The following is a 72,089-nucleotide window of genomic DNA, read 5'->3' on the forward strand; positions in this document are numbered from 1 at the left end:
GCAAACACACTTTGAATCTGTCCAAATTTGGATTGTCGTCTTGCAACCTGTAAAAATAAATTATGAATGTAGCTAAATCGTTAAATAAATCCAAGATACAAAACCACATATGCCAACTAGTATTGTGTAAAAACTAGCAACATAATCAATAATGAACACAACGTGCATAATGAACACAAGTTCAAGTTCTCATATTTACCTACTGTCTTACACTTATTTTTTGGTGTAAATGGACGGGATTGAAAGTAGAACCAAGAGCAAATTATCAAAAGCTCGACCACTAATAAAAACACTATAAGATGAACAATAGTAAGTTAAAGACTAGCTGTGCGAACCCGATACTTGAAGCCTCCACAGGATATTCATTCGTAAGTCACAGAGCAAAAAACTCCATACACACAAATTACCATATAACCCAACAGTCTGAATTCGACATGGATGCAATCTTCACTGCTCCTAGAAATTCTCAAAAACAGAGGCAGACATTTGTGATAAGGCCTACAATGACTTGGGGGGGAAATATGCCTTTTCCCCATATAGCAGAAAGGTTTAAATTATCTTGTCCTGAATCAAAAACTAGAAGAAACCCCTTAGACCCATTATCCATTAACTTAAAAAGAATCTAGAAGGCGGATGAAGGAGAAAAGGGCACAAAAATCAACAAGCCAACCCTATAAATTGCCAAAATTAGGGTTTCAGGAAAGAATAAAAAACAAGAAAGACATTGACGAAGGACGTGTTGGATTGAGGTACAGGAATCAACTTACCTGCGATATCAAAAGCCTCAAAGCCATGCTCGCTTGATCGAGCTATCTCAATTGAATCACGAAATTGTTGCAAATGGCAATGATCCTTCTTAAGGTTGGTGTTTGTTGAACTAGAAAGAACAATTTTTTTTTCTTCGTTTTCTTTTTATGATAGACACTTGAATGAATAATAGATTTTTTCTAAGAAAAACAACTTATATGTGTAGTCATATAGGTTAGATAAATCGGTAATGTTAAAATATGAGAAAGATTTTTGTTTTCTCACTTACAGAATTTTGTTTTCTATGTAGTTTCTTTGTGATGTTTGTATTTATTTATTTATTTTATTCATTAGATATTTATGCGATTAAAAAAATCGAAAGACTAATAATGTCGGATTTAAATAAAATAAAGGTCGTGATATTTGAAAAGACTAAAAGTCAATAATCAACGAAAAAATAAGAATGGAAAATAAATAAAAGGGTTATACAGGAAGCGAAAAACATACAGACTAAATTATAATTTTTCGATATTAAATAAAAATATATCCTTATTGATTAAAAATAAGTGTGGAGATCACACCACACAATCCGTTGATTATTCCACGGTATTGAAATTATATTATCTAATCAATAACAACAATAAACTACCATAAAAAATTAAATTAAATTATTATCTAAGGTATGAATTTATACGATAACTTATAAATTTAATTAATAATTTGGCCAAAATATTAAAATTTTTTATTCATTTTAGTTTTTATATATTTTTATGCAATTGAGTTTCTATTCTCTTTTAAAAAAAATCTCTCTTAATTCATTAACTTTGTTAAAAAAAAAAAACTCAATATGATATTCTCCACTAAATTGGATTTAATGTCATCTAAAAGTGTTATGTATTAAAATTTGAGTCTGTCAAATGTTAAAATTTGAATCATTTTCTATTTATAAAAAGATCATAGAATTCTAAGATAAAAAAATAATTCAAATTTTGACACGTAATAAATTTAAAAATTTTGACACATAATATTTCTAACTTATGTTAAAGTTAACTTAAAATAAGGAACCACATTTAAAAAATTATGAACTAAAATAAGAAAAACAAATATAAAAAGCAAAATATTAGTAGTGATAAGTTATGAATGAATGAAATATACATGAGTGAACATAATTACTTTTAAAAAAAAGTAAAAGAAGTATTGTGTTTACATATTTAAATTGTATATTAAATTTAGATTTTGAAGGAGATGATTTGACTTTAATAATATTGCATTTATATAAAAAAAATATTAAGTGATCAAAAATATTAAGTGATGAAAGTTAATAGAAATGGTTTCCCATGTTTTTCTTCATATAAAACAAACAAACAATGTATTAATCAAAAGTTTTAATGTCAACTCAAAAGTTTTAGCAAAATAAAAAAAGACAAATTCATGTATTAAATTGACTAAGACGAGAAAAAAAAAAACTACAAATGTCAAAGGATTATTTACATTTGTTGTTCACCTCTTTTGCTTTTTAAATCTATATATCCATCTTGTTTGATCCTTTATATAATTTTTTTGCTCAAACGACCAAATTTATTTACAACAATATGAACATCCCTTAGATTTCGCAAAATATTGTTTTAACCGGCAAAGAAGTTGATATAACTTTTCCCCCTTATATTTCTGTCTTAAAAGTACCTTCCCAATTTGTTAAAAAAAATCCATAAATGATCAAAATCTATGATCCAACAAATTCGTTTAGGAACCAAAAATAAACGTTTTTGATCTTCAAACCATTGTCTGTTTTTAAATTATACAAATAAGCCTTGCAATTTATTGTCATAAAACCAAATTGATCTTTCTTGAAAATTAACAGTAAAGCTAAAAATAATATTTAGAGATAAGTAGTAGCAGAACAACTTTTTACATGCATAAGTTTAATATAATAATGAATTACTTAAATTCAGAAAAGCATAACGCAAACTGAAAAGAACAAAGAATTGAAGATGGTAATGTGTTATAATCTAAGCTTAAATACCTTTTCCGTTCTTATTTTCGTATTATTTGTTGCGGATAGTCATTTTGACAGAATGTTTGAAATGGTTCTCATTTTTACTGAATGTTTAAAATGGTCCTTATTTTCACTATTCGTGTTTGATCATTTTCTGTCACGCCGTTTAAATCAGTAAAAGAGTATTGTACAAGTGATATTGTTTGTATTACGTTGCATGGGATGTGTTACGTGTACTGTACAAGTGTGTTAATCTATAAACCAGGCAGAACATTATAACAATCCAAGCACAAACAAACCCAAAATAGAATTACGAAAATCCTAACCCTCGAGCAAACACAACCCAGAAAACCCTAAACCCACTTAGCTCGTTGATGATGATTAACTTGAGAATTGAAATGAAGAGCTCGACCGCAATCCAACGATGAAATGACAAGTATTAGCTGTTTCTTCTACAAATCCGAGCTTAAGAAAGACGAAGATGAAGAAATCGCCTCTAACAATGAAGAGCATGACTGCAATAACTCAAGCCCTAATTGCAAAATTTTCCCCAAGTTGGAAAGTTAATGTTAATTAGCATATGTACCGTACACGTAACACACCCAATGCAACGTAATACAAACAGTGTCACCTGTATCCGTTACTGATTTAAACGGCGTCACAAAAAAAGACCAGATAAAACACGAATTGCGAAAATAAGGATCATTTTAAACATTCGGTAAAAATGAGAATCATTTTAAACATTCTGTAAAATGAGGACCATCAGCAACAAACACTACGAAAATGAGGACGAAAAATATATTTAATTCTATAATCTCTGGTAAAGAATACAAAGAATGAGAAAAGTAAATGCATATACTTTTATGTCAACTAATCTAAGAAGGTTCATGAGCTGAGCTCCTCCGTGTGAAAAACCTGAAAATTTTTTACTATAAGAACATTTTCAATCAACCAGCATCTTGTTCTGCTAAGATCCCACCGGAGCTCTTTTAGGCTTTGCAGTATCAGCGGCGACGGTGGCGGTAGATGGTGGCGTGTTGGATTGTGAAGTGCTTTGAGCTTCAAGTGTTTGTGGAATTGTAAGTTGGGCAAGCAGTGTCTTTATCTGAGTTCCTGTGAGGGACTCGTGCTCCAAAAGAGCATTTGCAAGTGCATGAAGCTCCTTGATGTGAGTGGTAAGAATGGTTTTTGCATTGTTGTAACCACTCCGGAGAAGTTGCTTCACCTCATTCTCAATGAGAAGCCTTGTCTCTGAGCTCATGCTCTTCCCACTATCTTTGTATTCGTGAGTGACTGGTCCAACTTCATTGCCCATGCCATATTTGGTAACCATGATCCTTGCCAAACGAGTTGCTTTCCTGAGATCAGAGGATACACTAGAAGAGACTTCATTTTCTCCGAAAATGAGTTCTTCAGCTGCCCAGCCTGCCATGTAAGTATCTATGGCGGCAAGAAACTGTTTACGGGTACGTTGATTCTGATCTGCATCGGGCAATTGGATAACCGTGCCGAGAGACGTGGCACAGGAACTATAGTTGCTTTGTGAACAGGGTCGGCACCATCGGTATAAATGGCAGCAAGAGCATGACCAGCCTCACGGAAAGCAGTTACCTTTCGTGCCTCCTCAGATACAAGAGCTGACTTGCGTTCACTTCCCATTAGGATCTTGTCTTTTGCAAACTCTAAATCAGCATTTGTCACAGCGTTAGAATCATTCATCGCAGCCTTGATAGCAGCCATGTTAATCAAGTTTGCAAGGTCAGCACCAGAGAACCCAGGTGTTCCTCGAGCAATGATCCTTAGATCAACATCAGGATCCTTTAAAACCTGTATTTTAAAGCATGTAAAGAATCTATGATCGACCACTTACCACCAAACAAAAAACTATAACCATTAATCAGGTTTAACTCCTTTTCCTTACGAATATAACAGTACAAGCATTATGATTCAATTGTGACCAGATTTTATTGGTTTCTGTCGCGAGATAATTAATGTCATGTGGACCAGATATCGATGTTTGTTCTATGATGATGGTGTTTGTAAGAGACAATACAAAGCATACCTCTGACATGTGTGATTCCAAAATCTGGTGTCTTCCTCTTACATCCGGATAGGGAACATCAACATTGCGGTCAAAGCGGCCAGGTCTGACCAGTGGCATCATCCAATGATTTCGGAAAATTAGTTGCCCCAATCACAATTATGCCCTCATTTTGCTTGAATCCATCTAGCTCAACCAATATCTGATTTAATGTCATTCTCATGAGTTGGGTCCCATGGATTTCGCTTACCTCCTATAGCATCAATCTCATCAATGAATATTATACAAGGTGCTCTGTTCCTTGCTGCAGAAAAAAGATCCCTCACCCTTCGCGCACCAACACCAACATACAACTCATCAAATTCACTTGCACTGCTGGAGAAGAATGGAACCCCAGCCTCACCAGCAATAGCTCTAGCCAACATTGTTTTTCCAGTACCAGGTGGTCCAACAAGCAAAACTCCTTTTGGAAGCTTACCACCAAGACGAGTAAACCGCTGTCACAAGTGAAACAAATCACAATTATAAATATCACAAGGAAATGTAAAGTGCCTGAAATGTATGCAACAGGAAGCATCAATTTATGCCAAAAAATCTACCTTAGGATCTCGAAGGTAATGAACAATTTCTTCCAGCTCAGCCTTTGCCTCATCAACACCTTTTACATCACTAAATTTTGTGCTTGTTTCCATGATGGGTTGCACTTCTTCATTGATACCAAGTCCTGAGAAATAGGTAAATGCAAACCAGAGAACATGTCTTCTAAGATCAGATTAAAAAAACTAAATGAAAAAACAATACTGACTAGGAAAATACCTTTCCTAATTCCTTTATCTTCAGGGAGTGCTCCTACACCACAAATGAAGAGAAAGGCCAACACAATGGACTTGAACGTACGCCATAACTGATCTTTTAAATTCCCAACTTTAGCCACCGTATGGATTGGATTACTAGCAGTTCCAATAATATTTCTTTTTGCTGATTTTCCTAAATTTCTTAAAGCAGAAAGTCCAGCTGCAGTTTCTCCCACACACGCTATTGAATTGGACATGCCTGAAATCTCATATCACCTCTGCTCATAATTTTTGCTCTAAAAACTATGCTAGAGAAAAAAACATCCAAAATACAGATGCAGTATGATCAATATCAGTATTATTGAAGTGCCAATTTTGGTCAGCTGAATATATTCTCTGTCTTGCATCATTTTGTTCATGCAGTCATATAAAATCATACTTGTCCAAGGACTGCATCAAAGGCCAAAAGATGAATAACATTCCTGATTCTAAATTTAATTTAATTGCAGAGAAAAATTAGATACTTTATCAATCTGACAAATGTGAAATAAGCACCTCTCCTAAATGTCTTGAGTAATTCACTTTCGTCAAGCCTATTAACTTTCACCAGTGCTTTCACGTATTCGGAAAGAGCCGAGAGACTATTATGCAAATATGGTTTGCTTTCAAATACTCTAATCACAGCCTCAGGATCATTCTGATGGTAAAGTTGTTTCAGATAAGCAACTTCAGCGGCTTCATCTGCTGCATCACGAGCTCGACGAGCTACACTGCCAAGGTAGCTGGACTGAAATCTCTTTCGCCCACCCAAAAGTCTATACCCTACATAATTTTCAAAGTGCAAAATGCCAAACGCAACTCAATATCCAAGTACTTGGAACATGAACGTATAACTAGAAGTTAACTATAAGAATAATGCATGGTCTAGGAGGAAGATCTATATACCTGGACGATGTTCAAACTTATTGACAGAAAAATAGCTTGTAGCAAACACACTTTGAATCTGTCCAAATTTTGACTGTCGTCTTTCAACCTGTAAAAATCTCGAATACAGACACAACCATTCGTTATAAGGCCTAAGAAAGGTTTAAATTTTCTTATCCTGAATCAAAAACTAGAAGAAACCCCTTAGACCCATTATCCATTAAACTAAAAAGAATGTAGAAAACGGTATGAAAATCACAAGCGAATCCTATAAAAGGTACATTAGAGTTTCAGGAAAGAATAAAAAACAAGGAAAACATTGACGAAGAGGAACAGGAATGAACTTGCCTGCGATTTGAAAAGCCTCAAAGCCATGCTCGCGTGATCGAGCTATCTGATTAATCCTTGCAAATGAACCTTCTTAAGATTGATGTGTGTTGGGAATGTTTGAATGAGAATTATTTTCTTGAATAAACGGAAAAAGAAAATCGATAGCATACCCTTCACATTTTAATTATGAAACTGAACCTCTTCTCAGTTCAGTTGTGTAACTGAGACTCTTTCCTTCCTTTTCACCAAGAAAATCCCAAAAACCGATTTCCATGCAAGCTTCTTCTTGATATATAATCTACAACATTAATGAACTAATTTTAATAAAAATACTTTTACAAGTTAATAATAATTTTTATTCAATAATTATAATAATAATAATAATAATAATAATAATCTTTTACAATAAGAAAAAAAAAGGACATAGTCATATGTCTCCACTAATAATTTAAAAATATTTTCCACCTCTGTGACATTATGTTTTAAGGTTGGAATTACAAGGGGTTGATGTGAGATGTATTATTTCATCCTATTTTTATACAGCAAAAATCTATACCGTAAAAATTTATACGTAACTCTCTCTATCCTATATCTAATGGATATAAAACTTTCTGGGTTAAATAAGATTAAATATATTTTTAGTCTCTCAAGTTTTAGTAAAATTTGAAATTAGTTTTTTTTTTAAATTTTGATCAATTTAGTCTTTTATCTTTAAAAATATGTAATTTAGTCTTCTAACCAAATTTTGTTAAGTTTATTTGACGTTTCAAACGCATTTCATGATAGTATTTGAATTGTTTACCCCGTTTAATATATTTTCATTTCAATATTAATTCAAATATTATCATAAAATGGATTTGATATAAAATTTTGAAAAAGAACTAATTGCAAAATTCAATTAAACTTGAACAACAAAAACATATTTAATCCAAACTTTTATTTCATTCACAGAAGAAGTATCTCGTGATTGAGTTTATTCCCGTTTTATTATTATTTAATTATTAATTAATTAATTATAATAAAAAAATCATAAAATATGAAAATAATATTTTCAAATATTTAATATTAAAATAATGTTTAAATGTTAAATATTTAGAAATAAATAATAACTATATAAATTTAGTACTAAATAACAATTAGATTAAAAACGAAAGAATTATATAAAATATTTTGTAATTCCACACAAATAAAATTTTATAACAAAAACAACAATTCTTTTGAAAACGTTAATAAAACAAAGTTCATAAAAATAAAATTATTTTTCAAAAAATATAAAAAAACAAATATTCATAATATCTCAAATGTTTTTACCTTTTTTTAATTAAAAAAATTTAAATTAATAATAATTTAAATTTTGGATATAAATTTTTTATCTTTTGAATTTTGCGACAATAACATTAAATTATTATATTATAGTAAATGAATTTTTTTAGTAATAAAATTACATGTATGAGAATTAGTTAGAAAATAAAAATGATTATATAAAAATCATTGAAACAATATTTTACATAATAAAAAATAAATAAAAGTATTAAAAAAAGTATAACTAATCAAATGTGTGTCCAAAAACTATTTGATACACCTTTAAATGAAATTGCACAAAAGACAAAAATTATATAATTAAAGATATAATAAGATAGAAAATACTTTTCAGATTTGAAAAAACTTTTCATTAAATTAATCGAACTATCGAACTATTGAGAAATAAAGAGAATTGTTTTGACAAAAAAATTATTTAAATGAAACAAAGATTAAGGATAAAAAATAATAAAGAAATGTTTTTTTTTATATTAAATAAATGAAAGGTTTATATAATTGAACAATTAAAATTGAGAGAGTCAAACATCTTCATGTGAAAAAATAAACAATAAATAAAAATACTAAAAATGAGTAGAAATAATCAAATGTGAGACCTAAAATCTATTTGATTAACTAAAATTGATGATACACCATTTCAACATAACTACACCGATAACTCTTGATTTGTTCCCATTTTTATTGACTAAATGCATCTCTTGAGTATTGTTTTTGTTCTTAATATTTTTGAGTTCAATATGAGTTTGGTCCTTTGAATACAACGAAAAATTATAGATGGTTCCTGCTTGAAACTTTGATTATGTTTGATTTCTTACTTTCAAAAACATTGGTTTTAGTCTCTCATTTCCAACAATGTTAAATTGAACCATAAGGAGTTATGTTAAACTGCTTTACTTGTTATCTTGTTCAAGAGATAAACTATAGTCTTAAACATTTCTCCCTATAGTGATTCTGGTAAGGAAGAATGATTAATCATACTTCTCACCATATCATTATGAGTATGTTCTACAACATCGTTCATGTTTGGTTTCCCAAGTATTATATACTGAGAAACAATGTCATATTCTCTTAGGAAAAGTGCAAAAGAACGTTGTTCATATGATCCATCATATTTACCATAATATTCACCGTCGGTCAAATTGAGACTTCTCATTAATTAAAAATATTTAGTCATACCTTGAATAATTATCTATGAACGCAATGAAATAGTGCTGCCTATTCCATGATGTCATAGGGAATGGTCTAGAAATATTTGTGTGAATTAATTATAAAACGATCATTTTTAGCCCGTTGAGCTCCTAATTTTTTAGACTTTATTTGTTTACCTTTAATACATTTAACACAAACCTCGAAGTCTGACAAATTTTCTAAAATTTGTTTGTTTGTTTGGTTGTTTGTTTATTTATAATATAAATATATGTATAACCCTCATGCAAAATAAAATTTTAACACAATTGTATATAATTTTCATTTGTTTAAAATTGTTGAATAATATAATAATTACTTTTTTGCATATTTAAGCGGTATACTATAATAATTTTCATGTAGATGATCGGAGAATCAATATATTAATTTTGATTTTGTTAATTTTTTGGAAATATATACTTAAAAAATTGATTTAACCGTTGGTTATAAAAATCAATGTATGAGTTTAAGTTTTATATTAAGATGAGAAAATTGAGTAATATATAAAAGAGGAAAAATCATAAACTCATTTTTTAGGGTTTTGGGTGGAAGGTGATGTTAATATCCTATATGAGGTAAACCATGCTTCATTGGTATTGTTTTTTTTAGTGATCTTCTCTCAAAACATTTGAACACCTATAAAGATGAAAACCCATTGAGTTGGAGGTGGTGTGGAAAGGAACTTATATTTCAAAATTAACCATTATATATGAATGATACATTCAATAATTTTGTATATGAATGTAATTAACATATATCGAAGATCTCTTTGGGAAAATGCTCCATTAAGTCCCAACAAAACTCATTTGAACATGATTTGTGTTCGCAATTCTCTGGCATGTACATGAAGTGATGAAATGATGTGGATAAAGAATTAGAATTGAAAAGAGTGGTTGGAAAGTAGTGCAGTACCCTTTTTGTTTTTATAAGCAAAGTGGGATATTCTGTTGGTTTTGAAAGAAGTTCCTGAAAGTTAACACACATTATCTGTTGGTGCAATAGACATGCCCCTAATAGCAGAGAGGACACAGTAGTACAATTATACTATCTCGTAGCCATCAATCATATCATGGAAAAGAGAGAAGATGCTTATAAATATAAATATATATGAGCATTATTATTGAGCACTAGCTAGGTTCTGCAACTTGGCAGCAGCACCTTCTTCCAAGTAATCAGAGAGCATTGCAGCTTTATTCCCTCAAGATGCGAAGCCATGAGTCCCTATTTGTTCACGTGAAGGGATAGCCATGAGCATTCCAGAAACGGGTGAAGATGAAGCCATATTATTATACCCTGTTGTAGTAGTAGTAGTAGTTGTTGTTGTTGTACATTGAGGCACGTGAACCTGCTGCAGAAACAAGTGGGGTCTCACTATCATCGCTTGTGAAGCTGCTGCTGCACTCACTGTTACGCCTATTTGTGAGGCTTTTTGCAACAAAGCAGTGGCTGACATGTGAGGAGAAGTCGTGGAATAATGGAAGGAACTGAAAGAAGGAAGAAAAGAGGGTGTTGTTGTAGAAGAAGAAGAAGTAGTAGTAGTAGTAATAGGGTTAGGGTTTTGATCATGGTGGAACAAGGAGTGGTGTGGTGTTGAGAAGTCTAAGGTGGTTCTCAGTGATTGTTCCAACACTGTTGGAGAAGATAACCATGAAGGAATTTCTTGACCTAATAGGTTCAAATCTTGTTCTCTTTTCATTACCAGTGATGATGATGATGGTGGTGCTTCGAGTTGAAGGCCATGGCTTCGAAATTGGGACTGAGATGATAATAGAGAGTGAGGGTTCACTGCTCTTCCACTTTCCTGTGCTAAGGCATCACAGAAGGCTCTGTGAGTGATAAAGCTGTCCCTTCTGCAACCACACAAAAGCCAAACAACAAATCAGTTTTTTTTTTTTCTTTCTTTCTTTTAATGTTACATGATTATGTTTTTCATGAGACAGTTTTGTTTAGTGCAACTCTGTCGGAATATATATAAGTTATTAATTATCAAAGTGAAAACTATTAGTATATATTATAAATAATTCACATTCAGTGTTTTTCTTTTTTTCATGTATATAAATGCACACAGATTCCTTCCTAGCTAGAGTACAGTTTTTTTGTTGTTTGTACTGTTTTATACACTTTCCTTTTCATCTACATAATTGTTAATCCACACTCTTTCCTCTTCCTTCCTAATACCTGGAAGTAAAATAAAAAAAAATAAGAAATAAGTTTATTTTGATTCAGAAAAAAATAAAAATGAATAGAAAGTGGAACATATTTATTAATTATTAATATTTTATTTTATTTTTTGTTTTGTTATAATGAAAACCATAAATATTAATAAAATATTGACAATATGGTCGTTAAATAGAAATATACTATATGCTTTTTTTATCACCATGTAATCAATTATGTCATTATATATATATATATATATATATATATATATATATATATATATATATATATATCTTGAAACAAATAAGAGTGATGCAGGAATCAATGTTAAATTTTATATTATACATATTTTCAGAGAAAAATAAAATGTCTGTGATAAGAAAAGCTTAGACTTATTTTCTAATGAAAATAGATGTATATTTAGTCTAAAAGAAAAAAAGAGAGATGAAAATAAATGTATTTAACTATAATGATAAAAGAAAAAGTGTTACATGAAAAGCTTGAAGTTGAATTATAAGTTTTTTTCCCTGAGTTGAGTAGGTAAAACTGAAATTGTTCATTAATTATTCCATCGAGTTCGAATATAATACTGAAACTTGTCTCAAGACAAAAAATCTGTCTCAATTTTGTCTCGAAATTCAGATGAAATAAAAATAAAAAGAGACTTATTTTGCAAACTCAATTTACAAAATAAAGTTATTGTTTAGATATTTACTAAATTTTTCATTTATTTGGCTCCTGCCAAATATAGATTTTTTCGTAACAAATATATAAATTCGACTCCCTATTGTGGATTTACATTACCAATCAATGTAAATATATATATATATATATATATATATATATATATATATTAAAATAAAATTCTTGATTAATGATTAATTTTAGTCGAAAAAAATAATTAATCACTATAACCAATTTATAAATTAAAAATTATTGATAATTAAAATAGTTTTTATTATGAATTTGTCTCTAAATTGGTCATTAACATTAACTATCTAGGTTTTGACTACCAGAAATATTGATCTGTAAATTAGTTTTCAATTAAGAAATTGATTTCTAAATTAATTTCTAAACATATTTTTTTTGTCATAAAATTAATAATTTTTTGATAGTTTTCTTGTGGTGATATAAATAAACTTTTTATACTAATAAATTGCTTAAATTTTGCTTAACAGTTTATGCCAATGTTTTTACTTTATTTTAACTAATTAGAAATCGAAGTTATAAACAAATTCACTATTGGAATAACAATGTAAAAGGTGTTTTATTATATCAACATATTCTAATTAGTTTTTAAGCATACACTCATATAATAACCATATAATTAATTATATAATTTCTATTAGACAAAGCATACATATAACAATGAAGATAATACATAAACCTGTTGACCAACTGTTATGAAATGATTTTTTTGACAGAAAATCAGTTAATTTGAGCAATTTAGATTGTGGTTTCAGAAGATAAGCTGGTTTTGGAATACAGGAATGAGTTAAAAGCTGATTAATTAGTTAATTAATTATAATCAATTTCGATGTATTAAAATATGTTAAAAAGATTTTAAAAATTGTAAATATGTAATGCAGAATAAAAAATAGGATTGAGAATTTTGACTGAGGAATTTACCTAGAGAAAAGGGTACCACAGTCACACTTGTATTCTCTGGTGCCACAGATTTTGGAGTGAGCTTTCCAATCAGATTGAACTGCATAGCGTTTGGAACACTTCTCACACTTCCATTTCTTCTCTCCATGCTTCCTGAAAAAGTGCTTCTTGATTCCAGTGAGGTCCCCAAGGGCCCTTGAAGGGTCATGGTGAACACATGATGCCTCTGGACAAACATACACTTTCTTTCTCACCTCTTTGCTGTTCTTCTTCTTCAGCTTCCATGGCAGATTGTGCCCTCTTCTGTGAAGCTGCAGATTCTGATCCCTTTGAAACCCTTTCTGACATATCTCACACACAAACCTGTTTGTTGCCAATAGGGTCTCTGGAGTCAATGCTATCACTTCTGCATCAGGGTCTGAAATCAACCACACCAACAAAATCAACTCATACACTACTACCTCTTCAATTCAAATTCAACAATTCACAAAACTTACATTAATTATTACTAGCCTTTTCAGCAAAGGAATCATGTTTTTAATGCAGAAACTATAACTGTTTGTTTTTTCTTTCTTTCTTATATTAACCAAACACTTCATATGAAGGGTTTTATGATATAAATTTGTTGAGTTCATGAAGTAATAATATTAAAAATCATATTTTGACAGATAAATGTATATACATCAAAAACTGATTTTGGCTGCAACGAATTAGAGAGAGAAAAAAAAAATGGTATGAATTAATGTATGACCTGGGTGGCCTGGAAGACTTCTCTTCTTTTTTGGTTGTGGTTCTTGATTTATTGAAGTGGAAGAGTATTGGTGAGCATGGAAAAAACCATTGTCATTTCTGATTCCTGAAGAAGCACTTATTTCACTCGATGCAGAAGTCAAATTAGACATGTTTTTTTCCACCACCAAAACCTATATATACACAAGTAGATTAGGTAAGAAACCAAACTACACTGCACAAAGGTGAGATATTCACACAATATATACAATATGTTGATGAGAAAATAAAGTTATTTGCACCAAAAGAATTTCTGAGATCTTGCAGATGAAAAGGATAATACTATAATGGATCTGATTTTCTTCAGCTGATGGATCCTGCTTACTTATATAGCTTTCTCTCTTCTTCAAAATTTTCAGAAATTCTTGAGAAAACCACCAAATGAAAGAGAGAGAGAGAGAGAGAGAGAGAGAGAGAGAGAGAGAGAGAAAGAGGAAAAAAGCTGAGAAAGTTGAATGGATCCCGAGAAGGATTTGCCTTCAAAGCTATGGCTATTCACTTTAATCACTTCTGAAACTGCCACAACTTGTTGGTAACTTAGCATCAAGCATCAAGCATCAAGCACACCAAGCATCAAACATGAAGCATCATCACCTGGTATAAGAGTGTGAAGAAAACACATATATGAGGTAAGTGAATTTCTTAAGTATAGATCTCAGTATCTAAGATATCAGTGTTTAATGTGAGTAACCAAAAGAAAAGAAGAGAATGAGTTAATTATTAGGTACCTACTTGAGGAAGTTTTTGAGTTGTGAGTGTGTGAAGAGAGAGAGAGAGAGAGAAGAGATTGGAATGTGGATGAGGAAAAGGATGTGTTTGAAGATGGCACGTACAAGAGACCAAAGCACAAGCCAAACTGGCTTGTTCTGAAGTGCACTTTCTGTCTTTTCCCCCCTCTTTTTTTTTTTTTTTTTTTTTTTTTTTTTTTTTTTTTTTTTTTTTTCTCTACCTCACAGTTTTTCTTTTTAAAAATTTTCTTCCTCAATAATTGCACATTATAACATTATCATTTTCTTCCACACTCTTCAACTTTTTTTTCTTCCTCAATAATTGTACATGGCATAATAACTTGATGATTTTCTTTCTTCTGTGGGTCAACTCTGTGGAGACTATATATGTATACAATGTGTTTGAAATATATGTTGTTATTAGAGTTATGATTCACATTTAACATATAAAAAAAATAAAATTATTTAAAGTAGCAGTCTTAAGAAAATACTCAGACGTAAATTATAGATTTAAATTTAATTTGATTCAATAAACATGGATCTAATAATTAGTATCAAACTACTTTAACTAATATCTATATATTATTGATTATTTTTAGTGATTTTTTAAATTAATTATAATTCTCAATTTCAAATTCAGTACTTTATTTAAGATATCCCATTTAGTTTCATTCAGACCAACCATATCTTACTATCAATCAATTTTCAATGATGTTTTTACCAATTTAATTATTCCAACATAAAATTCAAAATATATAGTACTCTGTGTAACTGTATATGGTTATTTATTTTAATTTATGTAAAAATACATTTTCATTGAAATTAGAAAAAATAAAGTTGACCATTGTAAATTCTATATTAAATTCTATATTAAATTCACAAAAATACACACACAAAAAACTAATCCATGTTTAACTGTATTATTTTACAGTGATACGTACATAATATATTTTACTTGAAATATAAGTTAATATAAATAATTATATATAAGATATATATAGTGAGAAATTCATGTAAAATTCATTAAGTAATATAAAAAAGTATGACAAGTTTTAGCAGTTAAAAGAGAATATGTTGTACTTAGATGCATAAAATGTATTTTTTATGATGTGACTACTGATATAAAAATGACCTAAGTATAAAAATATAAGAGATAAGATGAACCTATCTTCTCTGCATAAGAAAGATGATGAGTAGGTTATATAATAAAAACATTTTGAGAGAGAGAGTAAGAAAAATGATAGAATGTTACACGAAGAGGGTATACAAAATATTATTCTCTCTCTGCATGTTTTGTTAATGGTGGATGTCTGACATTGATTGATTATTCATGCCAAACATTCTGTCTTCCTAAAAAGTAGAGATAAAGTGTCCGTGAGAGTGTGAAAGATGAAGAAGAGTGGCTGATAATGAAGTTTTAACATCAGGGTAATTCCTAAGAGACTTCAAATCCAAAAACCAAATATGCTTTTCTATCTGCATTCACAGACACAGCCTGTGACAGCCATACCCTCATATGATCAAATTTTTATTTTTCTCCTTCCACACAACCACACAAAATCTCCATCATGCATATATGCAAACATATTTATTAGATCAGTAACACGTTTTAACTATCGATTAACTATGTTTTTATCTTTGCGATTTTAACTTTGATTTTGTCTTAATATTTGAAAATTTTTGGATGTATCAATTATCACCTAAGAGTGTTAAGCGTCTTCTGTGCCAGTGCAAAAATGATATTAGACTGATTCTGAAACGTGTATTAAATCGATTTCGAAACCGATCTAATACAGATCGATGTAATATGTTTGTTAGTTATTAGATCGGTTGCAAAAAATCAATCTAATGTATCAATATTAGATCGGTTTCCCTAACCTGATCTTACATTATTCATTACGAATACATCAAGATGAAGTGCTTTAGATCGATTTGAGTATAAACCGATCTAATATGTTGAGCACTTTAAAAAAAAAAGCAGCAAGCATTAGATCGGTTATGGTCTTAACTGATTCGGTTAAGACCATAACCGATCTAATGCTTGCTGCTTTTTTTAAAAAAGTGTGTTTTGCAATTGCAACTAACCAAAACTTGTTGCATTAAAAATCAAATAAATACAGACAGTGCAGTTCCAGCAGTTTATAGAGTACATATTTAAAAAACAATTCAAATCCAACAATGGATTTGACCAAAATATTTCCTAAGTGAAAGAAAACTAATGCAACAAAGGAAAAGTTTTACATATAAACATTTTTAAGCTGCAAGAAGTAATTGGCCCATTCAGTTCTTACTTCATCAATCTTCTCAGATCCCAATGGTTCAACACTTTTAAAAACATTTCAAAGAGGAGTCTTTTGATTCCTTACCTCATCCCAAGAATCTTTCAGAGCAACACAAGCTATGGTCCACATCCAGTACATGACATAGTATCCACACTCAAAACTTCCTTTTTGGATATTACACTAAGAAGATCAAATTTATAATTAATATATGAAAAAAAGTACAAATCATACAATATAAAAGATGGAAACTTATACCTTTGGAGAAATCACTTTGAAATTTTGTGAAGATGAAGTTGATTTACCACCCAACACATTGTACACATTCAAAGCACTAAAAAGTTAAGTCACTTGTCAATTACAACATATTTCATGACATAAATAACACATTATAAAGGGACTACAACATACCTTTGTAGTATACTTCTCATGGCTTAGGGGATGAGTTTGTGCAATGAGCATAACCAAACTACAGTATTCTCCATTGGACAAATAATCACCAATTGCCAATGAGACCTAAAAAAGAAATATAATTAGTGATTTGAACTAGTTAATTAATAGCTCAAGTGACTAAGATGAACTTACGCATGAATATAAGGTGCCATGTAAATTCTTTTCTTTGATTTCCCCATCCAATTTTGAATATTCGTCTGACATTCCATATGTTTATTTCCAGAATTTTGTATATGCTGAGGCTCAAGGAAACCATAGACATGCATTCCCTGTTTTGGAAACATATTCGTTTAAATACCTGCATTCAAACCATTAAGCCATTAAGTTTAGAGACAATTATTGATTTCACAATGTAACATAAAATGTACTCACAGTATCCATAGTTGAATAACTGTAATGTTCAGCATCTGATGCCCCTGGATGATTTAGTACACATCATTCATATGGACATATAGTGGTATATCACTATTGTCAACACCGAAGACTGTTTTATCCCAAGGAATGACAAGTGGTTTTTGAAAAAGAGCTCCGACTATGCCAGCCAACTCATGAATTGGACTAAAATTTTGCTTAGGTTGGGGCTGGGAATGGGCCTCAGGGCTAAAAGCACATGCAACTGGGGACTTTTGTCTGCTATGAACCTACAAAATATAATAACAAAGTTAAATACGAAGTTGGTGTTAAATTATGAAGTATATCATTGTAAAGAAGAAAAATATACCTGCTTCTTTTTTGAAATAACCTTAACTAATTGTTTAGGCCATGAGATGAATGTTCCTATAGTGCCTCTCCAACTAATTTGACCTCCTCTATGGGCACTGGAACTGGAGTTGTGGCATCTCTAACATCTTCAACTACCACTCTAGCCAAATCATCCGACATTTGCACAATATGTATGGTTGATCCCCCTGGATATAATCTTCCAATGGCAACTAAACGAGGAGGGACCTCTCCAACATACAACTTACACCTAATTGAGATATTCATCTTTGTGACCTTCTCTTCATCGTCCTCTTGTACCACATTATGTTGCTGCGACATTATTTGAGATATTCACCAAACAATATTGTAACATTTTCCAGCCCCTCGACATTATCAATGAGATAGCATCATTTTGGAATTTAGCATTTAGCATTTAGCAATTTTCCTCAAAGCATTTAGCATCTGAAATTTTGGAAGTTTGAGAATTATCAACGAATGTCTATGTAGAAGTCCAATATTGTAGCTAACCTTTGGCGTATGAATATTTGGTGTTGTTTGTTAGGTCCCCGACATCGGCAGCATCAGCGACATCAAGGTTCGTGGTGCGACGACAACGACGCTTCGTGGTGCGACGACAGCGGAGGCTCGTGGTGCGGCAACAGCGGCACTTCGTGGCGTGAAGGTGGTCGTTAGTGGCGCGAAGGTGGTGGTTCTGGTGTGGAGGCTAGTAGACCAAAATGGAAAGGGTTCGTGGTGTGGAGGCGTGTAGGCTCGTGGTGCGGTGAACGAAGAAGAAAGCAAACGGCGAACGGAGCAAAATGGCGATGATGCACTATGGAGAAAAACAGAGAAGATGAACAGTGCAAACGGATGCACAGTGAGGCGCGAGAGAGAAGAAGGGGTTCGCGGGTTTGTGCAAAAAACATTACATCGGTTATATTGCCAACTGATCTAATATTTAAAAGCATCATTTTTTAATTTTAAAAAATAACATTAGATCGGTTCCCCGCTGAACCGATCTAATGTATACATGTTAGATCGGTTCCCCACACAACCGATCTAATGCAAATGAAGTTATTTTCAAAATTGCCATCGCGTGAATTGTTAGATCAGTTCCTACACAACCGATCTAATATGCCTGATCTAATAACCCATTTTTGCACTAGTGGCATGACAAACAACAAATCATGCTGACCTTTTAAGATGTTAATAGAAAAGAAATTTATAGACTACATTCAATGTGATTTGTTGTCTGCCTCCAAAAACATTTAATATCATTGGACGAAAAAGATTACATCCATGTATTTTTTGAGTATAGAGACTTACCCGGATTAAAGTTGTCATGAGAAAATTCTCAATTATAAATCAAAAGTAGTTAATGACCAATTTAGATATTAATTTACAAACATTAAAAAGTATTGGTTACTATAATAGTCATTATTATAAATAAAAAATGATAATTAGGATTGATCACTAATTAATTAGAGACTAATTTAGAAACTAATTCATTTTTGTAGTCAAAACCTACGTAACTAATTTCTAGTAACCAATTTTATTTGGTAGGGGTGATCATGGATTGGATTTTTAATGATCCAACCCACATCCATTTTGGATCCAAATAATTGGATTAGATTTTCGATCCAAATCCATTTTTTCAAAAAAAGTAGATTGAAGTTTTTAAAAATCTAGATTCAAATATGTAGATCAAGTTTAAATCTAGATCTAAATATTTGGATCAAGTTTAAAATCCAAAATCCATTTTTCATAAAATAAATTCAAATTAAATTTTTTAAAACTTGTGTCCATAGGGCTGACGCTATAGAATTTGACAGATTTTTTGTCGGGGGCAACGAGGCCAAATTTCAGCATGGGATGAACTTGGATGACTTTTGAACGAATTTCGGTCGGGGACGACTTGACAAAATTTCAGTCGAGATCGACTTGATTGGACTCGACTGAATTTCAGCCAGGGCCTATTTTGCCTAATACGACCAAATTTTGGCCAGAGCCGACTTGGCCAAATATGGCCACATTTGGGTCAGGGCCTGATGAGTCAAATTTTGGTCAGGGTTGACTCCACTAAATTCGTCGGTCGGGACCGACTTGACTGAACATGGCCAATTTTCGATCACAGTCGACTAAGTTGAATATAGTCAAATTTCGTTCAGGACTTACTCGACCGAATACGGCTAAATTTGGGCTAGTGCCGACTCGACCAAATTTTGGTCATGACCAACTCGACTGAATTTGGCCAAATTTAGATATCTTTCATTTTCTTTCAATTACTCTGTGTTCTTATCATAGATATAATAGTCTCACATTGCTTAAATGTGGAGACCTAATATAATTTAAATATTTTTTCTTCTTTAAATTTTTGAGACATCTCCAAAAAAAAGGAAAAAAATTATGACAAAACACATATTTTAAAACACCCAATACCTCATATGTATAATCTAATAAAAGTATAATTTATTATATAGGAATAAAAAAATTAAGAATTAGTTAGAACAAGTGGTAGATGATTATACGGACGAGAGGTGTTGGGTCCTCCTAAATTTTTTAAAATTTAGTATATATATATATATATATATAATATGATAATTAAATGAAGAGTTTTTTATTTTATTTTTTATATGTATGTCTTTAAATTTTAATAAATTTTAATAAATGTTGAAACATAAAATTAAATATAATAAAATTAAATATAATAAAAATAAATAAAAAATTGATGAAATATATATAGGAAAAATTAAGACATTTTTTTTTTATATTCTCTTTTCTTAATTGTTAAGTTCGTTTTTTTTTCAACAGTAAAACTTATTATTTGTATTATTTTCTCACGGATTTTGTTTTATTTACGAAGAAAAGAAAGAAGTAAAACACAAATTTATTGTTTATACTCCTTTCCTTATATTTTTAAAAAGAATAAATATATCTTTCTTGTTTCACGTAAAATATTAATATTAATTTGACGTAAGGCCATGCTTTCGTATATCGAAAGATACAACTAATATATTCAATTATTAAAGTTTTTTATTGCATTATGATACGGACTTAGTTCATTCTCCTATGTTATTGTCATTGTGAAAAGAATATTGAAATAACTATTGCTTGTATATGTTTAAATTTTGATCTTGGATTAGTTTTTCTTAGGTTTTCATATTGATCTTCAAGTTAATTAATTAATTAAGGTTTTATCCACTAATATTAGAAGCGATCAATAATAGTAGTTGGGAGTTTTATGGCCAATAGTGTTTTTTACTAACGTAAATTAGAGTTAATATCAGTACAGTTATTTTGTAGTAAATATCAACAACATTTTTTAGTTAAAATTAGAAGTTATTTTTTGATGATCTTTACAAGATTGAATTAATGTATTTATTTTTTTATTTGTTGTAATTAGAAAATCATGTCCAAAAAAGTTTTAAAGCTTAACAAATTTGTTTTTTTTATGCAAATAAAACATAATGAAAACAATTCAACCTCTTTTAATTTCTTGAAAAAATATATATTTTTCTATTCAAATACACGGTCATAACACTTTTTTTAAAAAATCCATCAACTCTCTTCTTATCTAACTTATACCTTCATTGTCTCTTCTTGTCCACAAACTGAAATGTATTAGATATGGTCAATCGGAATCTTGGATTCTAGAAGTATTTTTTATATATGTATTGCTGCTTTTATTAGTTCATTTTCTATATAAGATAGTTTTTTTTTTTTTAAACAATAGCTCTGATAGCATGTTAAGAAGTGAAATTTAAGTTTAACTCAACTTTTACCAAATTGGCTTGTAAGGTGAGATTTGCACTCACTTATATACTATAAAATTGTCTTATCTCTAGTCGACGTGAAACTTCCAACAATACTTATTAATATATATATATATATATATATATATATATATTATTGTGCTAAAAAAAATCATATTTTCTGTCAATTTTTTTTGAATTTTTTTTTTTGTAAAAATACTTATAAATTTTATTATGAAAAAAAATTTACAAGAAATTCCTGTCAACTTTTTTGCAAAATATTTTGTATAAAACACTTTCTGCAACAAATTTTGTAAGAAATACTTGCGAATTTTATAATTTTGTAGAAAATAATTACCCACGAAGAAATTACTTGTCAATTAAAATTTAAAAAAAAAATAGCAGGAAAAAGTTTTTTCTTACAATTTTTTTTAACAAATATACAGGAAAATTCTCATGTAATATGAGAATTTTTAGTAGTGTAAGTTCAATGGTGTTATATATGTTGTGGAATTTTCTTTTTGTGAAACATTGGTTGAACTTCAACATTGAAAATGATTACATCCTTCTTATGATTCATATTTTCACACTTATAATATTATTTCTTTGACAACTTAATTAGGACTTGGTGGTAGAATATAAGATACATAATATGAACCTCAATTGTTCTCATGTATAGAGAGAATAATTATGACGAGACTAAAGTAGCTAATTAGGGTAATTGATAGTTGTAATAAATAATGAGGCTTTATGGCAAGGTTTATTTCATAAGACTTCTTTTAGTAATATATATGTTTATTTACTTCATTAGTTGCTTTAGCTAGTTCCCTTTATATATATATATATATATATATATATATATATATATATATATATATATATATATATATATATATATATATATATATATATATATATATATATATATATATATATATATATATTTATGTTATATTGTATGCTGGAAATAAATTACATAACTTGGAATGTTAATCTAGTTAAAGATTCCATGTTATGCTTTTGCATTTTTTTTTGTTTCTAAAAAATTGAAATCCCCATTAGGTTTCAGAATATGAAAAATTAGTGAAGATTTGAGTTCATTGCTGAAAAAAAATAAAATTGAAAGAGTAAAAAATATTTAAAAATAGGTTCCTGAAACATTATATTTTAAACATCCAATTTGTTTTATGAATATTTTTTTTTAATAAAGCATCTGAAAACAAAGATGTTTTTTTTTTTTTTCAAACATGCCCTTGATATCACAATTATGTTTGATGTCACATTATGTGTCACTTTCAGAAAGACAAAGAATATGCTGTGTCTGTAAGACGTATAGCTGGCTAAAGCTAACCTAAAAGCAAGCTTTTGTGGTCTTTGACTCTTTGTCACCTTCAATTTATCATTTTTTTAATTTTTTTTTAAATGTGTGTGGATCTTAGCCAAAAGCTAGAATTATCTAAATTTATTGCAGCCTTTATATGAATATTTAAACACTTTAATTTGTTGAATATTCTAAAATATATACAAATTTTATACACTATTAGTTATTTGGTAATGTATAAAAAAGTTTATATGTGTATTAAGTGTTGTACATAATGGTTAAATAACTAATACTTCATTAGTTGGAAATGGAAAGATAGTAGATCATCTTACATGTTAAGAGGAAATTTTAAATTAATGAATAGTCTAAAATGCATATTATTTGCTTTCAATAGTAATAGAATATAAAATATCGATTTAAAAATATATTCAATTTGGTCTTAGTTCAGAAAAAAATTAACAAAAAAACTATTATAAAGTAATATATAGCATTATACATTGATTAATATTTTTTTATCATCATGTTTTAAAAAATTATTTATTAGTTCTATTGTCAATTACTCATAACACTGTTATTAATTGTAAGAAAAAAATTATAACCCATGTTAAAGTGTGTATGGATAGAGTTAATCGGAAAGACAAGATAGAAGATGATCTCCTTAAAGAATTTAAGAAATGTAAATAAAATGAAGTAACAAAAATATGAATAAGAGGAGAAATTAATTTTATTTTACATGCTTATATTTTATTTTGCTATATTTCTTTATTACATTATATTTTCATCCAATATTTTTATTACAAAATGAGTAAAGAAAATAGGTATTACTGTAAACAAAATTTTAAGAACGGTTAAAACAGATTTTTATAGTGGTTCATAATTCGTTGCAAATCAAAAGTAATCGGCAAACCGTCGACATTTAAAATATTTATAATTTTAATTTTAATTTAATTTGTTGTTATAAGTATAAAATATAAAAGAAATTAGAAAATAAAAAAAATAAAAAATAATAAAATTGAAGATTTCAACGTATAATATAACTTCAAATTGTATCAAATTTCAATTAATAAATATTAAATAATATAATGGGAGAAGGTTTGCCGATCAATAAAAATGGTGATAAGTGAACGACAAAAATAAATCATAAACATAAGTGAAAATGATAACACAGGAAGGTGTGAGTTCATAGAGTCTTCATCCATGTTTTTATTGGTCTCTTCATTAGCGTGGAACAACGACAAAGACAATTAGAGAATGACAACAAGATGAGAAAAGAAGCGAGAGATAATGAACATTTATATAAAAGGAGATGAGAGCACAAACAACGACGGTTCTATAACTAATCATTGTTGTTTCTCACTTTAAGAACTTTTAATGATGTTTTCCTTTTTATATTTTTTTGACTTTTACTCATAATTCTTTGTTGAACTTATATTATTTCCTTTTTTTGACTTTTAACAACGGTTCCCATAGAACTTTCGTCAAAAGATTTATCTTATTTACAAATTTGTCAGTCTATTCTTCTTTGTGTCAATGACTTCTCACTCGTCATTAATAAATATTATTTTGCAAAGGGAAGTTTGATTACAAACTTCTTTCTATGTAATTTGTAATACTATACAATAAATTAGTTCCATAAAAATTAAAGTATATTTACATAATAAAAACACACACACACACACACATATATATATATATATATATATATATATATATATATATATAATATTTAAATTTGCAACAACTATATATTTTATATATTAAGTACAATTATGTGGAGAAAATAAACAATCATATAAGAATGTGGATTTATTTAGCAATTAAATCTACAATGAAACCATCACAAGATTAAATAATTTTATTTGGACCAAATTTAAAAACGTATAAAATAGAGTATAACATATACTTGTCTTTCATAATATATTTATTCACGTCCTATTGAAAATTAAGACCTAACCTATTTTAAACACTTCAAATTTACAGTCTTCAACTTTATAGGTTCGGATGAATTTGTTGCACAAAATTATATACTAATGTTTTTTTTTTTGACAAATTCAGTGATTTTTTTTTTTTGGAAATATTTACATAACTAATTAATTTTCATACATTGAATTACTAATTTTAAATTATTCAAAAAAATATAAAAAAATTGAATAAAGTTAACTAAAATTACATGTCATTTTCTTCTGTTTTCTAATATGTGCAAGAACTTTTTCTTGATTTCTCACTATATAATGTCTTAATTTATATAATTTACACTAGATACATCTCCTTATAGAAATAAATTCTAGGTTTAATAGTTCAAGTCATATACGCTATTTCAAACTATTTGAATCAACATATAATACATCATTTCAAACATAATTATTATATATGAAATATCAATTTTCATAATTAACAATTCTAATAAATTTGGAATCTTATAAGTAAATTAAATACGTGTATATAAAATTTATTGACCAAATTTAATTTATATTTTTTCCTTAATTCTTTCGAATCAAAATTTGTTAGATAAATTCTAATTCGTTGAGCAAATTTTGTTAGAATTAATTGACGAATTAATTCTATTAGTGACTCATTTGAAATATTATGATGGGCCCAATTGTGATTTAATAAAATATAAAGACTTATTGGTTATTATTATGGGAAGTGATAATAAAATAAAGATAAAGATAAAATAAAAACCAACTTGATGGACGTTGGTATAAAAAGGAATTAGGGTTCTGTCTCTGGCCATAAGGTTCTTTTCACTGTAACCCATCAAGTACGTGTGAGAAGAGAAAGAAAGGCAAAGAGATAGATTGAGAAACGGTGGTTGAAGAGCACACAAGATTATAAATTTGAAGAACGCATATTCACAGGATCTCTCATGGATCAATGTTAGTGCTCTATTATGTTTTATCGAGTGAGAATCATAAATCTTAAAGATCCTTAATTAAGTTTTACATGTGGTATCAGAGCTTGATTGTAGGATTTATGATTCTCCTATTATGTGATGTTTCTCTTTATGATGTTTTCTCCTAATTTAATTTTATGAATGATGATGATGCCATGGATCAAGTGCATCCGCTGCTACCATTAAAATGCCATTAATCAGAATTTATGCGTGCGCTGCTTTACTTTAATGGTGTTTTGTTTTTAATTGGCAATTGAATGAAGATATAATAATACTGCTATGTGCGAAAGTGTTATTATTCTTATTATTATTTTTTTATTTTAATTTGGAATAAAGTAGTGTGTGAATGGCTTAAAAACGGTTACTGTGTGAATGACATGAAGCGTGAACATGGCATTGGGAGTTTAAAAAAGGAAACGTACCTGTGAACGTGCCTAAATGAAAGTTTAAAAACTACTGAACGTGCATTATGCTTAAATTAAGATGAGTAATTTTTTTTTGGTTTACGTCACCAATAAATTATTTATTTTAATTATTTTATTTATATAAATAATATTAATTATTTTATTTATATAAATAATTAATAATTTTATTTTAATTTGCAATAATATTTATGTTTGTTATTGTTAAATTAAAATTAATCAAATTATTAATGTTTTTTTTATTTTAATTACCCATAGTATGGATGCTAAATTATGAATAATTAAATTTATGGGTTAATTAAAATTCATTAATTATAAGACATTTAAGGATCGCCCAAAGGTTGATTAATTGTTCTCATAATTAATGAACATGATTGTAGATAATTTTGTATGCGTCACTAGTTTTATTTATATACCCAAAGGTAGTAGGTAATTCTAGTTGATGCATATTTTAATTATCAATAATGTTATAATATGATTAGCATCATTATGTTTATGTTTGTGTATTAGTGGATCTCCCAAAGGAGAACATTAGTATGCATAGAATGATTATTTATATCTGAATCTGTTTTTACGTTTAGTTTTATGACTCAAAGCATTAATGTTAGGCATGTGTTAATTGCAGTCTCTGTTCCGGTATCTTTACACGCGCTTGCTTCGTCTGTTCCAGTCTTTAATGGGTTGAATTTCCCTGACTGGAGTGAGCAAGTCCAATTTCACTTAGGTGTGTTGGATCTTGATCTAGCTCTTCTAGTTGAAAAGTCGGCTGCTATCACGGATACTAGTAGCAATGAAGAGAAAACCCATTATAAAGCCTGGGTAAGATCAAACAGACTTAGCTTAATGTTTATGAGAATGAGCATAGCAAGTAATATAAAGTCAGCTCTTCCCAAAACTGATGACGCAAAAGAATTTATGAAATTTGTGGAAGAGCGCTCCCAAACTGCTGATAAGTCTCTCGCTGGGACACTGATGAGTACGTTGACCACTATGAAGTTTGACGGTTCGCGTACTATGCATGAGCATGTGATCGAGATGACAAATATCGCAGCAAGACTTAAGTCTTTAGGAATGGTAGTGGATGAAGGTTTTCTCGTGCAGTTCATTCTGAACTCATTACCGTCTGAGTATGGTCCGTTCCAGATGAACTATAACACCATGAAAGACAAGTGGAATGTGCATGAATTGCACAGTATGCTAGTTCAGGAGGAGACCCGACTGAAGAACTTAGGAAGCCACTCTATTCAATATGTGAAGAATCAAGAAGCTGTTGGAAAGAAAGTTGCTAAGAAACATGGAAAGGGTAAAGGACCACTGAAGATTGACGAGTCCTCAACCAAAATCCAGAAGAAAAATGACAAATGTCATTTCTGCGGGAAGTCTGGACATTTCCAGAAGGACTGCATAAAGCGTAAGGCTTGGTTCGAAAAGAAAGGTGAGCATAATGCTTATGTATGTTTTGAATCAAACTTAACTGAAGTTCCCCATAATACGTGGTGGATTGATTCTGGATGTACGACTCATGTTTCTAATGTGATGCAGGGATTTCTTACAACCCGAACCATAAACCCAAATGAGAAGTTTGTCTTCATGGGCAATAAAGAGAAAGTTCCAGTGGAAGCGGTCGGGACTTATCGTCTAATCCTCGACACTGGATATCACTTAGACCTTATGGATACTTTTTATGTACCTAGTATCACTAGAAATTTAATTTCTTTGTCTAAGCTAGATATTGCTGGATATTCTTTTAAGTTTGGGAATGGTTGTTTCAGTTTGTTTAAGCGTACTTTTATGATTGGATCTGGTACACTTTATGATGGTTTATATAAATTGAATTTGGATAATTTATATGCTGAAACACTTATGACTTTGCATCACAATGTTGGCACTAAACGTAGTTTAGTGGATGAACGATCTGCTTTCTTGTGGCATAAACATTTGGGACATATTTCCAAAGAAAGAATGCAAAGATTAGTAAATAATGAATTTCTTCCGGATTTAGATTTTACTGATCTGAATGTGTGTGTGGATTGTATTAAAGGCAAACAAACTAAACACACAAAGAAAGGAGCCACAAGAAGCACTCAGCTTCTTGAAATCATACACACCGATATATGTGGTCTGTTTGATGTAAATTCTTTCAATAAAGAGAAGTATTTCATCACCTTTATTGATGATTTTTCACGTTATGGACATGTCTATCTACTGCATGAGAAATCTCAGTCAGTAAATGCCTTGGAAGTTTATATAAATGAAGTGGAAAGGCAATTAGACAGAAAGGTGAAAATCGTAAGGTCTGATAGAGGTGGTGAGTATTATGGAAGATATGATGAAAGTGGACAACACCCTGGTCCGTTCGCTAAGTTCCTTGAGGTCATATTAAGGAGAAAGGGATGATATAGTAGTACATGGAAGGGATCATGTCGATCAAATGATGTGTGACCGCCATGACTCTTATTATGTCTGTATCTTTAATTATGAATAATGATGGAACCAATTTATGCAAGGTCTTTTATTGCGCATTATGTTTATGTATTAAATCACATAATGTTATGACATCATATGAGTCAAGTGGGAGAATGTTAGAATTAATTGACGAATTAATTCTATTAGTGACTCATTTGAAATATTATGATGGGCCCAATTGTGATTTAATAAAATATAAAGACTTATTGGTTATTATTATGGGAAGTGATAATAAAATAAAGATAAAGATAAAATAAAAACCAACTTGATGGACGTTGGTATAAAAAGGAATTAGGGTTCTGTCTCTGGCCATAAGGTTCTTTTCACTGTAACCCATCAAGTACGTGTGAGAAGAGAAAGAAAGGCAAAGAGATAGATTGAGAAACGGTGGTTGAAGAGCACACAAGATTATAAATTTGAAGAACGCATATTCACAGGATCTCTCATGGATCAAGGTTAGTGCTCTATTATGTTTTATCGAGTGAGAATCATAAATCTTAAAGATCCTTAATTAAGTTTTACAAATTTTACCTATCAATGTATCTTTGGATGAAATCTATTAAACGTTCCATCCTAAAATATATTAAAGTATTCAATTCCATTGGTAAGTCAATTTTTTTTTTAAATTAATATAAATTTTACAAAAAATACCCAATTTTCAAATAATAAAAATAAATGTAAATGGACTTTTATAAAATTATAGATTAAAGTGATTGCTTCATAAAGTAATATCATTCTTTGAAATAGACTCTACATCTTATTTTCTAAATTATGACTAATTAAACAAAATTAAAACAAAAGAAATAAATTCAAATGCCAACTTTGATATATAAGTTTGAATCTGAGTCAATTAAAATAATTGGAAGATAATCCTATCATAATTTTACGTCTCCATATGTGCAAATTATTAGAGAGGAGATTGATAATGACAATTGAAACCAAGAGGGATGATCTTCATGATAGAATGTCCAAATAAAAAAGAGAAGTTGAACAAAATAACGAAATGTTGCATCTCTTAGAAAAATAATGAACTTTTAATCTCTTCTAATGTGAATTGAAATTTTATTTTCCTTAATTAGAATTCATCTTCTTATTACTATTGTATTAAATCTTAACTATGTAAAAATATTTACTTCTAATGAGGTATGCACAAATTGTGATATTGACTTTTTTGGATGACTTATTTTGAAAAATATTTATGGAAAAATAGTATCATGATGAAATGCGAAACATATCATGTTATATTATATACTTATTTATATATATATATATATATATATATATATAACATTTATCAACTTTATATTATTTAAAAAAAAAAATTTAAAACTCATAAAAAGAAGAAAGCATCAATGATGGACTTAGTGACATAATAAGGATTTTAAAATCGATCATTAATTTCGATCATTAAATCAGTTACAATTTGATCATTGATTTTGATCACAAATTTGATCACTAATTTGGATCATTGATTTCACTCACAAATTTGATTATTGATTTCAATCACAACTTCGGTTACTAATATCGATCACAAATTTAGTCACCAATTTCGATCATTAATTCAATCACTAATTTCAATAATAGATTTTGTCATTAATCTCAATAACAAATTCAGTCACTATGAATGAATGAAGAACATTACAAAAATAGATTTTTTTAACCACTAAATTGATCATTATTTCTATTAATGACCGATTTTAGTCATTTAATGACTGAATTTCCTGTGTTTATTTTTTTCATACAAGAATTTATTAGAATTTATATTTTAATATATTTTTTTTAAAAACTAGTTACACTTACGCCACATATTTTTAAGAAGTCTACATGGTACTAGTTAAACTCATATAAGACTCGAATTTTATATGATAATAAATATACACTACAAGAAAGTTCTCAATTAAAAACCAATTTTAGAAACTAATAATAGTTCATCACTATATTGACAAATTTAGATACCAATTTATAAAATTAGAAATTATTAGTTACTAAAATACCTACTATTATAAATAAAAACTTATAATTGGTCACTACATTAGTCACTAATTAATTAGAGACTAATTTAAAAACTAATTCATTTTGGTAGCCAAAACCTAGATAGTTATTTTTAGTTTTGGTAGTTAAAATCATGGTAGCTAATTTTAAAGATCAATTTAGTTATCAATTATAATTTTTTTATTTATAATAGTGACTATTTTAATAACCAATAACTTTTAATTTTGTAAATTAGTATCTAAATTAGTCATTATAGTTACCATTAATTATTGGTTATTAAAATTTGTCACTATTTATAAGTTTTCTTGTAGTGATATATCAATTTGTGCATACCAAATACAAATCGGAACTACCTAACCAATTTTAAACCTTCTACCAAATATTTAAACTCATCTTAAACCCTATATCACAACTCAAACCAAAAGTTCACATCCAATATTCCAATACTTGTTTAAACAATTGAACTTAATATTTAAAAAATATAAACATTCATTTTAATTTAAAAAAATATTCTACCATTAATGACACATAGTCATAAGAAATTTCCCATTTCACATTGCTTCAAAGAAATAGTTCTCCTTTACTAATGTTTACTTAGAAGTTCAAAACAGAAATTAAAATTAAAATTATCTAAAAGCTCTAAGAAAAAATAATTATTCTTAAAAGACAACTACCACACTAATTCATTTTAGCTTTAGCTTATGTTTATTCTATGTTACTCTTATGCTATGATGTGTTTCAATTTCAATGAGATAACATTGTTAGATCAATCACAACATCAAATATATTGTAAGCTTTAGAGTTTAGAGTTCCATCACAATTTTATCTTCAAAAGACGTTTCAGAAGAAAAAGGTAATATTTAAATTATTTTTGATATCGACTTTTAAGATTTGTGAGATTATTGAGTGTTCCAAAACATCATATATTCCAACTTATCTTATGTCCTTTAATAAGAAAAGTAAGAGGACATATCTTAAAGTTCTCCAAAATAAGTCAAATTTTAACGCTCACAAAATTACAATAGTACAATTAATCAATGATTAAATAATGATTTTACCTTACGACTTAAATCTGGATGCTTCCTAAATGAATTTCTTATTATTTAATATACTTAACCCTCATTTATCTTTGATTAATTACGATTAGTAATAATACTTTTCGGTGTCCAAACAATTCTTCCCAATCTAACTTGTGAAGAACTCAAACTCCAAATGCTATATGCAAGTGGGAGGAAAAAGTTAAAATAAAGTTAACCATGTGGGACATAGTTAACATATAATCTTATCCACTAATTACGTGATTATTGGTCAATCTTGCTCATTTATATAAAAAAAATAGACATTTTAAAATTAAATCTTAAATAAATTTCAAAACTCACACAAATTAGTTTTTGTTCAATTTATTGGCAATACCCCAATTAAAAAAAAAGAAGCTACTATAACTTTTTTTTTTCCGATGAATCAACACCCTAAAAATGTTAAGATAGTAGATTTCGAATTCCCCAAAAAATAAATCATAGGGCAAGTACTTTAAATCTCTTTAAATATTTGTTTGCCTTGAAGACTTTGTTTGAGTCTTTGAATAATATTTTCTCTACGCAACTATTTAGAAAATTAGATAAATTTTTGATTACATGACAAGTCTCTTTTGTTTTTTCTTCTTTTCTTCTTCTTAAAGACTTCCATAACATAATAATAATTAAACAAATAAGTGGATTCTGGGATACTTCCACCTTCTGAAATTTGAATTTGTCTTTTGCGTGTTAACCATGATTATGTAAGAACAACAAATATCAAAGATTGTATCTAACAAGTAATTTACTAACAAATAAAAAAGAATGTAATTTGTGGAGACTTTGAAAATCAAGTCATCAATAAATATATTTTCTAGCTCCAAAATTCTCAAAGTTGGTGTATATTAAATCCTAATAATATAGGTTATGGATTTATGTGGTGATTCATGTTTCTTAACTGTGGTGTTGTTTCCACAAGGAGAAAGATCCATAGTGTGCATAATTGCAAATATTAGCCATTGATCAAACTAAGTTATTATACATTTGTTCTTCTTGTTCTTCCAATAACTTTGGTGCTATCATCAATGGAGACCAACGCATCTTCTGACAACATCAGTTCAAACAAGTACATGGTACCTGAAAAACAGCCTTACCGAACCTGGTACCACTTTCAACCCCCACAAAATTGGATGAATGGTACTATCCTTACCACTTTTTTAACTTGTTCATCAACTTCTACCACACATGCTTGTGTTCTAAATCACTGTTTTTCTCTGTCATCTGCATATTTTGCTGATGAAAATTGCAACTGGTTGCCTTCATCATGCAGATCCAAATGGTATGTATGTGAACTTCTCACCAATGTTAAGTTGAAATTTATCTCTTGTATCCATTAGAAATTACTTGAGGTTCATCTAAGTTTTACTTATGATATTATAATATTTGTTGTTGGACCTATTGTGCCACCCGTTGTTATTGGAAGATTTTGTTATTTATTGAATCTATCGTGTTATCCATTATTAATCACTTGTTAATGTCTAGTTCTACACCGATGTATATACTTTGATATCAATCACTCGTTAATGTCTAATCTACATTGATCTGAGGGAGAATGTTGAAAATCCTACGTCGACTAAAGATAAGACATGTTTATAACATATAAGCAAGAGCAAACCTCACCTTATAAGTCAGTTTTACATGGTTGAGTTAGACTTAAATTCAATTTATTAACTGTTAGAATTTTAAATTTATAAGAAAGAATTAAGAAATTTTCTTCTTTAAGACAGGTGCTAATGCATTACTATTTCATCTAATTGTCAACTCTTGATTCAATAAAACACATGAAATGAAGATCTTTTGACAAGTGTTGGTTTGATCGTCACAGGACCAATGTACTACAAAGGGGTTTACCACTTTTTCTATCAATTCAACCCTTATGCACCAACCTTTGGTAGTTATATGGTATGGGGTCATTCTGCATCCTATGATCTCATCAATTGGATTCATCTAAATCATGCTCTTGAACCAAGTGAATCCTATGACATCAATGGCTGCTATTCTGGCTCAATCACAACCCTCCCTGGGGAAAAACCAATCATTATGTATACAGGGAGTGATTCCAACAAACATCAAGTTCAGAACTTGGCTGTGCCAAAGAATCTATCAGACCCCTTCTTAAGGGAATGGGAGAAACACCCTCAAAACCCTATCTTGATTCCACCCAGTGGAGTTGAAGTGGATGGTTTTAGAGACCCTACAACTGCATGGAAAGGGAGTGATGGCAAGTGGAGAGTGGTTATTGGTGCCAAAAATGGTGATGAAGGGAAGGCTCTTCTCTACTACAGTGAGGATTTTGTTGATTGGAAACTGTTTCCTGATCCTATGTATGCATCAGAAAACACTGGCATGTTTGAGTGTCCAGATTTTTTTCCAGTGTACATCAGTGGCACAAAGAAAGGGGTGGATACATCTGTCAACAACAGCAGTGTTAAGCATGTCTTGAAAACCAGCTATCAGAACAAACAGCTAGAATACTATTTTCTTGGTGACTATTTCCTTGACCAGGAAAAGTTTGTTCCTGATGCTGATTTGGGAGGACCAAATCTGAACTTAATATTAGACCATGGAATGTTTTATGCTTCCAAGTCATTTTTTGACTATGCCAAAAACAGAAGGATATTGTGGGGATGGTCAAAGGAGTGTGACACTACGCAAGATGATTATGAGAAAGGATGGGCTGGTTTACAGGTACTTATTTTAGTTTTATGTTGAATCTGGTTTGCACCTGTTTATATATTGTGAATCTCAAACATATTATAAATTCATATCATGTTGATGAGTGTTCTTTTCTGTGTACTATGTAGTGTATTCCAAGGCAAGTTTGGCTTGATGAAAGTGGGAAATGGTTAATGCAGTGGCCAATTGAAGAGGTAGAAAAGCTACGTGACAAACAGATTAGCATAAAGGGAGAGAAACTTGCTGGTGGATCAATTGTTGAAGTCTCAGGTATCACTGCATCACAGGTAAGTAAACCTATGCTGCATTTTCTCACATTCTTTTTTCTTTAAACCGTGTTCAACGTCAATGATGAGTTTTTAGAACTTTACTTTTGAAGGCTGATGTAGAAGTGTTGTTTGAGGTTCCGGAAATAGAGAATGCAGAGTTTTTAGATGAAAGTGAAGTTGATCCTGAGTTACTGTGTAGTGAAGAATATGCATCAAGAAGTGGCACAATAGGGCCATTTGGTTTGTTTGCTTTAGCATCTGAGGATCAAACAGAACACACTGCAATCTTCTTCAGAATATACAAAACCTCCAATAGATATGTATGTTTGATGTGCAGTGATCAAAGCAGGTAATTTCTGACATAATTATCTGAATTTAATCTGTGAATTATGATGCTAAGAACAAACCTTAACAGTGATTTATGGTTGAGACTTAAGATTCTGAAAGTTGTGTACACTTCACAGGTCTTCATTGCGGGAAAACGTTGATAAATCCTCGTATGGAACCATCTTTGACATAGATCCTAATCAAAAAACAATTTCACTCAGAATCTTGGTATGTTTATTGCTAATGATAAAGATTACACTTTTTGTTTCATCTTTTGCTTGCTAGTGTGATGCATATAGGTTCATATTATGCAGATTGATCGTTCCATTATTGAGAGTTTTGGGGAGAAAGGGAGAATTTGTATAACCAGTAGAGTTTATCCCTCATTGGCTATAGACAAAGATGCACATCTTCATGTATTCAACAATGGAACACAGAGTGTGGTGATCTCAGAACTGAATGCTTGGAGCATGAATAAAGCAGAATTTGTACAAGAAGAGAGCATAAAATAGAAACAGTAGCTAACAAAGATTTGAATAATCATACAACATTTTATTTTATCTGGTTGTTTCATATTGTATGTTTTCCTATTGAAACCACAATCAATTTTCTCAACAAATTTTTAATATTAAAAATTGATTTCATGATGTGGTGTGCATTTATCATATTGTATACAATGTGAAGGTGACATGTAACCAAATATGTTTAAATATACCCCACGTTATTAATAAATTTTGATAAAAAAATATTTTTTAATTTTTTAAAGTTTATAATAAACGAAACTAACAAAAATATTTGGAAGATGAAAAATAAAGTTCAACATATTTAAAGACAAAAACGTATTTTATAATTTTTTATCACCTTACCCTTTGTTTCGACAAGTTGAAAACAACAAAATAAGACTAGTAATCAAGCTCAGGATGCAAAATATTAAGAGAAAAGTTAGTAGAAAAAAGATTGTGTCAAAAATGAGTTTAGCATTTTTTGTTAGACTATATCAGTTTACCTTGTACTTTTTAAGGCTTTCTGTTTTTATATTTGGTAAAAAGAATAAAAAGAAACAAAAAGTAAAAAAAAAAACAAGTGAAAACAATAAACGATTTACAGAAAAAATAATAAATAAAATTATCTTAAATATAGAGGAGAGTCACACAAAAATTTCCTTACAAACTCTAAAAAAAATCGTGAAACATAATAATTAATTATACCACAATTCATTTATTTATTTTCTTTATAAATAAAATGTGTCACAATCCATTATGATAAGTCATCATAGTCACATCCAGGAATGTCAACGGGGCGGATAGGGTACGGGTAGTAGCTTCCCCGTATTCTACCCGCTGGATAAATATCTGTCCCGTATCCGTACCTATATTTGTCGACTATCCGTTATGCGGGTACCCGTCTATTTTTTTTATATCTACGGATATCCACGGGTACCCACAGGTATTTGAAAAATTATTTAAAAAATAAATATTTAATTATAAATTCAAATAAAATAAAATAAAATGCATCACTGTCATAAATTTTGAATAAAGTTCAAATAAACTCAAGTTGATACAAGTCCAAATAATTGTAAAAGTAAATTTAAAATGACGTTCAACATAATAAAAATTCTTTAATTAGTGTTTTGATCAACAAACTCACTTTCTTCAATTGATTCCTGAAAAATAAATAAAATAAACAAATAATAAAAGTCAAGTATTTTTATTTTGATTCTATCATTTGACAACAAGCATACCATAAATGTCATTGTCTATATAAGGTTTGATGTATATGCTCAATTTCAAAGAAAGGAATGAGAAGAATGTCAAGGGGTGTAAGTTTAGCGGGTACGGGTATCCATGGGTACGAATACTATGATACCCGTACCCACCCCGTTAACATGCAGGTATCAAAAATATTCATACCCGCAGGTAGCGGGTATCCATTTTTAATATCCATTTTCTACATGTTGCGGGTTTTATCCGCGGATACCCGCGGGTACGGATTTTTTTTGACATCCCTAGTCACATATGAGACACTTTGTTCAGTTTACTTTTGTTTTCCTATTTTGATAATAATAAATAAAGTATTACTAATAAGATGAATAACAATGCTGATAAATATTAATAAATAATTAGAATATTTATTTTTAAAATTAAACAATTTTGAAATGTAAATTTTCAGTTCATTTGGATTAACTTCTATTTTGATTATATATATACTTTTTCATTTATTCATCTATTTCATTTGTCTCGACCCAACAAACCACTATTTTTGCTATGCTAACCGCTTTAAAGAATACTTCTTTTTGTTGGGTTTTTATTTTAATAAACTTAAATGTATTAGCCGTTGGGTGGTTAATGTACTAGCCGTTGGGTGGTTAATGTACTAGCCGTTGAATAGTTAATGCACTAGCCGTTGGGTAGTTAATGTACTAGTCGTTTATAGCCGTTGGGAGTACAACGGACGAAAATTGTAAGCCTATAAATTGTATTGCTTATGGCATGAATAATTACAATGAAAAGTGAATAAGTTTTCCTTTTTAGAGCCTCTTTCTCCTAACAAAGTGGTATCAAGAGCTAGGTAGACAGCCAGAGAGCTAGAGAAAGCTAGGTTGTTCTTGAGTGTTAGAGAGAGTCAGTTACCCGAGTGTCTGAGTGAAACATAGTGAGAGAGTGATGGCCAACAATATGTCCTTACCCCAGTTGACACAAAAAGCCAACTACGATAAGTGGAGCATGCAGATGAAGGCCTACCTCGGATCCCAAGACGTATGGGATATAGTTGAAAGTGGCTTCGAAGAGCCAGAGGATTCTGATGAACAGACAGTAGCCCAGATTGCTGCATTGAGAAAAACACGAGTCAAAGATAGGAAAGCTATGTATGCATTGTACCGAGCTGTGGACGATGCAGGCCTTGAGAAGTTAGCAAACGCTACGACTTCAAAAGAGGCGTGGGAGATCCTGGAGAAAACATATAAGGGAGATGACCGTGTGAAACAGGTTCGTCTTCAAGCTCTCAGAGGAGAGTTTGAGAGGTTGCTAATGAAGGAGAACGAAGGGGTAACCGAGTTCATATCTCGGGTGGAGACTGTAGCAAACCAACTCGGCAAGAATGGGGAGCCGTTGCCTGCAAACCGAGTTGTGGAGAAAATTTTGAGGTCATTGACAATTGACTTTGACAACATTGTGTGTGCCATAGAGGAATCCAAAGACCTCTCAAAACTCACGGTGGAGGAGCTTGCTGGGTCCTTGGAAGCATATGAACAAAGAAGAAGAAAGACGAAGGAAGACTACTTTGGCCAAGCACTCCAAGCAAAGACAAATTTCCAGGAGAAAAAGGCGTTTTATACTCAGAACACTCAAAGCAGAGGAAGAGGTCGGGGAGGTAGAGGAAACGGTCGCAGTGGCCGAGGTCGAGGTGGACAGGAAGGAGAGAGAGAACATACCAACAACCAAAATTGGCGTGAAAGAGGACGCGGTTCATGGAGAGGAGGTCGGGTGAGCAACTCAAACGTTGAGTGCTACAAATGTGGCAAGTACGGTCACTATGCAAAGGATTGTAACTCGGATAGGTGTTACAATTGTGGTAAAGTTGGGCACTTTGCAAAAGAGTGTCGATCTGAAAGTAAGAAGGAAGTGACGACTAATTTTCTCACAGAAGATGTTGAAGAGAATGGAGGGTTGTTGATGATGTCAATAGCCGAGGATATGCAATTGAACAACTCGACAGGACAACAAAGTAGTTCAACTAACTCGGTGTGGTACCTTGACACAGGTGCAAGCAACCACATGTGCGGAGATGAGCACTTCTTTAAAGACTTAGCAAAAGTAGAAGCTGGAGATGTGTCTTTTGGAGATGATTCAAAGGTTGCGGTAAAAGGTCGAGGGACGATCTGGTACTTGCAGAAGGATGGTCGAGTTGGGGAAATTCGAGACGTGTACTATGTACCTGATCTCAAAAGTAACATTTTGAGCATGGGACAGTTGATGGAAAAGGGTTACTCGGTGTTAATGAAAGACCGAGTACTAGACTTGAAGGACAAACTTGGACGTTTGATTGCTCGTGTAGAGATGAAGAAAAACCGAATGTATAAGTTGGAATTAAAGATCATACAAGAGAAGTGTTTGAAACTTGATGTCAAGGATGAGACAATGATATGGCACTTTCGGTTTGGTCACTTACATTTTGACGGGCTGATGGAACTGGTGAAAAAAGGTATGGTGCATGGATTGCCAAGCATGAAGTTCAAAAGTAAATTGTGTGAAGAATGTATACTCGGCAAACAGTCGAGGACTTCGTTTCCGAGAAATGCCAAGTACCAAGCAAAGGAACAACTGGGCCTAATTCATACCGACGTGTGTGGACCAATTACTCCTGAATCCTTCAGTGGTAAGAGATACTTTATTTCTTTTGTAGATGATTTTTCACGAAAGACATGGGTCTACTTCTTGAAGGAAAAGTCTGAGGTGTTCAAGGTGTTCAAGAAGTTTAGAGTGATGGTGGAGAAGGAGACAAACAAACAGATTAAGGCTGTTCGGTCTGATAGGGGAGGCGAGTTCACATCAACAGAGTTCATGAAGTACTGTGATGAGCACGGCATAAGAAGATTTTTGACAGCCTCATACTCACCACAACAGAATGGTGTAGCTGAGAGGAAAAACCGAACTATTCTTGATATGGTTCGGTCCATGATGAAGAGTAAGAATATGCCAAAGGAGTTTTGGGCAGAAGCCGTACAATGTGCCATTTATATACAAAATAGGTGTCCACATGCAAGGTTGAATGGAAAGACACCACAAGAAGTATGGAGTGGACAAAAGCCGAGTGTGTCTCATCTCAAGGTGTTTGGCAGTGTAGCATATGCCCACGTACCAAGTCAGCAAAGAACGAAACTCGAGGATAAGTGTAAGAAGTATGTGTTTATTGGGTATGATGAGATGACAAAAGCCTACAAATTGTTAGACCCAATAAACCAAAAAGTGATAGTAAGTCGTGATGTTCGAGTAGATGAAGCCAATGAGTGGAGTTGGAACAACTCAGTTGAAGAGATGAGTGGAGATACTAGCTCGTCAATTGCTATACCACCGGCTACAGAAAATTTTGAAACCACTGACGATGAAGATGAACCCCGACGACCCAGAATACGAACCATACAAGAATTGTATGAGTCTACTGAACAGGTACATGTTGTTTGTCTTTTGGCAGGTTCTGAGAACATAACCTTTGAGGAGGCGGTGCAAGATGAGAAGTGGAGACTTGCAATGGATGAGGAGATCGATGCAATTGAGCGCAATAACACGTGGGAGTTGTCCAATCCCCCAACAGGAGCTCGGCCCATTGGTGTGAAATGGGTATACAAGAAGAAGATGAATGCTCAAGGTGAAATAGAGCGTTACAAAGCCAGACTTGTTGCTAAGGGCTACAAACAAAAGGAGAGAATTGACTATGCTGAGGTGTTTGCGCCAGTCACTAGAATGGAGACAGTTCGACTGCTAATTTCAATGGCAGCTCAGCACAAATGGTCGATCTATCAAATGGACGTGAAGTCAGCATTTCTGAATGGAATCCTAGAGGAAGAAGTTTATGTTGAACAACCATTGGGATACATGAGAAGAGGAGAAGAGAAGAAAGTACTACGATTGAAGAAAGCGCTTTATGGGTTGAAGCAAGCTCCTCGGGCATGGAATTACCGCATTGACAAGTACTTCAAGAAGAAAGGATATGAGCAATGTCCATATGAACATGCTCTGTACATAAAGAAAAGTAAAGGTGATGTAATGTTTGTTGCTCTTTATGTAGATGACCTTATATTCATGGGAAACAATGCTGAGATGATTCAAGAATTCAAGGACATAATGACAAAGGAGTTTGAGATGACAGACATGGGATTGATGGAGTACTTCCTTGGCTTGGAAGTCAATCAGGGTGAGAAAGGGATTTTTGTGTCCCAAGAAAGGTATGCCGAGGAGATCTTGAACAAGTTCAAGATGACAAACTGCAACCCGGTTTCGACCCCAATGGAACCGGGTACAAAACTCTCGAAGTTTGATGGAGGAGACCGAGTTGATGCCAACAAGTACCGAAGCTTGGTTGGAAGCCTTCGCTATCTGACGAGTACAAGGCCAGACTTACTACTAAGTGTTGGTATAGTAAGTCGGTATATAGAGGAGCCAAGCTACAATCATTGGAAGGTTCTGAAGCGAATACTAAGGTATATTCGAGGAACAATATCACTCGGACTATACTATACTAAGTCAGACAACTACGAACTTGTAGGGTACTCAGATAGTGATTGGTGCGGAGATGTAGACGACCGAAAAAGCACATCCGGGTATGTATTTTTCATGGGCCACACAGCGTTCACTTGGCTTTCAAAGAAGCAACCTATAGTAACATTATCAACATGTGAAGCTGAGTATGTTGCAGCATCATGGTGTGTATGTCATGCGGTATGGCTTAGAAATCTTCTAAGCAAACTAGAGATGAAACAAGAAGAAGGTACTGTGATACGAGTGGACAACAAGTCGGCCATTGAGTTGGCGAAGAATCCGGTCAACCATGAAAGGAGCAAGCACATTGATGTGCGTTTTCATTTCATCCGAGAACAGGTAAAGGAAGGCAATGTGGAGCTGGTGCACGTGGGAAGCCGAGATCAAGTTGCAGATTTGTTTACAAAACCACTACCGACTGTGTTGTTCAATAACTGCAAGAAACTGATCGGGATGGAGGATAAAAGAAACATTTAAGCTTACGGGGGAGTTTTGTTGGGTTTTTATTTTAATAAACTTAAATGTATTAGCCGTTGGGTGGTTAATGTACTAGCCGTTGGGTGGTTAATGTACTAGCCGTTGAATAGTTAATGCACTAGCCGTTGGGTAGTTAATGTACTAGTCGTTTATAGCCGTTGGGAGTACAACGGACGAAAATTGTAAGCCTATAAATTGTATTGCTTATGGCATGAATAATTACAATGAAAAGTGAATAAGTTTTCCTTTTTAGAGCCTCTTTCTCCTAACACTTTTGTGTGTGCATGGATAATATGAGTCTATGTTTTATGTTATAATTCTTTCAATGATTAATGAGAACATTTGTTTGGGTATGTCTACTTGACAGTTAAGAAAGAAACAAAATAAAACATATAATATAATGAGTGCATTATAATGAAATGAACTAAAAAGAAAAATTCCTCATTTTTGTAATTAATAATATATATATATATATATATATATATATATAAAAGAATTTATTTACGAGTCTAAGTTATACCTTAAGTAAATATAAAAAAGTTGAATATCATATTAGTATAAAGACACACAAATCCATTACATTATTTAAGGGATGAGAAATCGATTGATTTAGATTAACAATACGATCCAAAAAAATCACTTATGATATAAAGTATCTATATATAACTGATGTATGATTATCCAAATCGTTCTTATCTACTACTGATATATGCTTTCGTCTTGGCCAAATTCTGCATGCTTCATGCTCCAAGCATTCAGTTCTGAAATCACCACACTCTTCCTTCCATTATTGAATGCAAAAACACGAGCATCTTTCTCAATCGCCAACGAGGGATAAACTCTACTCGTAATACAAATTCTCCCTTTCTCCCCAAAACTCTCAATAATGGACCGATCAATCTGCATAATATGAATCTATACATTTCAATTTCGCAAACACTTGATGAAACAAAACGGGTAATATTTATCAGCAGCAACAAACATACCAAACTTCTGAGTGAAATTGTTTTTTTATTAGGATCTATGTCAAAGATGGTTCCATACTTGGATTTATCAAGGTTCTCCCGCAATGAAGACCTGTGAAGTGTACACAACTCTCAAAAGCTCAAGTCTCAACCATAAATCACTATTAAGTAAATTGTTAGCATCATAATTCACAGATTAAATTCAGAGAATTATGTCAGAAATTACCTGCTTTGATCACTGCACATCAAACATACATATCTATTGGAGGTTTTGTATATTCTGAAGAAGATTGCAGTGTGTTCTGTTTGATCCTCAGATGCTAAAGCAAACAAACCAAATGGCCCTATTGTGCCACTTCTTGATGCATATTCTTCACTACACAGTAACTCAGGATCAACTTCACTTTCATCTAAAAACTCTGCATTCTCTATTTCCGGAACCTCAAACAACACTTCTACATCAGCCTTCAAAAGTATAGTTCTAAAAAATCATCATTGATGTTGAACACGGTTTAAAGAAAAAGAATGTGAGAAAATGCAGCACAAGTTTACATACCTGTGATGCTGTGATACCTGAAACTTCAAGAATTGATCCACCAACAAGTTTCTCTCCCTTTATGCTAATTTGTTTGCCACGCAGCTTTTCTACCTCTTCAATTGGCCACTGCATTAACCGGTTTCCATTTTCATCAAGCCAAACTTGCCTTGGAATACACTACATAGTACACAGAAAAGAACACTCATCAACATGATATGAATTATATCCCTCGTCGGAAGATATGTGGGTGTAAACCTTAATTCAGAAACCGGTTTTATGAGACAATTTTTATCATAATCCTAAAGTAATTAACCAAAAGAAAAAGTGTAACACAGCTAAAATTAATACCTGAAGACCAGCCCATCCTTTCTCAATGTCATCATGTCTAGTGTCAGATTCGTTCACCCACCCCCATAGTATCCTTCTGCTCTTAGCATGGTCAAAAAAAGACTTTGAGGCATAAAATTTACCATAGTCAAACCTTAAGTCCAAACTAGTTCCTGTGAATTTTACATCAGGAACAAAGTTTCCATCACCATTGGCATATTCACCAAGAAAATAATAGTCCTGATGTCTGCGTAGATAGCTTATCTTCAACACATGTCTAACACTTTGATTTTGGACAGATGTATCCACCCCATTTGTGCCATTGACGGAAACAGGAAAAAAATCTGGACACTCACAAACTCCAGTATTATCTGATGCAAAAAAAGGATTCAATTTCACTTTCCAATCTGCAAAATCCTCACTTTGGTAAAGAACTACCTTCCCTTCATCACCATTTTGAGCACCAATGACTACCCTCCATTTTCCATCCTTTCCCTGCCATGCAGTTGAAGGGTCTCTGAAATTATGAACTTCAACCCCACTTGGTGGAGTCATGACAGGGTTTTGAGGGTGTTTCACCCATTCCCTTAAGAAGGGGTCTGATAGATTCTTTGGCATAGCCATGTTTTGAACTTGATGCTTTTTATCATCAATTCCTGTGTACAGAATCACAGGTTGTTCTTTTTCTGGGATCACAGTGGCTGAGCCTGACCAACAACTGTTCACATCAAACGGCTCACTTGGCTCAATAGCATGGTTCAGATGAATCCAGTTTATGAGATCATAGGACACAGAGTGAGCCCACACCATTTTCTCACCGAAGGTTGCTGCATCAGGATTATGTTGGTAGAAAAAGTGGTAAACTCCTCTGTAGTACATTGGTGCTGCCACCACAAGTAAAATTAGCTTACACAACAAACTTTTGGAGAAGTTCAATGATATAGTGCAGAAACTGATTTAGTTTATATAAGAAGTTCAACTTTTTTAACTTGTAAAAATTTATTCAAACATGACAATGATGCTGTGTGCAATAAGAGGCAACTAAGTAACGTAAAGTGTGAGAAATTGATGAGCATACCATTTGGATCTGCACAATGAAGTCAACCATTCCCAGTGTTTTTGTCAGGAAAAAACATGTCATAAGACCAAGAGAAAAGAATTAGACACAAACATGTGCCAAAATCAAATAGACAAAAGAGTGTTTATTTAGGATAACAATACCATTCATCCAATATTGTGGTGGTTGAAAGTGGTAGCAAGTTCTGTAAGGTTGTTTCTGAGGTAGCTTGAACATGGTAGAATTGAGGTTGTGTGAGGATGCAACCTCTCCATTGATCTCCATGATGATAGAGGAAGGTCAACACAAATATTAGATGATGAGGGTACCTTATACAATGAATATTTCACTGTTTGGAGAAAGAAAAGGCATCACTGATATAAAATGAATGGTGCTGATAATAATCTGAATATTCATAGACTTTAAGAAAATTGCAACAGAGAAATTATTTTTATTCATGACTTGACTTCCGTAGTCAATGCAAATTGGTTTTATATATATACATTAATATTTTTTTAATTTACATATTATAGATCACCTAAAACACAGAAAGACTGATTAACAACTGAAAAGGAAACAACCTAGAGTTCTGTTTGGTCCTGCTAACTACATGTTTCGGTTAAACTATATTATTGCACTTTGATTAGTAGAAGAAACTAAGGGAAGAAAAAAAAGATAAATGATTTAGTAGAAGCATTATTAATTTAACATGGTAAATATTTTAAAATAAAGGATAAGAGAGTAAAATATGAGAATAATCCTATGATAAAATAAAAATGTGATAATTTAAAAGTTTATTTCATATATACATCATAGTAAGCTAAATAATGATAGAATATAATAGAAATCAAGTTTAAATGAGCAGTTTTCATTAAAATTGCATATAACATAACATTTGATATCAATTATAGAAATTATAAAAAAAAAAACTAAATTATACAGAATTGTATTTTATTTATATTACTAAAAACATTACATGAGATTTTAAACTACGATAAATATTTTAAAAAAGGTAATAGTAATTTAATTTAAATATTTAAAAATAATGTAATTTAATTAGTTACTGTAATTTAATAATTAATTTAATTTTAGTATATCCTTCTTTGTTTCAATTTTGCGTATAATAGGGCTCTACAAAGTTGGATTTACTGAGGTACAATATCTAATGCACGATCGCACTTTTGGTTTCAAAACCCATATTTTTTTTTCATTGTTTTTAACTTTATCAGCTAGTAATGAGCTTCGAAATTAATAATTAAAAATATGGAAAATTTGATTCAAATGAAGTAAATTTTAATATCGTGATAAAGAGGTAGATTTTAAACCTAATTTAATTTTACAAAATCAGAAGACAAATTTTACTTTACACTTAGTTATATACTACAAAATTTTATTATCTCTAGAACTTTCAACACAAATAAATTATATAATAGAATTATATAGAAATAGATTAATTTGGTCATATGATTTAAAACAGAAAACACCTCAATCACTTATAAAATTACATCAAATCTGTTTCAATATAACGAATTAAGTGAAATTTTAGTAATTCAAATTTAACTATATGACTCAAGAAAAAAAAATTCAACTTGACTTAATTTCTACTCAAATGACCTATAATTTTTATTTGATCAAAGTTTATTTGTAAGAATAAAATTGTCCTAAACTTTCTTAAAGCATTTCAAAGTAAATCAAATTAAATTAACAATCAAAATTAACTCAAAGACTCATTAATAAAGTGGTATATGAACTAGCCTACTAAAAAAATAAAAATAAAAAAGTACAACAAGAAAGGGTTTACATGACTATCTAAAATTAACAAATGATTTATAAACTTAAAATACACTTCCTAAATAGTTAAAAAACATAAAAAATAGTAAAATAAACATGAGAAAAGAAATGCAAAAATGAAAAGTGAACAACAAAACTTTTTACCCCACATTGGATTCTAGATTCTCCTTTGAGTAAATTAAATCACTACAAGAAAATTACATATTAGCGAGGGAATAATCCCTAGCGAATCCCTAGCTAATCTCTCGCAAAACGATTCAACGAGGGATTAACGAGGAAATAGCGAAGACACTATGTCGTAGCTAAAATATAGGTAGCTAAGTAGCTAGAGAACCACTTTGTCGCTAATCCCTAGCTAATCTCTAGCTAATCCCTAGCAAATTGGTTGTAGCTAAACCCTAGCAAATTAATTGTAGCTAATCCCTAGCTAATCCTTAACAAATCGGTTGTAGCTAAACCTTAGCTAATCCCTAGCAAATCGATTGTAGCTAATTCCTAGCTAATCTCTAGCAAATTGGTTGTAGCTAATCCTTGGCTAATCCCTAGCAAATCCCTAGCAAATTGGTTGTAGCTAAACCTTAGCTAATCCCTAGCAAATTGGTTGTAGCTAAATCCTAGCTAATTCCTAGCAAATTGATTGTAGCTAATCTATAGCAAATCGGTTGTAGCTAATTCCTAGTTAATCCTTAGCAAAGTTGTTGTAGCTAATCCCTAGCAAATTGATTGTAGCTATTCCCTAGCTAATCCCTAGCAAATAGGTTGTAGCTAATCCCCCGCTAATCCCTAGCAAACTAGTTGTAGCTATTCCCTAGCTAATCCCTAGCAAACTTATCCCTAGCTAATGCCTACCTAAGCCCTCGCCAATTCAACAATTTAATCCCTAGAAAAATAGTAGCGAATTGCATCAATCCAAAATATTCCATTCTTTTACTTGTACCTTATGAAATGCATTTTGACATAAATATAACATTAAGTATAAATCTTGTCAAACATTTTATATGAAACATGTCAAATGTTACTACATTCAAAATAATAAAAGTGATGAACATAATGAAAGTAGTCTTCACAATTGTCAACATACATCATTAAAATACGTGTTTAGAAACAAAAAAAAAACATCATCATCTTCATATTTTCTTCTCGCCATGTTTCATGACAGACGATGGTGAAGATATCTTTAATGCAGGAAATATTTGTGTCTTGAAAAACTCCATGTGTGTTTGCATTTGTGTATGCATTTGTTGTTGTAAAAGCTTTTGCATTTCTACTTGTGCTTGCATTTGTGCTTGGAATTGTGCTTGAAATTGTGCATGCATATCTGCTTGTGCTTTCAACTAAGCTTGTACCTGTTGTGCATGTGCCTCTATTTGTGCTTGTAACTCTATCTGTAGTTGCTTTTGAGATTCAGTTTGTAAATGTAACTGTGTCTGCAATTCTTGTTGCATTTGAGACATTTGTGTAGCTATTGTCGTGATTTCTTCTGTTGGAGGTGCATGATTTGGATTTGTGGAAGGACCTACAACTGATGACGATGAACCATTCACACTGATGATGGCAAGTTCCAAGCTATGACCAATACCATGAATTCTACCTTTCTTATTTTCACCTCCCATTTTCATCCATACTTCAGAATCAACTTTAGGATGCTTTGATACATCTTCTCCATATTTTTCTACCATAGCACTTTCATATGATTCCTATATATAGTAAATCAATCATTTTGTAATATAAGATCTTATGCAGAAAGAAAGAGGATCAGATCTTGGCAAGCACAAAAATGCCACGAATGGAACCAATGAGATAAGTTCTGCCCCAATAAAAACAAAGAGCAAGGGTCAAGGAAAATATCAAAAGGATGATTTTAACTGGGATAGTTTAAGAATAGAAGCACAAGCTAAGGCTGGGAAAAGAGAAAAGACAGCAAACACCATGGATTCTTTGGATTGGGATGCTGTGAGATGTGTAGATGTCAATGAAATTGCCCAGACCATCAAAGAACGGGGTATGAACAACATGCTTACAGAACATATTCAAGTAGAATAAAATACCATGAAATACTTATAACTTTCTTGAGACAGACACCCTATGAATGCAGCTTATAGTACATGATACACTATGCAGAATTTCCTGAATAGACTGGTTGAAGAACATGGAAGCATTGACCTTGAATGGCTGAGAGACGTTCCACCAGACAAAGCAAAGTAAGTCCAGTGGTTAATTAAACTTCCTAATAAAGTACTATTTCTTGTACAATAAAGTTAGCATTTATTTAATCTTGTTGGTGAAACCAACATCTTGAACTCTCTCATTTCACTAGTAAAACACACACAAGTGATGATACTTTTTTTCCAGTAAGGCAATATATCCATAATAAAATTGATTTACACATACAGAGAATACTTGCTCAGTGTAAAAGGATTGGGATTGAAAAGTGTGGAATGTGTGCGACTTTTAACACTGCATCATCTTGCCTTCCCGGTAAGTTTAAAGAAATTTGTGCAATTACTGGAATATGGAATAAATCTGATAAATTATTGACATATAACACATGTAGACACAAATGTAGACATCTCTCAGCTTGTGCTCAACTGTACCTGACAGTAGCTTACAAGCTGCAGAAAAATGATAGTGTTTCCTCTAAGCATTTACTACAAGTCTAATAAATCATGAATTGTCTGAACCATACTAACCTACTATATCGCTGCAATCTGAACTACCGACGAAACTAAACTTGAACTTGATAATATTGCTGCAACCTCCCAAACCTGGTTCTCTTCAAAATAGTTAATCGATTAGAAAACTTTTTTTCTCCAAACCAACTTCGAAGAAGGTGAACGAGAAATGACAGAGGTCGAGATAATAAACCTGATTTAGGAACCAAACTCGACGTCGTTGCAACCTCTTCGAGTTCTCTTCCGAGCTTCTCGGTACTATCTTCACTTCCGAGCTTCTCGGTACTCTCTCCAAGCTGAAATCAAAACCCTAATGTTTGCACTTCTTCATTATACGAAATCTGAAAGCCTTCGATGCGAGAGCTTTCGGTGCCTGCGAGTCACTATACGAAATCCGACAGCCTTCGATGTGAGCTTCTTATGCGAGCTTCAGATGCTTACAAGTCTCCGACCGTTCAACCAAAAGGACATGAATGTTTGAACAGTGACATCCGAGAAGCAATGTTTAAAGTTTCAACCAAATAGAATTAAGTTTTAAGTTGTATACTTTATGTTTTTAATTCGTTTTTAAAGTTTCATACGAATATATTCATTCTATATTCTGTATCATTTTCATTTATTTATAGTATTTATAGTATTTATAGTATTTATATTATATATTATATATATATATATATATATATATATATATATATATATATATAATATTATATAAAATATATATTTTTTAAAGTTAAGTGTTTAATTAAATCAAGTTAAATATTCATATTTTATAAATAAAATAGGTACATACAATTTATTTTTATTTATAATATATCCTAAATAATTTATTTCATATTTAAAATTTTTTAAACAATAAAACAAACTGTACCATAAATATAATAATATATAATAATATGTGACAATATAAATTAATTATTAATTTAATAATTCTTTTATTCAAATAAATTAATATAAAATATAAAAAAATAGCATAAAAGGTAATAAATAATTATCAAAATAATAGCTAATCATTTCATTTTTCATATAATTAATAAGAATTGTTTTAATACCTTTTGTAATAATATTTAAATGGAAAAAAATATTGTGTTAGTTAAATGGTAGTTATTATTTAAAATAAAATAATATATATATATATATATATATATATATATATATAATAAAAATAATTTACAAATAAGGGATTAATTTATATAATAATAAAATATATTTTTGAAGATTTTTAAATACATTGATAGTTTTTAAAAATTTCTTTAATAAATTTATTTTTTATAAAATAATTTGTATATTATTATTTTTAATTAGAAATTCTATTTACTAGTTTTGGATTAGCAATAAAATCATTTTACAATTAAAATCATAGTTAATTAGCTTCAACTTAATTATCATATTATGTTGTATCTAATCCCTAACTATTAGCTACAACTTAGCTGCTATATTATGTTGTGTCTAATCCCTAACTAATTAGCTTCAGTTTAACTACCATATTATGTTGTGTCTAATCCCTAACTAATTAGCTACAACTTAGCTACAATATCTATGTTGTGTATAATCTCTAACTAATTAGTTACAATTTAGCTACCATATTTATGTTGTGTTTAATCCCTAACTAATTAGCTACAACTTAGCTACCATATTTATGTTATGTTTAATTCCTAACTAATTAACTACAACTTAGTTACCATATATATGTTATGTCTAAGCCCTAACTAAATAGTTACAACTTAGCTACCATATTTATGTTGTGTTTAATCCCTTACTAATTAGCTACAACTTAACTACCATATTTATGTTATGTTTAATTCCTAACTAATTAGCTACAACTTAGTTACCATATATATGTTATGTCTAATCCCTAACTAATTAGCAACAACTTAGCTACCATATTTATGTTGTGTTTAATCCCTAACTAATTAGCTACAACTTACCTACCATATTATGTTGTATCTAGTCCCTCACTAATTAGCTACAACTTTGCTACAATATTTATTTGTTGCTAATTTGTCTCTAATTAGCGAGAGATTAGCGAGTAAAATTTTCCCTCACTAATTTCTCTCGCAAATCAGCAAATTTCTTGTAGTGAATCAAGTATAGTAAGAAATAAGGAAAATAGAAAAACCAATAATTGTAAATTGAAGAATGAAAAATAAAAGTAAAAGTAAAAATAGTGAACTAAAGATATAATATTTTTTGCTACCCATGGTTATATGATGATTTTAGTTTTTATATTTATTAACTAAAGAGCTATTTTGTGAAATTTATTTCACTAAACAAAGTGACATCTTGATGAGTTATTATATGCTTGCTAATAGTAGAAACTTCTTGGAGTGTTTAATTAAGAAAATTCAACATGTGTTCAATAGATTCTCAAGTAGTACAACATTTTCGTTGAGTAAATTAAACTTCCGTTTAGTGATTTTCTTTGTCAAAATTATTAATCTTCGTAGTTATTTCTCTAAGTGAATTTTGTTTTTGCGTTGTGAATTCTTCAAAGTATATCAAATGATCCTCTTTTGTGGTTTTTGTTAAACGATTCCATGTTTTGTGATTGTGTTCAGAAAGCATTGTTAATCATTCTAATTTGTAGATTCAAAAATTCATAATAATTAAGTTTTACCTGGACGAAGCATTTCAGAAATTGAAATATATTATATTTTAGATTTCTTTCATTTTCTAACTAACTTGTTCGGATAAAGAAATTAAAATAACTTACATTTCAATTTCTTATTTGGATAAAATAATTGAATTTCTTGTCAGATAAAATTTCATTTTAACAATATTTATTTTAGGTTTAATTATGTTTTGAGTTCATGAAAAATTTGGAAACGGACTTGATGACCCAAAATAGATTGGGCCAACCCAACGACCCAACCGGGCCGAGTCGGTTGAGAAACCCAAATGGGCTAGGCTGGGTCGGCCCGACGATCCAGACAGGCCTGATCAGCCTGACGATCTATACGAGTCGGTAATGCCCCGTCAAGTTCGTCGACCCAGCCCGACCCGACCCATGTAAGTCGTTGGCCCGACTTGACCCCACTAGGTCGTCAGAACCGCAAGTTTGTGTCGTTAGGCCAGCCCGACCCAACAAGGTCGTCGGGCCCATCTAGGCCATCAGGTCGGTCAGGCTTGTCGTGTCAACGAGTTGGTCGGGTCGTTGGGCCTATTAGACATGCTTGGGTTGTCAGGCCTGCCTGATACCTCTAGGTCGTCTGGCCTGCCCGACTTGTTTGGGTCGTTGGGCCTGCCTGACCCGTTTGTGTCGTCAAGCCCTCTAATCCATATGGACAACCTAGCCCGTCATGGTTGTCGAGCTTGTCAGGTTCGTTTGGGGTTGAGTATAGAGTGTGAGGTTGAGTGAGAAGAATTTCAAATTTCACCTTTTTTAGGGTATTTGAATTTCTTCTAATTTAGCTAATTGAAATACTTCAAAAAAATGCATGCATTTTAAATGCTTTTCAATTTCTCTATCTAAACAAAACATTTCATTACAAAGAATTTCAAAATTTTCAAATAGATGAATCACCCTCTTGAATTGTCTCATCCAAACACACCCTTACCATGTGTTTGGATGGAGCATTTCAACAATGCTTAGAAATTGAAATGCTTTGTATTTGAATTGCTTGTAATTAAATTCCATTCTTTTTTTAAATAACTTGTTTGGATGAGGAAATTAAAATACCTTACATTTCAATTTCTTGTTTGAAAAAAAAAATGAATTTATTGTGAGATAAAATTTAATTTTAACAATATTTATTTTACGCTTAATTATGTTTTGAGTTCATGATAAATTTGGAAACATGCTCGACAACCCAGATTGGTCGGCCAGACCCAACTACGCAACCAGATTGGTTAGACCCGACGACCCACCCAAGCTGGACCGATTGGGAAGCCCAGACAGGCTGGGTGGCCCGATGATCTAGAGGCCTGACGGCCCATACTGCACGATTGTGCCGTCAAGTTCATTAATATGGCCTGGTCCAACCCGTCTAGGTCATTGGCCCAATGCTCCAGACGGGTCCGATGACCCGAACGGGCCCGACGATCAAGACGGGCCTGACAGGCCTGAAGACCTGGATGGGCCCGACGAGCTGGACAAGCCCGACAATCCAGACGTGTCCAAATACCTGGACGAGTTCAACGACTCGGACAGGCCCGTACACCCAGACGGGCCCGAAGACCCGAACGAGTCTGACGACTAGGATGGGCCCGAGGACCCGGACAGGGGTGAGGACTTGGACAGGCCCGATGACTCAGATTGGCCCGACGACTTCGACACGTCCAACGACTTGGACAGGCCCGACGGCCTAGACGGGCCCGAGACTCGAACGTGCCTGACAACTCGTACGAGCCCTTTCAAACCGTCGGGTCCGTTCGGGTCGTCGGACCCGTTCGGATAGTCTAGCTCGTACGAGTCGTCGGGCCCGTTTGGATTATTGGGACCGTCCGGGTCATTGGGCTCGTTCGGGTCATCGTTCCCGTCTTGGTCGTTGGGCCTGTCCGGGTCGTCGGGCCCGTCCGGGTCGTCGGGCCCGTCCGGGTCGTTGGGCTCGTCCGGGTTGTTTGGCCCGTCTAGGTCGTCAGGCCCGTCTGGGTCATCGGGCATGTCTAGATCATTGGGCTCGTTTGGGTCGTCAAACCTGTCTAGGTCATCGGGCTCGTTTGGGTCGTCGGACCCGTCCGGGTTGTCGGGCACGTCTAGTCGTCGTGCACGTCCGGATCGTCTAGAATGTGAGGTTGAGTGAGAAGAATTTCAAATTCCACCTATTTTGAGGGTATTTGAATTTTTACTAATTTAACTAATTGAAATCCTTCTAAAAAATGCTTGCATTTGAAATGCTTTTTAGTTTCTCTATCCAAACAAAGCATTTCATTACAAAAAAATCTAAATTCTTCAAAAAAATGAATTGCTTCATTAAAATACTTCATCCAAACACACTCTCAAGAATTTAATCGAGAATTTTGAGTTTAAAGTCTAAAAAAAAGTAGTGCAATTAAAAGTTTATGAAAAGTAATGATTAATTTCTTAGTATTATTTCCTTAATTCATTATGCATCACTGGTTTCTAGGTCTATCTGTAACTACAAAACATTTTCTAAATGAGTTTTTAAACATTATTCTATGTCCAAATTGCGCATTATACTTGATCCACCTATGAATTAAAACAATTGTGTAAACCTAAATTCAATTTATGATACAATTTAAATATTTTAAACAGACAAATCCAATTATTTCTAAAGAATTGAAATCTAAATATTTAAAACCACATAAAATCAAATCCCAATCAATAAACCTAGTAAATTTTAAAGTCATAATAAAAGCAATAAAGTTAAGAAGAAAACAAAATAGCACACCCTTATTTGATAAGTTCACACCTGTTACATTCAACCTCAAGGCCCAGTAACACCAATCTATTTAAGCTTTCAATACTCCTTAACTTATCATAAATATCCTGTGTAAAACACGGGTATTAAATTAAACATGCCATTAAAAAATAACACAATTTAAATATAATTATCACTTATAAATTATTTTATAGACTAATTTGCTTCCCAAAAGCACAGGTCCTTATAATTTTATATTAGTTATAAAACCTTTTTATTCAATAGAGAATATTTTGCATTACATGATATTATATTTATAGTAAATTTATCAATTTTAAAATATTTACTTATAACTATATGCTTAGTTTAAGTTGTATATTTTTTTCCTACCACTTAACTATCTATAATGATAAGATTAGACTGGTTCGATTCCGTCCCTTATTAAAGTTATGATCAAATTAAATTTAAATTTAAATTAAATGTTTCTATCAAAATTTTGTATTAAATAAGAAAATGATAAACCCAACCTATACTCACATTATCCTCAATTAATAAAACAAACTTGTTTGCTTAAATAAATTTGGAGCATTTGAACTGTCACAGTTTTGTTCTTAAAAAACATCTTAGAGGACGAAGGGAGGTAGGAGTATTTAAACTTCGCTTGACCTTTGACCTCAATTTCTAAGCGATGTGAAATTTATTGGGTGTATCGGAACAATATCGATCATTCTCATACTTAAGATATCATAAATTAAGGAATTATTTCTCTGCATTTTTTTTCTCATATTTTCCTTCCAATAATTCTAGAAATAATGACTAAAAAACATTTCCATTTATTTATAAGGCAAGTTGTTCGACAAGTTTTGAAATCAAATATAAAACAAATGATTGTGTGTTGTCTTGATCTTTCACTTGATGCAAATCAATGAAACAGACCCTTAACAAAATAACATGGCCTCTTCCAATGATTCGGTTTTGTCTTAGGAATTAGCCAAAAGAAAAATATTTCTCAGAAGACTTGGACTTTAAATTCCTTTTAATATTTTCCATTAGAACTCATATTATGGGTCTCTGTCTAAGTCATCTTTCACATGATAATAATGAACTCAAAAGAATATTTGTTCAGGAAAACCTTCACCATATAAGCTCACAAATTATAACATATAGATTATGACATTTTCCCATTCACATGCAAGCCAACTGTGTTGTGTGATTCTTTCTGATTTTTGTATTCTTGATTAATACTCTAATTTCTATTCAACACCTTCAATAATACCTGAAACAAACACATGTTAACTTTTGAAAAGGTGTATTCTCTTTTTACTTTGTGTTGTAGGAAAAAAAAAATTATGAAAAAAAAAATTATGAGAAAGAGAGCACTATATCTAACATAGCACGTGTTAATGGCTTCGGCCACATGTTATCCATAGTATCATCATTTCACTCATTTGTTAGGTGATGAACATGTTGGTATAAGCTTTATGATTTTGTACGCAATTTAATCTTGTATCAATAAAAAGATAAAGAAACATTGCATCATATTATTAATATTTTTTGTGTTCTAAAACATACATGTTTTATTGATTAAGAGCTGTAGCGGAATAGTCGTTTGGTATAATGACCTTCCTCAACCAAATTAACAGATTCTGTTGAAAGTCCCACATCGACTAGAAATAAGACAATTTCATAATAATATATAAGTTACGTACACGATGAATCACATCAACAAATAAAATTTCTAACAGAACATTTGGTGATTTTTACATGTCAAACCCTCTTGGTATAGGTTTAGCCATAACATAAGCATATGCATGCATGGTTGCATTATGAAGTCTGTGATTTGTTCCCTGTCCCGTCTGATACGAGTTTCCAATATCAGTCCCTTTTGCTTTATGACCAACAATTGGAGAGAATCTGATAAGAGTTTAATTTCTTTTCACCTTCACTATTCCACTCTTAACCAATTAAAAACATAACTTTGATCACACTTATTCCAAATGTCAACAATAAAGAGTGAATTAGATATTTTCTCATATTTTATCATAAGCAAACCATTGTTATTAAATCAGAAATAAATGGTGAAAAAGCATATCATCTTCTTATAAAGAAAAAACCCATTATACATGAGTCATCTTAGCAAAACCATATGATATATTTTTAAATTCTAAAAGCATCTAGGATGGTTTGATATTTTATATTATGAAATTCAAGACTCCAATGAATGCCTTACTAGTAACCCAGGTAACTTTAAAAACTGATTGGTTTTGGATTTGTCTCTTTCAACAAAGTGACAGATCACAGTGAATAAATATAATAGTCCTTTTCTTGTGTATATATATATACCTTATCAAACTAAAACTCATAGTTAAGTCCTTTTGCTCTTTTGACATTCTCCTTCTCCCTCATGCTTGCATCATGAAGATCATTGCAGAGCTACTGTTATTTGTTGCAGTTCCTTTTCTGCTCAACAATGGAAATGGAATTCAAGCATTCTCCACACATAGCATCAATTCCAGAGCAACTGCAAAGCAACCTTATCGAACTTCTTATCACTTTCAACCCCAAGAGAATTGGATGAATGGTATTGTTATCCCCTCCAAGTTTTTGTGAATCCAATTTTACTATTTCAGCATTAATACTTCGTAGGAATACCAGTTTACTGTTCAATTCTGTTTCTTTTGTTGAACCATTGATAAGTCTAATCCTTTTCTTCTCTCATTTGATATGTTTCTGCGGACATAATTGGACATGGATGTGCTCATTTTGCAGATCCCAATGGTAAGCGCTTGAATTTATAGAACTATCTTTTGTTCTTTTTGTGAAATTGGATCAAATTGTTCTGTTTAAATAGACTTCACTATAAGAACTTACGGAACAAAAATAAGTCAACTTCTGCAGAAATCGTCTTCTAGTTTCTCACTTGTTCTGTGGATGTCTGGCGTTAATGTTGATTTAATCTCTCAGGGCCTATGTACTACAAAGGTGTTTACCACCTTTTCTATCAGCATAACCCTGAAGCAGCAACCTTTGGTGATAGGATTGTGTGGGGTCACTCAGTATCCTATGATCTCATCAATTGGATTCATCTGAATAATGCTATTGAACCAAGTGGAGCATATGATATTAACAGCTGTTGGTCAGGCTCAGCCACTATAATCCCTGGGAAAGAAGAGCCTATGATTTTGTACACAGGAATTGATGATAAGAAACATCAAGTTCAGAACCTAGCTGTGCCAAAGAATCTATCAGACATCTTCTTAAGGGAATGGGTGAAACACTCTGAGAACCCTGTGATGACTCCACCAAGTGGAGTTGAAGTTGATAATTTCAGAGACCCTTCAACTGCTTGGCAGGGAAAGGATGGGAAATGGAGGGTAGTGGTTGGTGCCCAAAATGGTGATGAAGGGAAGGCAATTCTCTACCAAAGTGAGGATTTTGTGAATTGGAAAGTGGATCCTAATCCCTTTTATGCATCACAAAATACTGGGGTTTGTGAGTGTCCAGACTTTTTTCCTGTGTACATGAATGGCAGCACAAATGGGGTGGATACATCTGTGCAAAATCCAAGTGTCAGACATGTCTTGAAGATAAGCTACCTAAGCAAGCTGCATGATTACTATTTTCTTGGTAAATATGCATCTGATCAGGGAAACTTCATTCCTGATGTAAGGTTTACAGGGACTAGTTCAGACTTGAGGTATGACTATGGTAAATTCTATGCTTCCAAGTCATTTTTTGACCATGCCAAGAACAGGAGAATATTGTGGGGATGGGTGAACGAATCTGACTCCACACAAGATGACATTCAGAAAGGATGGGCTGGTCTACAGGTATTCTAGTTTTTTCAGCTGCCCTATTGTTTTCATTTATCAGATTCAATCCAAAGAGATATATTTGACAGATATGTAGAATTTTATGTTAGTTTGTTACCTTAATCATTGTTCAATATAATCCAAATAACATCATTATGAACTTTGACATCTTAGTTATGCAGACATCAGATGTAATCATAGATAGATTAGTGTGTATGTTCATAATACAAACAATTCCTGTCATACTAAAGTTTCTAAAGATTTTCTTAACATGTAGACAATTCCAAGGCAAGTTTGGCTTGATAAGAGTGGGAAGCGATTGGTTCAGTGGCCACTTGAAGAGCTAGAACAACTACGTGGCAAGCACATAAGAATAACGGGGGAGAATCTTGTGCATGGATCAAATCTTGAAGTCTCAGGTATCACTGCATCACAGGTAAGTAAATAGACTCTATATTTTCACTGATAAATTTCAGACCAAGCACATCAATGGTGAGTGCTTTCAATTTTGAACTTTTGAAGGCCGATGTAGAAGTGTTGTTTGAGGTACCTGAGCTAGAAAAGGCTGAGTTTCTTGATCCAAATGGAGTTGATCCCCAACTACTTTGTAGCCAAGAATATGCAGCAAGAAGTGGCACAATAGGGCCATTTGGTTTGTTAGCTTTGGCTTCAAAGGATCTCAAAGAACACACTGCAATCTTCTTCAGAATTTATAGAACACCCAATACATATGTATGCCTCATGTGCAGTGACCAAAGCAGGTTGCTTCTGAATTCTAACATTCCCTCAACATAGTTTTTTGTTCATATACATGTAAATTGTGATTGAGACAGATTTTTGTTTACACATTGATACAGGTCCTCATTGAGGCATGACCTTGACAAAACCACATATGGAACTATCTTTGACATAGATTCAAATCTAAAAACGATTTCACTAAGAAGCTTGGTATGTCTATTTCTGAAAAGCATTACTCACTCTTCTTTGTTTTAGATATGCTTGATGTGTTGTTGTTATGCAGATTGACCACTCCATTATTGAGAGTTTTGGTGATGAAGGGAGAGTTTGTATCACTAGCAGAGTTTATCCATCATTGGCTATAGAGAAAGATGCTCATCTTTATGCATTTAACTATGGAAGCCAGAGTGTGGTGGTCTCAGAACTGAACGCTTGGAGCATGAAACAAGCAGAGATTGGGTATGAGGGAAACATAAGCTATACCTGAGAAGGGTTAGAAGATTTTTGACACTGTTGGATGTGTGTCTTAGTGTTGTTTTTCCCTCTACATTGGTCCCTCTATGATTGTCATATCTAGGATATAACTATGTTGTCTATTGTTATTTTAGAACGACATGTAATGTGTGAAATTTGAAATCTCTGTTATGTTTTTCTTTGTTCTTTCTCTCAAAATATGTGAATGAATATCGATTTTGATGGTTTAAAACATATTAAAAAAACTTTTAAAATATCATTATTAATATATTTTTGTTAATGCAGGACAACGCTAACATATCTAATAAAAATTATGGACTCATAACTTTGTAGGGATCAATAGATTCAACCAAAAAATTCTAAATTTTAAATCTTAAACTCTAAACACTGCTACAAATTATCATACTACATGAAAATTTTCTTGCAAATTTGTTAAAAAGATTTGTAAGAAAAGATTTTTTCCTACTATTTTTTCTAAGAATTTTAATTGGCAAGTAATTCTTTCGTAGGTAATTATTTCCTACAAAATTATAAAATTCACAAATATTTCTTACAAAATTTGTTGCAAAAAGTGTTTTATACAAAATATTTTGTAAAAAATAGGCAGTAATTTCCTGCAATTTTTTTTTCATAATAAAATTTATAAGTATTTTCTAAAAAAAAATTCAAAACAAAATTAGCAGAAAATATAAGTTTTTTTTAGTAGTGAAACCTTAAACTTTGCATCTCAATTTAATGTATAGGTAGTCATTTTCATAAAAATAAATTATTTAACACTTTTTATTATCATTTGACGATCCTTTACAAGAGCAAAATTGTCCTAACAAAATTGATCTTTTATATTTTTAAAGGAAAAGAGAGAGAAAAAGGTAATGAATGATAGGATTAAATAGAAGTAAAAAAATTGTTTGTGTCAAAGTACCATTGTCCCGTAATATGGGCTACGTGTTTTATAACATCATTTCTATTAGGCTTTTTTTTTCCTTCCCCCCATTATTACTACTTGCACTTCATTTTAACAACTAAAAGACCAAAATACTCTCACTTGCCATCGTTACTGCTCTAGCCATTGTGTCTTATTTTTGATGCAGAGAGAGAAAGAGAGGGAGAGAATAAAAATATAGGTTGTTAAGCTTGGTGGAGATTATATAGTTTTGTAGTTTTTTTTTTTCTTTACAAATCGTCTAATCTGAGCTTGTTTTAAAAAGCTTGTTTTGAAAAGCTTATTCTGAAAAACATTTCATATGTTCTGGAAATTGAAAAATTTATTCTAAAAAACCTTTCAGGCCTGAAAATCTTGTTCAACAAATACTATTCAAGAAAACTTGTTCTCGAAAGGTTGTTTCCAAAAAATTCCAAAATAGATAATCCAAAAATCACTATCGAAATATGTCATGAATGGTAAATGGGTCATTTTAAAAATTATGGAGGTGCATATAATAATTATGGAGCTACCTAAAGCAAAGCCTTATATTACTATTTACATTTAGATTGGCTTAAACTAATTGATCTATTAAGTGTATCATAGTGTGAACAAAAAAACTAATGTGACTTTAATGACTGAAAATCAAATTGGTCCTTTATGGGATAATTTGAACCCTAATTGGTTAAGATGTTAATCACGAAAATGGTCTTAATAAGAAACAATTTTCTCCTCTTGGGATTGTAAGAGAGAAAACGACAATTTTGTAAAGAATAAATGGTTTGGTTGAGAAAGGTTAATTAAACCAATTGTTCATGATCATTATTAGATTCAATTGCAATTAGTTATTAAACCCTTTTATAGATAATTTGTGTTTTAGTTAAGGATCTTCGTATTGGTTTGAATAGACTTGAGAATCCAAACTAATTAAATTGAATTGGATAACTACTTTAAATGGATTCAACATGAACCACATTAATAAAATTTGATGTTGATAACTTGTACCAAATTTTGAAATTTCCAAATCCAAGAAAACCATGTCAAACCAACAATCCTTATTAGAATTAATTGTTTGCCTTTTGGTTTGTGTGTCAAAGTGTGGGTATTCTTGGTTTAGGGTTATGAGACTGCTTCAGTCTAATTGTTCAATTGCTTAAGACATTTGTGATGATGGAGGTTATCTTATTTTATTTTTGTTTCGTGTTATGTATGATTGTGAAAAATTTGTGAGCATTTTTATTTTTCATATTTAATTTGATGATCATGATTACTGAGGAAGCAATACACGAGAACATGTTAACTTTTAAGTAGAAGACATTTTATATAGCGAGTTAGAAGGATCGAACTAAAAAGTGAATTTTTTATGACGGGTCCTGAAGAATATATATATATATATTGAAAATGAAAACTTTTAATGTTAGCTGTATAATAATGGGTCGGAAACTGGTATAGAAAGTATTTTCTGTGTTAGTATTTGTATGTTAAATATAATGCTATTAGAGGAATAAAAAAGTAACAGAGAAAAAGATCATCCTTTGTAGAGTATTTTTAGTGCAACAACAAAAGTTGTTAGCATAATTTTGAAACTGCATTGATACAAAAACAAACTACAACATACAATTACGGCTGTTTGATATAAAACATTTATAAAAGGAAGTTTTTAATGAAAAAAATAAAGACTTGTATAGATAAAACAGATCCAGGTGCGGCGGAATTGGACAACAAATCTAGGAGTGTCAATTTAGATTTTGAGATATAATTTACTAATTAAAAAAATTATATTTTTACTTAAACTATTTTCGTACCACAATTCACACTTCTCAACTTTTAATTTTCATAATTGATTAAATTCATGCAAAATAGATATTCTAATTTTTATTCCAATTCAAGATTATTCAACTAATTCATTGTATGTAGAGAAAAACATAAAATTCCAACATTTTATAATGTAAGGTTATACTAGTTTAAAAAAATATATAATTAGAGTTCATGCCAATTACATAACAAAAAATCCCTTAAATCAAGTTTGTTTTCATACTAATTTAGGGAAAACTTAATTTAAAAGAAATATAGTAATGAGAGAATCATAAATTCAACATACATAAATCATACTAGGATACTAATTTAGGAGATCTTGTAAGTATGAGTTATTCGATCTCTATGTTCTCTAATCTTCATTTCTCAATCTGTCTTTTTTTACTTTTACACTTTATTAATGGTTTGCTGTGAAAAAATTTTATGATCAAATACAAAACCTTAATTTTTTATTAACCAAGGTCCATACAATTAGTTTTTATTTTATTTTTTAAAAATATATAAATAATATATATATATTTATATATATATATATATATATATATATATATATATATATATATATATATAATTTAATCAAAATAATATAATAACATATAAATATAAATTTTAAAATTATTTAAATATATATAAAAATTAAAATTAAAAACCTTGGGAAGCCATGGCTCCCCTCGGTCATATGCATGGTCCGCCATTGTCCAGGTGATACATATATATTAAAGTAAATTCTACATGAAAGAGATAAATAAAGCTTCGAAGTACTTCAAATATTTGTACATCTAATAGATGATCTTGCGAGATCTCATTTCACATTTGTGAAGATAGACTCCAGGACAAATAGTGCTTATTTATACATCTAATAAAGTTTTTTCTAGTAAACTACCAAATTTTTGTTGTACAATCAAGAATGATTTTGTTTATTTAGTCAATATAATGATGTTACATATTTAGACTCAATCTTAAGAGAAGATTAACTAGTAACCATAAGTGATTTTATAGACACTACAAGAATGTCACTGTTTAGCTTCCAAAAATGGTGTCGGCCATAATGGAGACGCAAAAGGTGTTAGGAACAAGGCAATAAAGAAAAGAATAAAGGAGAGAAAAATAGACACAGAGAATTTAACGTGGTTCGGCTACAATGTGTATGCCTACGTCCACGACTACACTAGGAAGTATTTGTATTTTGGTGTATCTTAAAGCCTTACATAGATTCTCTTATATAGTAAAATAGAGAACCACAACTCACTATTCTAAGCGATGTGGGACTAAATCAAGCACCATAATTCTAACAATTCTCCCACTTGGGGTTTGATTTACATTACCACCTAGTGTAGTGCCTTCATCGTCAATCTTCTCGAAGGCCAGTTGAGGCAATGCAAAGCCTCAACTTAGTTGTTGTGACAGTCTTGGTTAACATATCAGCTGGATTCTCTGCACCTGGAATCTTCAACAAAATCAAATCTCCATCATTTATCAAGTTTCTGATAAAATGATACTTCAATTCAATGTGTTTGCATCTGGAGTGAAGAATTGGATTTTTAGCAAGACAAATGGCACTTTGACTGTCACTGAACAATGAAGGTTCATCTTGCCCTTTTCCTAATTCTTTTAGAAGATTCTTCAACCATATCATCTCTTTTGCTGTTTCTGAGATAGCTATATATTCAGCTTCAGTGGTTGAAAGGGAGACTCTTCCTTGAAGTTTGGACTTCCAACTGATAGCTGTGCCACCCAACGTAAAAATATAACCTGTTGTGCTCTTTCTACCATCCAAATCACCTCCCAAATCTGCATCAGAAAACCCCTGTAAAGTGAGATTACTTCTTTTAAAGGACAAATGCATCTTTGAAGTGCCCTTCAAATATCTCAATATCCACTTCACTCCTTCCCAATGCTCCTTTCCGGGATTGGATAGAAACCTGCTCACAACTCCCACTGCATGTGCTATATCAGGTCTGGTGCAAACCATAGCATACATCAAGCTCCCTACTGCAGATGCATATGGCACTTTAGACATGTGATTTTCTTCTTCCTCTGTCTGAGAAGATTGCCTTTTTGAGAACTTTAAGTGAGTTCCCAAAGGTGTATTCCTGGTTTTAGCATTTCCAACATTGAACCCGCTAAGCAATTTTTCAATATATTTTTCCTGAGATAAATTTAGAATACCTTTAGATCTATCCCTGGAAATTCTCATACCAAGAATTTGCTTGGCTGGACCAAGATCTTTCATTTCAAAATTTTCTGACAATTGTTTCTTCAACCTGTCAATTTCTGCCATATTAGCACCAGCAATCAACATGTCATCAACATACAAGGCAAGAATGATATAACTATCAATATATTTCTTCACATAACAACAATGATCTTCTTCACATCTGTGAAATCCTGAGTTTCTCATAAACTCATTAAACTTCTTATACCATTGTCGCGGTGCTTGTTTCAACCCATACAAACTTTTATGAAGCTTGCATACAAGATTCTCTTTGCCTTGTACTTCAAAACCTTTTGGTTGTGCCATAAAGATTTCTTCCTCAAGATCTCCATGTAGGAATGCAGTTTTCACATCTAACTGCTCCAGATGAAGATTTTCTGCAGCTACTATACTCAAGATAACTCTGATGGTAGTCATCTTGACAACAGGAGAGAAAATTTCTGTGAAGTCAATTCCTTGTCTCTGTTGGAACCCTTTCACTACGAGCCTGGCCTTATATCGTTTGCTGCCATCTGGTTCTTCTTTTAACCGATAGACCCACCTGTTTTGCAAAACCTTCTTTCCTTCTGGAAGCTTGGTTAAAGACCATGTCTTATTCTTCTGGAGAGACTTTATCTCATCTTCCATTGCTAGCTCCCACTTAATAGATTCACCTCCCTGCATAGCCTCAGCAAAATGCTCTGGCTCACCAGCATCAGTCAACAACAAGTAATGCAATGAAGGGGAGTACCTTTGTGGTGCTACAATGGTTCTGCTAGACCTTCTAGTCGGTAATTCAAGAGTTACTGACTCTACTATCTGTTCAGGTTCTGACCCAAACTCTGACTCGGGCTCTGACTCAGGCTCTACATCTGTATTCTGCCTTCTGTTGGCTACATCACTTTCTGAAACTTCTTCTAATGATACCTGCTCTGGCTTTTTATTTGCATTTGCAAATTCTGCAGTCCTGTCCTTATAGAACATGTTTTCATTAAAAGTAACATTTCTACTTCTGATAATTTTCTTGTTTTGGTCATCCCAAAACCTGTAGCCATACATGTCAGATCCATAGCCAATGAAATAGCATCGCTTTGCCTTAGGGTCCAATTTATCTCTACTATTAGAGTTCAACAAAATATATGAAGCACAACCAAAAACTTTCAAATGTGAAAGGTTTACCTCATTTCCAGACCATACTTCTTCAGGTAACTGATAGCCTAAAGGAACTGATGGTCCTCTGTTTATGAGATAGGCTGTTGTGCTTATTGCATCTGCCCAAAATACCTTGGGTAATCCTGACTGGATTCTCATACATCTTGCTCTCTCATTCAAGGTTCTGTTCATTCTTTCTGCCACACCGTTTTGTTCTGGTGTTCCTGGAATCGTCTTGATCATTCTGATCCCATTCTCTGAACAAAACTCCTTGAATTGATTACTGTCATATTCTCCACCATTATCAGACTTCAAACATTTAATCTTTAAACTTGTTTGAGTCTCAACCTCCTGTTTCCACCTTTTAAACACAGAAAACACATCAGATTTATTTTTAAGAAAATAAACCCATACCTTTCTTGTAGAGTCATCAATGAAGGTTACGTAATACTGTGAACCTCCAAGAGATTTCACTGGAGCTGGCCCCCAAACATCTGTATGCACTAGTGCTAGTCTTTCAACTTTAGACGACTTACTTGTTTTGGAGAAGCTAACCTTTTTCTGCTTTCCAAAGATACAATGTTCGCAAGGTCCAACGTCAACATGCTTCAAGTTAGGTATTTTACCTTTAGAGACCATGAGCTTCATTCCTTTCTCACTCATATGCCCAAGTCTCTGATGCCACAAAGAGGAACTGTTGCCAACTTCTGCAACTGATATCACATCCTCATCTGCAATCATGTAAAGAGATCCTTGCTTCTTCCCACGAGCAACAACAAGATTACCTTTCATTACTTTCCAGTGTCCATCTCCAAAGGTGGTGTAATGCCCCTCATCATCCAACTGCCCTATAGATATTAAGTTTCTCTTTAAGGCTGGAATATGTCTGACATTCTTCAAAGTCCACACACTTCCATTAGAGGTTCTGATATTGATATCACCTCTTCCTATAATATCAAGAGATTTCCCATCTGCAAGGTAGACCTTCCCAAACTTTCCTGGAACATAGTTAGATAATAGTTCTAAAGAAGGTGTAGTATGAAATGACGCACCTGAGTCCATAATCCATGAATCAATAGAACAATCTAGACTACATAATAGTGCATCTTCAATTTCATCAGTTGCTGCATTTGCTGATTGATCACTATCTTACCTCTTGTTGTTGTTGTTCTTCCTTGGAGCCCTACATTGATTTGTAAAGTGACCCCTTTTCTGACAATTCCAACAAGTGATATCATTCCGGAATTTTGGTTTTGATTTCTCTCTAGACTTTGATCTGCCTCGGCCTTGATTACGACCTTTCTGGCTACTTCTTCCTCTAGTTTCAGTACTCAATGCTGAACCGGAACTAGAACTGGAAGATTCCCCTGAACTTTTCCTGCGAACATCTTCGCTTAAGATCAAGTCACAGATGTTATCAAGCTTCAACTTACTATTACTTGCAGAATTACTAACTGCAGTAACAGTTGCACTCCAACTTTCCGGAAGAGATGATAATAAAATTAATGCTTTCACCTCATCATCAAATGTTATCTGCACTGATGTCAACTGCGCAATAATTGTATTGAATTCACTAATATGATTAGTAATCGAGTTACCTTCACCCATTTTTAGGTTGACTAGTCTGCGAATCAAATACACTTTATTGGCTGCAGATGGCTTCTCTTACATATTTGACAATGCCTTCATCAAATCTACGGTTGTGTTCTCGTTCATGATGTTGAATGCAACATTCTTGGCTAATGTCAATCGGATCACACCGAGTGTCTGCCGATCTAACAAATCCCATTCCGCCTGCTCCATGTCAGTTGGCTTCTGCCCTGTTAAGGGTAGATACAACTTCTTCTGATACAGGTAGTCCTCTATCTGCATCTTCCAGAACCCGAAGTCACTGCCATCAAACTTCTCAATCCTCACCTTCCCTTCTTCCAATGTCATTGCTCCTGCTGCCTTTGACCAAAGCTCCTGCTGCCTTTGACCAAAGCTCCCACTACTTCTCTAAACTGAGATCCCCAAGAAGAAAAAAATAGAAACCAAATCTTTTTTGATGTGGAAGATCAGACAATGCTGCAACCACAGAGCATACTAAGAAAAATGGCTCTTGATACCAATTGTTAGGAACAAGGCAATAAAGGAAAGAATAAAGGAGAGAAAAATAGACACAAAGAATTTAACGTGGTTCAGCTACAATGTGTATGCCTACGTCCACGACTACACTAGGAAGTATTTGTATTTTGGTGTATCTTAAAGCTTTACATAGAGTCTCTTATATAGTAAAATAGAGAACCACAACTCATTATTCTAAGCGATGTGGGACTAAATCAAGCACCATAATTCTAACAAAAGGGCGTGGGCTAAACCTACGCACAACCCACTCTATAGTATTTATAAAAAAAAAGAGTAATTGCTTTTATCGTCGGCTTGGTCGACGCATAATCTAAAAATCAATTGTCGGTTGGCCGACGCATCTGAATTCAATAATTGGCGTTAGTTGGCCTACACATACATCTCTTAAATAAATAAAAGAACAAATCTTTAATTAGGTTATGTTTCGAGGTAAAGTTTTTCCCTTTCTCAATTTCATTTTGTCTCCACCATTTTGTTTGTCTAACATAAACCCGTTGCCCCCTCTTCCGCAACACAGTATGCCACAACCATTGCATCATTTCTTAGAGTTTTGCGTCTCTTTTCTACAATGAGTGAGAGAAGGTTTGGAATTGGTTAAGCGGAATCAAGGGCTTCCTGTAAAGGAAAGTTCGTTCCCCAATCTACCATAAACAGTGTTTGTGACTGTGAGTTTGCTTCTGCATTCACTGTAAGGGCTTCTTCAAGTCATTCTGCACTCTTCCATGACCTATTGCACACTGCATTGGTCCAAGATCATCTCCTATGCGCTCACCTTCAAAGCCCCTTCCAGCAACACTCTCGCTTCTCCGTTCTAGTCACCCCACAAGCCAACAAGGGGAGCAAAGAGATTTCAATTTCCATTTTCAATTCCCAATAACTCTTTATCCTTCTCTTTCTTAGTTTTGGGTTTTTCCTATTAGGGTTTCTTTGCTTTGTGTGTTGGGATGATTAAATTCAATTGATTTTGTGTCATTCTTGCTTTCTCTATCTACCTGATGCACGTTCTGGGAGGCTTTGTTGATGTTTAAGACATGTTTTTCAACCATCGGCGGACCTACTTAGGGACTAGGGGGAGCCATGGCTCCCCCAAACTTTTAATTTTATTATATATATATATATATATATATATATATATATATATATATATATAAATATTTAAAATTTATATTATATTATTTTTATTAAGTTATATATATATATATATATATATATATATATATTATATTTAGTGTTTAAAAAGTAAAATAAAAATTAATTTGATGGATTAATAACTGGATTAAAGAGATTAAAGTTCTATATCTGGTTATAAGGTTTTTCAAAACAAGTCATCAAAAAAGTGTGAAATAAAAATTAGAATACTCATTCACGTGAATTCAATAAATTAGAAAGATTAAAAATTGAAAAATTTGAATTGCATGGTTTAAGTAAATGAAATAATTTTTTTTAATTAAGAAAATTATATATAAAAAATATAATTTGGCACCCCTAAATATTTTCTCCAAGTTCCGCCACTGTTTTCAACCGCAGTTCTTTAATTTGAACACCAAGAGTGAAAGCTGTATTGTCCAGTGAAGATTCAGAACTGGTTGGTGTTGATCATTAAGCATTTTAAGTGGAGGTAAATAACTTTTGGAGAGTTAAAATATTGAACTTGAGGTGCGTAACTAAGTTGAGTTTTGAATAGCATATTATTTTGACTTTTGAATAGCATATTACTGATATGGAAACTTGTAAAATATTGCGTTGAATTCTTTCCATTTGCGTCGTATTGACTGACGAAAACTATTTGAATTTCTTTTTCGTTTTAATTATTCGTGGGCTTGACCCACGCATGGGAAACTATTATTATATTTGTTATTTATTTTCTTCGGTTTAGCCGACGAGAAATACGCAGAAATCATGCGTTCCCATTTAGCCGACGCAAATGTTTGCATCCAGGAAATGGACGTGGGTCATGTTGTCGTCGCTGGACCGACGCCATGTGCATATTATCGTCGGCTTTTTAGTTGTAGCGTAGGTTTTTGATCAAAAAAAAATAAAAAATTCTTGTAGTGAGACTTGTTGTAAGTTATAAATGACAGTGTAATTTGTAATTTGTAATTTTTATTAATCTTGTTAAGAATTTTTGTAACAATAAAATGACTATTTTAATGTAAGCTCTACAAATTTCTTAAAACAGTTCTTCTATTACATTTTCTCCATTTCAACATATTCATATTTGTGAGGTTTGTACTTAAATAATATTTTATTAATAAAAAGTTATGAGAAATTCTTTTTGAGCTGTATTATAATCTTCTATATATATATATATATATATATATATATATATATATATATATATATATATATATATATATATATATATATATATATATATATATATATATATATATTTGGATTTTGATGTTTGCAAATAAAAAAAAAGTATATGAATTATATCAATTTTATCTTCTCAAGTTTTAAGTTAATTTGATTGAATTTAAATTATAGGAGTTTTGAAACAACAAGTAACAAAAGTTTTGAAAACTTCTTAAGTATTAAGTTATAACTTTTACGTTGTCTTAAAAAAACCCTTTAAATTTTCTTTTTTTCTTTATTTTGTTGCTTACTATATGTGAGAATGGTAAAAAGGGAGCAAAAGCAAAATCTAACTGAAGCATTAAGGAACTTGTGAGTTTATGATGAGATAAACGGCCACTTTCGTCTAATTAATATGCTTAAGTGAGTTCATTTTATGCAGAAAGCACAGAATAGAGTTAATGTTGAATTGTTGTTTGAAAAAAAAAGGAATAATTTGGGAGATTCTTGTGATGTTAGGTTAAAAGATTCTTAAAGGGACCCAGCAGTGTTGTTAATGAATGGCATGGCATGCATGTCTGGTCTGGTTTTTGCATTAAAGAAAGCCTTAAACTTTGGACAATGAAACTTCCACTACCTCACTCTACCATTCTTTTCTTTTCTCTTTGGATTGTCGTCACAATGCCGTCTTTTCCCAACCTAAAGGAAATAAACTAATAGGGTCCCACTCGGTGGGAAGTGGAATTAGAACCCTTTCTTGGTCATGCCCTAATTATCACCTCCAACACTTCCCTCACTCTCCCAAATGGGTAAAGATCCTTCCCACCTTCAATATTTTAATTCCTTTCTTATGTTCCATGATACTTCTAAAAAATTAATGTGAATTCAATAGTTCGATGAAGTCGATATTGAATAACTTGTTCGAGATCTTAAGTTGACTAGAGATAAGGTGATTTCATTGTATATAAGTGAGTAAATCTCACATTGCAAGTCGATTTTGTGATTTGAGTTAAACTTAAATTCATTTCTTAATAAACTGAGTACAAACCTCACCTTCTTAGTCAATTTTGTGAGATTAAGTTAAATTTAAAGTTCATTTCTTAATATGACTGAGTAAGTAAAAATAAGAATTAATTTATTATATTTATTTGAGTCTTTATTATTGCTAGCAAAAAAACAACAACAGATAACTGAATGTCAAAACTACTCTATGTATTTATTATGATTGACCTTCTATTTTTTGGTAACGATCTCTATTATATAAGGAAGATTAATCGTGATTTATGTTGTTTTTAGGAGATACCAATAAAATTATTCCCAACCACCTATATTTAGTTGATCCTTCATATTTTCACAAGGAGTCTCTAATGAAGATATGTGGGCGATACTTTCGAACCCATATTATTTTTATGGCTCGATATTTTTCTAATCGGTCGTCACTTACTCGTAATTTTTGTTAATTTCTTTCTCTACTATTTAAAAGATTTATCTTTGAGATTATTCAGTGGGTTGTTCATATTTTTACAAAGAGACTCTAATGAAAATATATGTAAGTACTTATAGACCTATATTATCTTTATGGTTTGATATATTTTTGAGTCGTATGACATAATCTTTTAAATAACCATCATCCATGTAGACAACAATCTACATGTAATATTTAGCTGACAATGAACAATTTAATTATAGACAACAATCTAAATGTAATAACATTAATTATGTTTTAATTTTATTTGAGAATGATTTTAAATTATGTTTTATTGTGATAGAAAATATTTGTCTCTAAATTCATGTTAGAAATATATAATGATTAATTGGTAATGCTAGATTATTTTTATAAGATAAAATCCGAACTAAAATGAACTTATATTCTTAATGATTCTTTATTTAGCTTCTTTAAAATATTAG

The 72,089-nt window shown here is 31.8% G+C and overlaps 6 protein-coding genes across 10 annotated transcripts in view; 2 read left to right on the top strand and 4 right to left on the bottom strand.

The window, feature by feature from the left end:
• LOC114194372 (ATP-dependent zinc metalloprotease FTSH 4, mitochondrial) overlaps window positions 1–1,052 on the bottom strand; it is an 8,621-nt gene extending 7,569 nt beyond the window's left edge. Inside the window, exons 1-2 of the mRNA XM_028084545.1 lie at window positions 768–1,052; window positions 1–47 (exon numbers count right to left, since the gene is read on the bottom strand). The exon at window positions 1–47 is cut by the window's left edge and continues 41 nt beyond it. Coding sequence (XP_027940346.1) covers window positions 1–47; window positions 768–794 — 74 coding nt within the window. The 5' untranslated portion in view covers window positions 795–1,052. The remainder of the gene's footprint in view (window positions 48–767) is intronic.
• Window positions 1,053–3,617: 2,565 nt separating this feature from the next.
• On the bottom strand, window positions 3,618–6,394 carry LOC114194373 (ATP-dependent zinc metalloprotease FTSH 4, mitochondrial-like). The gene is given in 7 exon segments (XM_028084546.1): window positions 3,618–4,267; window positions 4,270–4,570; window positions 4,806–4,898; window positions 4,900–5,014; window positions 5,016–5,281; window positions 5,384–5,508; window positions 5,601–6,394. Coding segments are annotated over 7 exon segments (1,692 nt in total). The 5' UTR covers window positions 5,836–6,394; the 3' UTR covers window positions 3,618–3,710.
• A 3,830-nt stretch (window positions 6,395–10,224) lies between these two features.
• LOC114194375 (zinc finger protein GAI-ASSOCIATED FACTOR 1-like) lies at window positions 10,225–14,727 on the bottom strand. Of its 5 annotated transcripts, none has more exons than XM_028084551.1 (5): window positions 14,624–14,727; window positions 14,369–14,485; window positions 13,854–14,025; window positions 13,124–13,520; window positions 10,225–11,184 (listed from the first exon to the last, which is right to left on the bottom strand). In XM_028084551.1, the coding sequence occupies exons 3-5, from the start codon at window positions 14,002–14,004 to the stop codon at window positions 10,533–10,535; spliced, it is 1,200 nt and encodes a 399-aa protein (XP_027940352.1). In that variant the 5' UTR covers window positions 14,005–14,025; window positions 14,369–14,485; window positions 14,624–14,727; the 3' UTR covers window positions 10,225–10,532. The 5 variants fall into 5 exon arrangements, with proteins under 5 accessions (XP_027940352.1, XP_027940351.1, XP_027940350.1 ...); XM_028084550.1 differs by having other exon boundaries at window positions 14,620–14,724; XM_028084549.1 differs by lacking the exon at window positions 14,624–14,727 and having other exon boundaries at window positions 14,217–14,595.
• An 18,057-nt stretch (window positions 14,728–32,784) lies between these two features.
• LOC114193425 (fructan 6-exohydrolase-like) lies at window positions 32,785–35,880 on the top strand. The gene is made up of 7 exons (XM_028083217.1): window positions 32,785–33,109; window positions 33,243–33,251; window positions 33,798–34,660; window positions 34,777–34,935; window positions 35,028–35,266; window positions 35,382–35,472; window positions 35,559–35,880. Exons 1-7 carry the CDS (start codon window positions 32,998–33,000, stop codon window positions 35,754–35,756), a joined length of 1,671 nt encoding a protein of 556 aa, XP_027939018.1. The 5' UTR covers window positions 32,785–32,997; the 3' UTR covers window positions 35,757–35,880.
• Window positions 35,881–42,495: 6,615 nt separating this feature from the next.
• LOC114193411 (beta-fructofuranosidase, insoluble isoenzyme CWINV3-like) lies at window positions 42,496–45,252 on the bottom strand. The gene is made up of 7 exons (XM_028083191.1): window positions 45,030–45,252; window positions 44,887–44,895; window positions 43,830–44,692; window positions 43,500–43,658; window positions 43,170–43,408; window positions 42,965–43,055; window positions 42,496–42,878 (listed from the first exon to the last, which is right to left on the bottom strand). The coding sequence occupies exons 1-7, from the start codon at window positions 45,148–45,150 to the stop codon at window positions 42,678–42,680; spliced, it is 1,683 nt and encodes a 560-aa protein (XP_027938992.1). The 5' UTR covers window positions 45,151–45,252; the 3' UTR covers window positions 42,496–42,677.
• Window positions 45,253–56,997: 11,745 nt separating this feature from the next.
• LOC114195259 (beta-fructofuranosidase, insoluble isoenzyme CWINV1-like) lies at window positions 56,998–59,857 on the top strand. The gene is made up of 7 exons (XM_028085662.1): window positions 56,998–57,230; window positions 57,419–57,427; window positions 57,614–58,479; window positions 58,739–58,897; window positions 58,984–59,222; window positions 59,319–59,409; window positions 59,483–59,857. The coding sequence occupies exons 1-7, from the start codon at window positions 57,065–57,067 to the stop codon at window positions 59,684–59,686; spliced, it is 1,734 nt and encodes a 577-aa protein (XP_027941463.1). The 5' UTR covers window positions 56,998–57,064; the 3' UTR covers window positions 59,687–59,857.
• Window positions 59,858–72,089: the final 12,232 nt, after the last annotated feature.

Source organism: Vigna unguiculata, chromosome 8, assembly GCF_004118075.2.
Source record: "Vigna unguiculata cultivar IT97K-499-35 chromosome 8, ASM411807v1, whole genome shotgun sequence".
Taxonomy (NCBI): Eukaryota; Viridiplantae; Streptophyta; class Magnoliopsida; order Fabales; family Fabaceae; genus Vigna; species Vigna unguiculata.

Excerpts from the sequence above, each read along its gene's own strand:
- LOC114193425 (XM_028083217.1), top strand. The coding sequence starts at position 32,998 with ATGGAGACCAACGCATCTTCTGACAACATCAGTTCAAACAAGTACATG. Across the intron at positions 35,267-35,381 it reads ATGTGCAGTGATCAAAGCAG|GTCTTCATTGCGGGAAAACG; the intron begins GTAATTTCTGAC and ends TACACTTCACAG. Across the intron at positions 35,473-35,558 it reads CAATTTCACTCAGAATCTTG|ATTGATCGTTCCATTATTGA; the intron begins GTATGTTTATTG and ends CATATTATGCAG.
- LOC114193411 (XM_028083191.1), bottom strand. The coding sequence starts at position 45,150 with ATGGAGATCAATGGAGAGGTTGCATCCTCACACAACCTCAATTCTACC. Across the intron at positions 43,409-43,499 it reads CAGGTATCACAGCATCACAG|GCTGATGTAGAAGTGTTGTT; the intron begins GTATGTAAACTT and ends ATACTTTTGAAG. Across the intron at positions 43,056-43,169 it reads ATGTGCAGTGATCAAAGCAG|GTCTTCATTGCGGGAGAACC; the intron begins GTAATTTCTGAC and ends TACACTTCACAG.
- LOC114195259 (XM_028085662.1), top strand. The coding sequence starts at position 57,065 with ATGAAGATCATTGCAGAGCTACTGTTATTTGTTGCAGTTCCTTTTCTG. Across the intron at positions 58,898-58,983 it reads CAGGTATCACTGCATCACAG|GCCGATGTAGAAGTGTTGTT; the intron begins GTAAGTAAATAG and ends GAACTTTTGAAG. Across the intron at positions 59,223-59,318 it reads ATGTGCAGTGACCAAAGCAG|GTCCTCATTGAGGCATGACC; the intron begins GTTGCTTCTGAA and ends ACATTGATACAG.
- LOC114194375 (XM_028084551.1), bottom strand. The coding sequence starts at position 14,004 with ATGTCTAATTTGACTTCTGCATCGAGTGAAATAAGTGCTTCTTCAGGA. Across the intron at positions 13,521-13,853 it reads AAGTCTTCCAGGCCACCCAG|ACCCTGATGCAGAAGTGATA; the intron begins GTCATACATTAA and ends GGTTGATTTCAG. Across the intron at positions 11,185-13,123 it reads TGTGGTACCCTTTTCTCTAG|AAGGGACAGCTTTATCACTC; the intron begins GTAAATTCCTCA and ends GTGTGGTTGCAG.